Source organism: Tenrec ecaudatus, chromosome X, assembly GCF_050624435.1.
Source record: "Tenrec ecaudatus isolate mTenEca1 chromosome X, mTenEca1.hap1, whole genome shotgun sequence".
NCBI lineage: Eukaryota > Metazoa > Chordata > Mammalia > Afrosoricida > Tenrecidae > Tenrec > Tenrec ecaudatus.
Genome location: NC_134548.1, coordinates 24,055,668 through 24,127,756, shown reverse-complemented (window position 1 = coordinate 24,127,756; position 72,089 = coordinate 24,055,668). Strand labels below are relative to the sequence as shown.

Genomic DNA, 72,089 nt, shown 5'->3' with positions numbered 1-72,089 from the left:
CCTTGACTGGGGGCATCTCCAGTTGATATTTGTTAGAGGAGACGGACAGCTTGGTAAAGTGATTGAGTCATTTCCTATTGCCACGTATGATGGTAACTATGAGTCAGAACTGACTCTCTGCTTCACAACAATTTGACTTGCCCTGGAATATTTTGAGAGTGAGACCAATGGATATTTTTATTTATTTTTTTAATTTACTATCTCCTTCTTTAGGATGTAACATAAGGCAAATTTAGAAATCATCGAAAGGAAACCAAATGTTGACTAACAAAGTAGCCAATCTATAAATATGTTGCAGCTAATGATCTCAAAAAGAATGATATATTCAGAAAATTACAATTATGGAGCCTTCAATGGATTCATTAATAAAAGTAACAAACCAGTTGTATCACTGGCAATTTGGTGTTTCCCCCCCCAGGCTTTTTAGAAATGTAAGGGCACAGTCTGATGACTAGAGCATCAATAAATATAAATGAATCTGATCCAGCTTAACCTATAACTACTGAAGATTTTTAGTGCTGAAAGAAAATATTTTGGGTTCATTTTTTCTTTTCTCAGTATTATCAGATAAGTTCAAGGATGTCTTTGTTAGCATAATTATAGATAAGTATCATGTCTGTAAATTTGGAAACTCAAGTGAAATGATAGAATTTTCCCAAAATATTAATGTTTAAATGGGTACATGAAGAAATAGAAATTGAAGAATAAATATGATTGAATATTATAAGTGAAACTTTCATCCAATTCTCAGTCACATTTAAAACATACCATGTCCAACCAAACTGAGAATGTTCCCCATCAAGTCAGATCGAATATATAATTACCACCTTATGGAATGATTGAAAATGACTAAGTCATGGTCAACAAGGTAGCTCTGCCATTATCAATGATCAGGTGATGATTACCTCATAAAGGAACAGTTCAGCCAAGCTCACTGAGATAGATCTAAGTATCCTAAATAAATGCTAAGCAGATATGAGATAGCAGGGAATTAAATGAAGAAATAAATTGTGCCCAAATAATTCAAAAGGCATATCACAATACTGTGAATTGGAATCTACTACCTTTACATATCAAGGAGAGCCTTTAATTGTAAGATAAAGAGGAAGCTTTTCACATGCAACACCACCTCACAGTAATTTAATAAACTTAACCACACTTGTACTGGTACGGAATTTAAAGTTTATCAAATGAAAAGCAAACACACTTACATGTGAAACATTGAAAGCATTCCCAATGAAATCAAGAAAAAGATAATAGAATATAGAACAGTGTGGTATGTATAGTCAGTGAGCATCCATATACAATAATAACAAAATGCATTAAAGTATGAATGAAGAAAGAAAGAAATCATATCATCATCTAATTCAATTATCTGCAAAGGAATTACGTATCCAAGAAGCTTTCACACAAAGTTTATGAATTTTTTCCATTGAGATTTTTCTGTCTCATTTTGTTACTCCTTTAATTTTTTTTGTTTTTGGTATTGTATGTTTTTCTGTATATCAAATCCAAGAATGATAAATCTGTGGAGACAATAATTGTGTTAGTAGTTTACTGGGGGCGGGGAGGAGGTTGAGTGGGATGAGTGGGTGGGTGGGGGTGGAGGAACGGGAAGCTAACAGCCATGAGTACAAGAAAGAAGAAGCTGTCCTAAAATTGACCGTGGTGATGATCGCACAATGCTGTTACATAAGATGCATCTATTGAATTGTATGATGTGCGAATTACATGTCATAAAATTGTGCTGTTGTCGTTGTGTTTTAAGTTCATGGAACAATGCCATGAAATGATAATGGCACTTCCCTCAAACTTTGTCATGTCCCCTCCTAAAAGAAACCTCAAAAAGCTGGTGTGGCAGATCACTAGGGCCACACATACCACATGCAGGGACTTGTGACATTTCATGGGAAAAGATATGATTCAAAACAGCAGCTACATCTACACTTTCACCTAACATGGGAACCACAAAAAAAGAGTCAGGATCTTTATGGATACAACTATGCAGACTTGCCTTTACAATTAATCTAAAGAACAAAGTTGTATACAATGTTTATTAGAGAAGGCCAGAACAATAAAAAGACTGTCTAAGCCTAAGCCAACCGCAGTGCCTTCTGGTCATTTCTGATTCACAGGCACCCAGCTCTATCTGGAAACATCTCCCAATTCAGTGCCTCACTTGAAGGAGGTGCTCTGGGATCAGCAGAGAAGAGTTCCCAGCAAGATTCAAGGTAAGGTGCTGAGGGAGGATTGGGGGGTTCCACGCATTTTAAACAGAGGGGATCACAGGGTTCTCTCCCTAAGAACTCTGACCCTCAGCACCTCTACTCAGCATTGGGAGGTCCCAGACTTGGGTGTTTGTCTCAGGCTCCCCCTTACTGGTTTGTTGGGCAAGTGGGGGTCTTAACATTGCTGGCTGATCCTATTTAAAAGTGCTTGCAGGAGGGAACGATGCTTCCCTCTGTGTTAATTCTGGGAGCAGAATAAAGGTGGCTTCAAATTGCCATACCCCATGAGAGCACAGTAACCCCAGGACTAGGGGGTTTGGGAGACCATGCGGGGAGACCCTTTGTTCTAAGACTTGAGGCTTGAGATCTGGAAAAGTCTGAGGTCCTACCAGGTGTCAAGGTATGAATCTCAAGTAAGAACCAAGTGGAAATAACTTCCTCCCAGAACAGAGGCAGCCAGATAGAGCCCCACCACGGTGATATGCAACGGAGTCAGCCAGATATTGCCCCACCACGATGATCTGCAACAGAGGCAGCCAGATAGAGCCCACCTGATGATCTGCCACAGGTAGGTCAAAGACATGCTTGTTAGACCCAACGCCCCCTGAATTCCTCCAAGGAGGTTGTGGGATGGGAGACTTTGGTCTGAAGCAGGCAGTTTCAGAATAAGACAGTGATGAGTCCCCAGACCACACAGGAGTCGAAGACAATATTTAGAGGTATAAACCCCCGATAGAATAGAAAAGCCCCAGAGTCCTGCCCAGCCCTACTTGTAGATTTCTACAGCAGTACTGTCAAGGTAAAGGTAACCCGCTGAAATAGCTTTTCTTGGAGCTATGGCAGAATCTCCCTCCTGAGTCGACACACATTTTATCATTTTCTTCAAGGGCGAACTCCTTAGCAGTGCAACTACCTGTGCTCTGGAGAAGACTCTATGTCTCACAGCCATAATTATAAGTCCCAAGTCGGGGAGAAATAGCGCCAAGCCCAAAATGAGACCAAAGCCATAGAGGCTGCTCCGGCTACTGCAGCAAACTCCCCCTCCCAGAATTTGCCAACCATGTGGACAGAGGGCCCTCCACTCTCGCTCCAGGGAGCTGCAGCTGCAATGCTCACAGATGCCCATGAAGATGGCGAGGGAAATCCCAGCTCCCCTCAGGCCAGAAGCATCAGCAAAGGTCCCTTAACAAAGAAAGTGGTTTTATTGGTGACGCTCCTGATGGAGAATTACCAAACGAGAGAGCCAGTTACGAAGGCAGACAAGGTGACATCTGTTGTCAAAGCGTCCAAAAATCACTTCCCCAAGATTCTCAAGAGAGTATCTGCGCTCCTGCAGCTGACCTTTGGTGTTGACCTGAAGGAAGGGGATCCCATCAGGCACTGCTCTACCTTTATCAACACGCAGGATTCCAGCGAGGATCAAAGAATCCCCAGCATGCCCCAGACTGGCATCCTGATGTTGATGCTGAGTGTGATCTTCCTGAAGGACAACTGTGACTCCGAAGAGGAGGTCTGGGGAGTGCTGACCATGATGGACATTTATGCTGACAAGACACACTGTGTCTATATACATCCCAAGAAAGCCCTCACCCCAGAGTTTGTGTAGCTGGGATACCTGGAGAACCTGCAGGTGACCAATAAAGAGCCCCCATGCCATGAATTCCTGTGGGCCCCAGAGCCTAAGCTCAACTCACCAAGTTGAAAGTCCTGGAGTTCTTGGCCACCGTTGGTGACACCTCCCCAAGTGCTTCATCACCCTGGTATGAAGAGACTTTGAGAGAGGAGCAAGAGAGGTTGCAAGCCAGAATCACAGGCAGGGCTCATAACATGGCAAGGCAGCAGAATCCCCTGACCCAAGTGACAGCTAAAAACTTAATAATGATTCTTCCCTTTTTGGTTAAAAGAGGCTGGCAATATTCTAATAGTTGATGATCAGTTTACTGTTGGAGAAAATTTATATATATATATATACATTTATATAACTGTTGAAGAAAATTATATCTCTATCTCTATATCTATATCTTCTTTTAATTCCTGTTCTACATGTATAATTTGGAAGTTTACCTTTCCTCCTTTTAAAGAGAAATTTAAAATGCAGCAATGTGCAGTTTTCTTTATGGGAAAACAGGCAGTGCACAATTTTTGAGGAGTGGGGATCGTGGACGGGGGTGGAGAAAGTGCACGGTCTATATTATACTTGTGCTTCTGTTCTGTGCGGGGAACTCTGGGTGCTTTCTGCCTCCTCCATCCCTCCCTGTGCTCTACTCAGTTTCCCATTCTTTCTTCCTCTTTTATCAAATGCAGTTCTTTTAGTAGAAAGTTTTAAACAAGATAAGAAGGCACTGGGATGGGCTATGAAGAGAGGAGCTCTGAGAGCCTCGCCCCAGCCCCCTGTCCCCACCAGTGTCCGCCCCCACTGCCCCAGAGCCCCTACTCTAGGTGTGGGAGCCCTCCTACAGGCCTGCTCGACCTAGCCTTTCTCTTCCTTCAGATTAGGGATGCCCAGGAAATGGAAACCTTCTGAAACTTGCTGAGCCAACTGAGAGACAGAGACATATGCAGGTCTTGTCAATCAGATCCTCCATTGCCTTCTGTGGAACCCCCTCAGAACTCCTCCCCCTCAGCAGTCAAAGAGGGAGCTCCAAGGTGCCCCTCCCCTGCTGGCCTCCAAGGCCCTCCCCGGGAGGCGTGGCCAGGAGTCACACTGCCCCCTTGTGGCCGGAACCCTGTCTGGGAGGCGTGGCGCTCGCCCAGAAGAAGGAGCCTGAGGGGAGAAGCGGCCGCCAGTCCAGGTGAGAACCTCTTGTTAAAACTGAGAGACTCTATCTGGAGAACCAGACCCCCCTTCGAGTCTTGCACCACAGCTTCCTCTGTCAGCTGGGAGAGGTCTGAGCCCGGCTATTGTGTCCCAAAGCCACCTCACTTCCCTCTCATGCCCAAGGGATGAGCCCTCCTGCTCCCGCGGGCCTCAGGCCTGACCTGGATTCCGGAAGCAGGTTGGGGGATCAGGAGCCTGCAAACCACAATGCTGGAGACAGAAGCAGCTGGCTGATCCCGGGAAGTCTGAAAGGCTAGGAAGCACACGGGGTGCGTCTACTCTGCCTCTAAGCTTCATCTGTGAGCAGGGATTCGCTCCATGGAGGGTGTTGGATTCTTTTAAAACTAGAAATCACGGAGAACCAGAACTGACACGATGGGGACAAGTTTTGTTTTGTTAGCTATTTCGCAAAGAGGAACATATATTCATGGGGTGATTTATTAAATTCCAGACACTTCCCTAGTGGTCAGAGAGCCCTGAAGGCATAGTGGAACATGCTTTTGGATTCTGACTGTAAGGTCAGCGGTTCGAACACACCAGCCACGGAGTAAGCAAAAAAATTGGCTTTCTGCTCCCAGAATAATTTACAGCCTGGGAATCCAACAGAAAGGGACAGTTTTACTCTGCCTATACTGTGGCTATGAGTTGGAATCGAACAAATGGCGAGGTTATTATTGTTGTTTGTTTATCATGATATGGAGACTAGGAGGTGACTGAAAAGACTCCATCACCTTGTATTCTAAGAGCCGAAGCCCCTTCCACACCAAGCACCCCAGGAGACGCTGCTGTGGGTCCAAGTCTGACGTGCAACCTAACATTTTCCTCAGGAATCTCCAGAGTTTGGGGCCTTCGGTCTTACTACAAGAGCTTGGTTTTTCAGTCAGCTGAAGGGAGATTTCCAGGTCACCCCAGGAGTCAGAGTAAGTACCCTGCCAGCTGCAGCAATATCCCACTTGGTCCAGTTTCTCCTTAGGGCTCCCAGGGAAATGAGGGTTTTTTTATAGAGGGAGTGGCCAAATGTCAGCGTGGTCTGAAGCTTAGTACCTCTGTCAGTCAAATTGAAGAGCCAGATTCAGGTCTTCAGGTCCATTCTCCACTCAACCTCAACCTGTACTGTCAGGACACCCTGTGCCCTGCCTGGCATACTGGTCTGATGCTCCCTTTCCCTCCCTTCTGGATTACAGGGAGGGCCAGAGACAAGGGCCAGAATAGGAAGTGGTGCAGGGCAGTATATTGAGGAAGGAGGGAGGAGGGGTAGGTAGAAAGAGAATCAACTATATAGGTATGTGTGTGTGGGGGGGGTTTGAACACGATACCATTGGTGATTTCGCTTCTTGATAAGGGCTGTATATATATAGTGCATTTCTTAAAATTAAAAAAAATCCCTGCCAATTTTTTATCCCTCAAACCTAAATGGTGGTCTGAGAGGTTGAAGAAATAATAATAAAAATAGAGGGGAAAGTAAAACTGAAATGAACTTTTTGTCTTTATTGACACACAAGTTCCTGCCAAACAAACAAAACATCAGAGTAGCAGCGTGAAGGGGCGCAGGTCCTGCTAAGGGTTGACATGATGACACTATTGGTTATGTCCTAAGGCTGGTGGGGTAGTGAGTTACAGGTTGGGCTACTAATCACAATGTGAGCTGTTCAAAACCACCAGTGTCTCCTCGGGAGAAAGGGGAGGCTTTCTTTCTCTTCAAGATTTACAATCTCAGAAACCCACAAGGGCAGTTTTACTCTGCCTTCCAGGGTCACTATGAGTCATAATCAACTTGATTTTGTTAGCATAACTGCCGCTTGTACCACAGGGATCACAAAAGATTCACCATGGCTCCTGGTCAGAAGGGTAAGCATGGTGGCCATGAGAAATGCAAAGCCAGGCTTCTCTCTGAGCACGGACCACTGCAGGGAAGGAGGAAGGAACCTCTTCTTCCTCCCTTGTTCTGGGGCACACCCCCATAGGTCCCCGCTTGAGGGTGTTTTACAGGAGTGTTAGGAAGCCACTGCTCCTGCTTCAACTCTTTTGTACAATAGATCTGATGGAGATGGCAAGGGCCAAAAGGAGAAAAATCCCAGCCCTGCCCAGAGCCCATCTTCCACTGAGAAACCTAACATAGATCTGACGGGAAAGATATGCATGTTACTGTTTATCTTGGTAGACAAGTATAACATGAAGGAGCCCATTATGAAGGCCGGTATGCTGAACGTCTTCAACAAGAATTTCCAGAGGCACTTCTATGAGATCCTCAGTGAAGCCGCAGAGCACATTAAATTGTTCTTTGGCCTTGAATTGAGGGAAGCTAAGTGTAGACGTAACTCCTATGTGCTCATCAGGATGGCAGATGTCACCAAAGGAAACAACTTGAATGGTGGCCTGCAGTTGCCTATGACAAGTCTGCTGATGACTGTCTTGGGTGTGATCTTCGTGAATGGTAACCGAGCCCCTGAAGAAGCCAACTGGCAGTTCCTGAATATGCTGGGAATCTATGCTGGGAGGATGCAAGATATTTTTGGAGAGCCCAGGAATCTCCTGGTGTTTGATTTTGTGCTGGTGAGGTACCTAGAGTACCAGCAAGTGCGAAAGAGTTGTCCACCACGCTATGAATTCCTGAGAGGTCGAAGGACATGTGCTGAAACCACCAAAATGAAAGTTCTGGTGATTTGGGCCATGCTTGTGAGTCCCTGGGGTTTGCCTGGTCCCTATGAAGAGGCTTTGAGAGATGAAAAAAGAGAGCCCAACAGTGATTTGCATCCAGGGTCCGTTCTACTGCAAACACCACTGAGAGTGCAGGCCCAAGTCTAGTGGATTCACCAGAATCCAGTGACGTGGGAGCATATTCTTCACAGTAGTTGACTGGGCTTCCAAGTAGTACATTCAGAAGTACCTTATAGGAAAAAAATATAATCTTCTCTTGTGTATTAGTAACTCTTAAATGTTGTTCCTCTTGATCTTTTTATTTTGATTCTGACTGTAAGTGCTTGACTCGTGTTTTTGTTGTTTATCAGATATAAAATTTAGCTTTGTCATTGACCTGATTTGAAAAAATTTCAACAGTTCTTTTATGCTTTAAAAGTAAGGTGTATGGCATTGAGATAATCCCAGATTATGGTCATTAGGATTACAAATGAAAGAAAAAATGATAAGTATAGAAGTACTTGGGGTGCCTGATCCTTTTTAATCTTACTTGTTTGTAAAATTAAAAGCTACACACACACACACACACACACACACACACACACACACACAAATAGGGATGCACACCCCTGGATTTGATTAAAATACACAGGTGTTGTTTTGTGGTGTAGTTGGAGCACAGCAGAGTCTCTGAAATCTACTTGATTAGAAATTAAGAAAATTATAAATTGGGATGAAATAGTTGTCTTCCTCTGAGCTAAATACAAGCAGATGCTCAGTAACATTCAGTAAACAAAATATTTCACCATACTTACAAAATGTTCCCTCTCACACTACATACATTCCCATAATCCAACAAGGTGGATATATAAGTCATATTTTGTAGAAGAAGGACTTGTGGAAGTCTCAAGTTCACAAGGTTCCTAAGTAACATTGCAGTGCGTGAACCCTTGCAGAATCTGGACCACACTTTTCCACTCCTTCAAGCTAGAGGCAGGCCTTGTGTCTCTTAAATGTATTTTCCTCTAATCAGCAGGAAAAAAAAGTATCTTAGTGAATATTGGAGTCTACCAAATTAGAAGAACATAATTAATAAATTAGAAGTAGGCATCAGGAAAAAAATAGAACCTCAAACCTTTGCCATAATATCATTTTGATTCATCGGAAAATTGTAAGAGAGTAGAACATCCCCTTAGAGCTTCTAAGACTAAATCTTTGCAGGAGCCAGGCAATCTCATCTTTCTCCTGTGCAGTGTCTGCTGAGTTTAAACCAGAGAGCGTATAGTTAAATCCCCCCTGTTTGTATTACAGAGCCACCGGGAATGTTAATATTCGTGGCAGGATTGTCATCTACATATGGAATATTAGATAATCTGAAATATGGTAAAATGTTGCGGGGGAGCCCCTGCTTATAAAAAATAAACATTTCAGAACATAGGTGCATAAAAGACTAAATCTGGACGGTAAGGAGAAGGATGTGTTATTTCTCTGAAGGCCCATATATGTCCTGTCTTGTGCTGTATTCTTCTAGGATAAGGGCACAAAGTCTGCTCAGTATAACGTAGAGAAGTGATGTGATATTCCATCAGATGTCTTTAATTCAAGATATGGAGCCAAGATAAGGATATGAATGAGTGAAGACAGAGCAGGACCAAGGATGTAGAGATCCTAGCAAACTAGATGGTCCATTAATGACATAGATGGTCTGAGGCAGGGATAGGATCCAGATAGGCAGGACTGTTAGACTGAGCAACTTTCACTTATTATTATCCACTCTCAGAGATCCAATACTAAGTCTAACCCAGCAACATTAGGGACACAGTATAGGAATTGAGACTAATCTGACCCCACCACACTTGGGCAAAAGGCTAAGGGCATGTAATAGACCAGCAAGGGGAGTGAAGCCAAAACGTCCCCAGGAATGCCAAAAGTAGACTTTCGTGGTCCAAGGAAGGGAAACATGGGTGACGTGGATGGAATGGGGTATCTGTGGATTTTCCCCGCAGTTCTTGGTGTCATGTCTGGCCTTCAATTACCTAACTCTAGCTCCTGCCCACAGCCAATGGTTCACCTCCTCCTGCTATGGGCTGAAGATTGTCCTTGTACTAAGTCTGGAGCATGAGTTGTCTAATCAGATACCCCACCCTCGGCGACTGAGCACAAGGAGGACCTTGGGTTTCAAGGGAGGAGGACTCAGGACACAACATGTCGTCTCTGGAGTCCTGCCTGACGTCGGCCCTCGGAGAACCCCCAACAACCTCGTCCCTGGGCTGATCCCCAATTGCCGGATGTGACGTCAAAGGCCCTCGACTGGGGACGCAGCCAGAGAAGGCGCACCATCTAATTTCGCTGTGCAGTCCTTTCTTCCCAGAGGACCTTAGACTCGCAGGACGGTGTTGGAGTACCAGTAAGGAGCCTGGAGGTGGTATAAGGGCAGCAATTAACCCGAATCCAGGTGTCCCGTGAAGTCCCGGCTTTAGCATAAGTTCCGGAGACAAAAAGGAACCCTTTGAACCAGAACGTCACGTGGCCCTACGGGTTTGGTGTCCGAGAGCAGCCATTTCCTGAATTGGCAGTAGGCGCAGACCCTCTTCGGGGACTAGGCTGGGACCCTTAGTGCCACTGCACAGATCTTCCTTATGCAGAGGCACCGCCGAACCCCACCTCTGCCCTCCATGCTGGGAGTCCCCAGGCAGAAAGAGGGCGGGGGGTGACTGTAGGGGAAGTCAGACATTAGACCGGGTCACAAAACTCCACCTCCGCTTCAGAGTGGTCGAAAGGGAACAGAGGGCAACATCCCAAGTCCTAACCCAGATTTCAGCCCTAATTCTGAGTGAGGAATGAAGGTGCCCTGAAATCAGAACTGAGGAGGTCTCAGGAGCCTCCCCGCCCAGCCGCTGGAGCCCAGCACCCCACTGACATGTTCTGGCCCCAGGCCTGGCCGCCCCCAAAACAGCCTCTACCAGCTGTTCTCACTCTCAGTCCTGACTCTGAGGTCTTCTGTAGGGGTGGCCCTTAGTCTTCAGCCTGGTGGGGTGAGGGGGTGAGGGGCTGGTCTCACCAAAGCTGTGAATGTGGGTCCCCGTGAAGGTACAAGGAAAAATGACAATCCTAATGAGGAAAGAGTGGCGTTCTCCCTCTAGAGGGAGGGCTTCCCTGAGCCCTGCGTTTACCATGGCTCAGTGGCCCCAGGACAAACCTGGAAGCAAGGACACGCATAGACTCATTCCAAGGGTGCTCAGGCAGAGGAGGACCTTACTTTTAGCTCAATTCAGGAGACAGAGGAATTCCAAACTGTGGGGGCCAGAGCAGGGAACAAAGTAAGATTCCTGTAAGAGAAAAGAGCACCCTCCTGCCCTTCTCATGTTCACTGCCATTGAGTCCATTAGCCTCACAGACTCCACAGCCCTCTGGGTTTCTGAGGCTGTCGCTCTTGACAGGAGAGGAAAGGCCCCCTTTTTGTCCCCAGGAAGCTGGTGATTTCAAAATGCTGACCTGTGTTTAGTAGCCCAATGGATGACCCATGGGAGCAGGGCACTCCACCAGGAGCAAGGTCGGGGGGAAAACAATGAAGCGTTCTGTTCCTGTGAGGAGTTACAGTCTCAGAAGCCCTCAGGGCAGGTCTCTCCTGCCCTACAGGTTGACTGTGAGTCAGGGTGGGCTAGATGGCAGTGAGATTGGTTTGGGTTTGATCCAGTAGAGGCAAGTGACTGAGTCCCTAATGGCGGTAGTTAAGAGAACACACTGAGTGTAAGGTGGTGACTCCTTTTCCCACTAATCAGTAGAGACCAGCAAACCCCATTCCTTTTTTACCCCTGGAGCCTGTGGGCATGTTGACCTAGAGAGTGCACTTGCTCCATAGGAGGTCATCCAAGGAGGAGAGGAAGCTGGGGTCAAAGGGGACGGTCAGGTGAGAACCCTAATAGGGGATCCAGGCTTCCAAGGAACCCAGGGCAGAAAGGCTTCTGTGTGTTGCAGTCAGAAAGATACCCTGTCAGTAGTGGGGTCTTCAGAGTACCGAAATGGAGGGAGCAAGGCCCTGCCAGCAGTTGATCCAATATCCATAAAAGTGTACTGTGAAGACGTCCCCCCTCCCCAGCCAATCCAAGCAGAGCAAGTCCTTTCAACCAGCATTCTGTCATCCCAGTAAACCCCACTCAAGCCAGGCAGTGTGTAACTTCACTGCATCTCAGATAACCTTGTCAGGTACTTGAACAGGTTACCAGAGCACTGTGGGTTCCCAGAGCAGGGCTCTCAAAGGATTCTACATTGGCAAGAGGGTGGTTTTGAAAGTCGGGGAGGCATCTCCTTGCTGAGCGGCTCACTCACACCTTCTAACATCCCCTTCTTTAGCAGAGCCACGTTAACTGTCCTGTTCTGCTGCCATTGAAGGAGTCATCATGCCTCGTGGTCAGAAGAGCAAACTCCGCTCTCGTGAGAAACGCCGGCAGGCCCAGGATCGAGGTGACGCCGTGGGCATGGAGTTGACCCAGAAGCCTGCCACAGAGGAGGGAAAACCCACCTCCTCGCCTGCTTCTGGGGATTCTCATCAGGCTTCCTCCTCTGCTCCAAAGGCGTGTGAAGCAGCTGCCTCCACCTCCAAGGCTGCTGCAGATGCTTCATGTGCTACAGTTGCTAAAGCTGCCCTGAGTCAACATCTGGGCAGGCGAAATGCACCTCAGTCCACACCTTCTGCTGAGAAGTCCCAGAGGGATCCCCTGACCAGAAGGGTGAGCCTCTTGTTGCAGTTCCTGCTGTTAAAGTATAAAATGAAAGAGCCTATTACCAAGGCAGACCTGATGAAGATCATCACTAAAAGGTACAAGGAGCAATTCTCTGAGGTGCTGAAGAGAGCCTCTGAGCACATGGAGCTGGTCTTTGGCCTTGAGCTGAAGGAAGTCGACTCCAAAAGTCAAACCTATGCTCTGGTCAGTCAGTTGGAGATCACCAAGGAGGGGATTCTGAATGGCGATTGTGGCTTTCCCAAGACTGGGCTCATCGTGCCTCTCCTGGGTATGATTTACCTCAAGGATAACAGGGTCACCTGGGAGGAGATGTGGGAATTCCTGAATGAGTTAGGGATCTACGATGGCCCACAGCACTTCATCTTTGGGGACACTAGAAAGCTTCTCATTGATGATTTGGTGCAGGAAAAGTACCTGGAGTACCGGCAGGTACCTAAGTCTGATCCTCCATGCTATGAATTCCTGTGGGGCTCCAGAGCCCACACTAAGGCTTGCAAGAAGAAAGTGATGGAGTATTTGGAGAAGATCAAGTTTGTCAACATCATGGCCTTCCAAGACCTGTATGAAGAAACCTGGGGAGAAGAGCAAGAACGAGCAGAAGCTGCATCCTCTGGGATGGGTGACGACAATCCGATTGCCAAGGCAAATGCGAAGAGCCATGTCAAGGGGAGGTCCAGCAGATCCCGCCACTCCACTTGATGACTGAGGCAGATGACTCAGTTTGTTGTTGGAAATGTTTGTTAATCTTCTCAGTTTTAGGAGTCGGAAGGAGCACAAGCATGCCTTCCTGTGTATCTCTCTTCGATGGATAACTTGTCCATTTAGTTCTGTTTGCACCACTATGCAGTTGTTCTTTGTATTGCAGGCACAGTGAGACTCAGACATTCAATGATAACCCATACATTGCTGTTTTTCTGATGTCAGAATTCTGTAAACCAAATGGAAAATCACCAAATTTTCCTGACTCTCTTTCTCTCTCTCACTCCCCCTCTCACCATTTTTTCTCTCAATTTGTTCCTGCGTGGGATCCAGAACTGTACAATATGACATCAAAATATAGGTCTCTTAGAAATGTTAAAGAAGTTCACAATAAATAGTTAGAAACAAAAGATACGGGCAAATTATACCATGTAGTCAATCCTTGGTTACTGTAGTTCCTTTGGTGTAAGTAAAGTTTACATACATTCAGATTTGCCGTCATTTTTTATGAATTTATTAGAAAATAAATGGTGATAACTTGGACGTCTTGTTCCCAGACTCTTCTTTTACCCCAGTAGTAACTGAGCCTCTGGTCGATGGAGGTGCTCATGTGAATATGAGGAAAATTTAGGCAAAGATGTAGAAGCTCATAGATTTTGTAGTTTGAGTGTAACTATGAAGTAAAGAAATGTTTGAGATACTCTATCAGACCTGCCACATGAACTCTTGCCAATTCTGACACCATGGGACAGACCTTGAGCTGTTTACTTGAAGGTGAGCAGTTCAATCCACCAGCTGCTCTGAGGGATGAAGGGGAAGTATTCTGTAATCATAAAGATCGATTGCCTTGGCAATCCTAAGTCGCAGTTCTGACTTTGTCTTCTAGGGTTGGTATTTTCCACAGGATGAGGGACTAGAGAAAAAGAAGCAGGGACTTCAGGATTCCCTCTAGTGTAAGCGTCCTGAGACAGAGCCATTTCTACCCTGGGGCACTGATACCTCTGAACTGGAAGGAATGTTCCTTGTGCTAAGTGGGTTAGGTAAGCGGAGGCAGGGAGTTGTGGTGAAGTGGTGGGTGGAGATCATGGGAGTGTACAGGAAGGTGAAAAGTGATATAGGTTCTGTGGGTTTGTTCTAGTGCACTGGAAGTAAACTATTGACTGAGAGTTTTATTAATATCATATCCAGGATATTTCTGAAAAATAGGTGAATGCTCCCAGGAGGTCAGATATCAAGGCGGTAGCATTTTCCTTCTCCGGCAAAATTATAGCCCACAGTGCTCAAAGGAGAGTAGCAGTAGGTTATTTCTTCCAAAAGCCTCTGGATAGTTAGTGCCCAGTGTCCTTTTATTTCACAGGCTAGGGTTTAACGGATACTCCTTTCATGAACTCCTTAAATTAAAAAAGGAGGAGAGGCTCAAAAAGTATCAGATTTAGTTGCTTTTTTTCTAGTGGGTGTTTTATAATGGATACTACATGCAAAGTTGTCTAAGTGGGCATAGTGAAGAGAAGACCTAGATGTCTGACCATCCACCTTCTGGACCTCCTGCTTGGTCCTCTCTCCTCACTCTTTGAAGGGGAACCACACTGTATTTTGTCGACAAGGGGCACAAGTTCTGCAGGAGGTAAAAGTTTCACAAGGGTCTAAAATTTGACACATGAGTGCATACAAGGACATCCCATGTAGGAGGCCACTGGGGACAGACATTTCAGAATACATGGGGTCAAGTACAGACACGCTGCTGTGTGCTCTTGGTCACGAAGTACTCCATGCAGCGCTGCCAAGATGAGAACACAGTCACTGAAAGGTCAGGGCTTCCTGAACATTTAACTGGGTTTTAAGGGTGGATTTGACTCACTATAGCAAGCTAGGGTGTGACAGCAATTCTGAAGAAGGATTAAAGGGACACGGCAGTGCTTTATATAGCATCTCACAGACTCAATCGTCAGGTCATCTGTGGGAGTGTCCAGACGTGGGTATACTCCGGATACATTCTCAACTTCTTCCTCGGTGGTAACATGCAGGTGAGAGAATTGTTCTGAGGTTGGGGCACATGGGCCAGTGGATTTAAAGCTCATAGACTCAGCTGAGAATCCAGCATGGAACTCTGAATGAATTATATGTGGACCACTGGTGGTGTCAGCTGATGGAGACACAGGTAAGGGACTTGGTCTGAGGGGTGGTATGTTAGACTGGGTTGACTAGAAACAAACCCAGGGACACTCATAAATATTTAAGGTAGGATTATACACAAGGTCAATTGATTATTGATACAACATCACAGCCCAGTCCAGATCAAGTTCATATGTCTGATATTAGCTCATATATGTCTGATACCAATCTATAAAGTCCTCTTCAGACACATGAAACACATGCAATGACTCCAATTGCAAGAAGATCACAGGCCAGTGGGCAGGAAGTCTTGTGGCTACAGTGGTGGTCTAAGCATCTCAACAATGGCAGGGGTCCCCACGAGGTTTCTCCAGCTCTGAGCCTCTGGCTCCCATCAGCATGTCTACATTTGGCTTTTCAACTGCAATGTCTCCCAGGGATTCAGTGTGTAGATCGCCTCATCTGAGCTTTTTATCTCCTTAGCACCTCCAAATGAGGTCATTGAGATTCCACGTGATTTATAGGATAAACTCCACCCCTTCACTCTTAATACTTTCAAATTGACAAGAGATTATGTAACTAGCACAGGTAGGGGTGACGTGAGCAAAAAGATCAGTCCTGGGAGTGGCCAGGATTCAGCACAACTTGTGAGTTAGGGCTGAGGGAAACTTACTGCATCATAATTGCTGAGATCGTACAGGACCCCGCCCTATTGGCATCCCTGGGATACCAGCCATTGCCACACTGTGTTCTACTCACTGCCTCTTATGTTGTCTTATGCTGTTGAAAGGCTTGCTGAAAGAGCTGTTTTCATCAGGAAACTGTTTCCTGCTTTTGTATGGGGGCCAAGAGGAAGGTTTTGCGTTCTAGACAGACCACCAACCTGATGAGAGTGGGAACATCCTAGAATTCCTGCCCTACTCTCAGCAAACCTTGGAGAGCACAGAGAGGTGGGGTCAAATTAGTCAGCCATCACTGCTCCTTGGAATCCCAGAGAGGTGCATTGGGACCAGGGAGGGCATATCTTAGTTTACCCCACAGTCCAAGAAATGACTGAGGAGAACAAAAAGGCCTCTAGGTTTTTTCCTCCTTTCAGGTCTTGAAAGTCTAGGCCTGGGCAAAGGGGATTTGTTGCTTCAACATCAGTTCTTGAAATCAGATCCCAAGAAAGTGAGACCTATGCCCTGAGAATCCAACCATCAGGCAACCTAGGGTGGGCCCTGAACTTCTTCAAGGGGGAGAGGGAAGCATTCTCAATAGCAGCTGAAGGGCCTGTGAGTGATTCCCAGACATGTATCATTACTTGGTAATTTGGGTCACCATGGTAAAATGAAGTTCTCCATGTACGCCTTTGGGGGTCTCAGGGGTGCTTGCTTTGATTATAAGGCTCACTTTCAGATCAGTTGAAGTAAAGGGGATAAGAGGTCTGTTGTTCCAGTTGACGGACAACTCTTACCATGACGTGGCCCAACCCCCTGAAGAATGGAGACTTCCCCTGTATGAGACCCTAGTTTCAGCCCTAGTAAACCTCAGGCAGAGCTGGCAGGCAGTAACCTATGGCATACTCTACCTTCCTTCTCAGAATTTTCAATGACAGGCTCCCTGGAGCAAGGAAGGTGTGGTGATCCTAGGAAAGTGTCCTCGTGGAAGACCACAGAGGTGGCTTCAGTAAAGCCAAGGAGACATCTTGGTGCTGAGGGGTGTACATCTTCTTGGCGTCCCATTGTACCTGAGCCCACATCACCTGGGCTACTGCTTAGAGTATTGAATGTTGCACTTGACCAGAGGAAGCATGCCTGAATATCATATATATAAACCCAAGAAATATTAGAAACACCAGTAAGGTCAAGGGGAGGCCCATGATCATGGATGGAGGTGCTCATGATCAGGCAGCAGTGTGACACGGGTCCTGTTCTTCTCTTCCTTTCCTCTTTGTGAGGGGAACACCCAGAGGTCTGCTGCTGATAAGGTCCATCATACGCCCCAAGAGCCCCAGGAACTCTTTTTCACCATCAAAACTTCTGTAGGCAGAGTGGTTGACAAAGGGGCCAAGGGACCATCTAAGGACAGTTTACATTCCCCCAAAATGAGTTGTACTTATACTTTGACACTCTGCACTTTAGGGTAGATATACTAGAGCACTTCTTGCTATAAAAATTTTAAATGAAACAACACATTACCAAGGTAGACATGATGAATATTGTCAGCCCCACCTGTTTCACCAGATTCTGAAGAAGGCATTTGAGAGGTGGAGTATGCAGTTGGAGTGAGGAAATCTTCTGTCATCTTAGATGATTACATTCATGTCAGCAAAATGGACCTCCCCAACAATGGAAGGGTCCATCCTGGCAGGGCCTTGCCCAAGACAGGGCTATTAATGACTGTGCTGGGGGTGATCTTAACGAAGGGCTACGATGACACTGTACAGGAGATCTGGGAATCCCTCAGAATGGTGCGTATGTTTCTGGGGATGAAGCATTATATCTATGGAGAGCCTAAGAGGTACATTCCCAAACACCTAGTGAAGCTGAGGTCCTTGGAGCACCATCAGGTACTTAATAGGGTTCCACTCTGCTATGAATTCCTGTGGGGGCCCAGAGCTCTTGCTAATACTTCCAGGTCCAAAATACTCGAATTTTTAGCCAAAGCCAACAAGGTGTCTCCCACTCTCCTCTCATCTTTCTATGAGCAGGATGAGCAAGAGGAAAGGAGACCCCAACCCCACCTGACAGCCATGACAAATGCTGCTCTCCTGGCGAATGCATTTAACTGGCTCAGGTGTGGCAACTCTCCTTGCCCCATGTGAACACTGACGTTTCCCTCTACTCAGGTTAGATCATCTGATCTGAAATTAGAGAGTATTTTGAAAACCTCAAGGAACCCCTCTGTTAGATTGTTGTGATCATGAAATGCCAGGGGCGGAAAACAAAGCAAGAACAATTCTTGACTTGTACACGTGCTTTATTTACTTGCTAGACCATTTATTTTTATTCAAATGGCACAAAGCACACTTGGGAAAATTTATGTAAATTCTTTCTGGATTTCTGTATCATATCTTTCAAAATACTTTTTAAAGTTATTTTCAACACATTTTTATGATCTGACTGTTTAAATGAATTGAGAAGAGTTGTACAATCACCAACATTGTTTTGGGAAATTTCCTTCTCTACATATGATGTGAGCTCTCAGGCCCACCCCACCCCCACCCCCACCCCCGTCCTCTCTTGCCATGTCCCTAAGTGGTTATGAATCCAGGTATGGTGTGTGCAGGATTATCTATCCCAGATTTTGTATACAGACATGGAAAAAGGAGCAAAATCTGGAAGCAAACACACAAAATAACACAAAGCAGCAGCCACAACAATGAGTAGAAAAGACATAGGGAAATCTCATTTAAATAAAGCTGAAAATATGGAAACCTGAACCAACTTTAAAATGAGTCCAAAAGGATACCAAGTTTAAGGACATTTTAACCTGACATCTGCTGTCATCAATGTTACCATGCTCTGTGTTTGATCTCAAGGTATTCACATCCCTGGACTGTGTTCTCAGGGGATGAACCTGAGGCTTAATTTACATCGTTACTCCAAGCATGGAGTTTTGGCTTTCAGGTCATTCATAGCTTTGGCAGTCCATGTGTTGACCATTTACACTCTGTATTCATTCCCTCCTTTGTATGTGTTGTTATAATTACAATTCTTGGAGCACACAGGCTGGTGACTTTGCATGTGGGCTGTTGACACATCATTTAAATGACAGGTAGATTGGGGCTTAAATTAAGTGGGAACCCAAAGCCCATTTATATACCCATGGTTTTCTATGTCTCTGGTTCACTTTAGAGACACCATCTTTTTATGATAAAGAACATGGTAGTCATGCCCATGTTACACAGTATCATTAATTTAACCAGTGTTATACAATTTACATCACTGTTGAAAAGAGGAATTATACTAGTATAGGCTAGCTTCAGACTACAGTACAGGAATTGTTGACTTGGACAGATTAATTTCTTATGTGACTAAACAGTATTTACATCAATAATGAGCATTGGTAATAGGACAAACTTTCAATAACTCTCATTCACAAAAGCAGAACCATATCTACCAGACTAATATACGTCAGAAGAAACCAAGGAAGACATAAATGTAGTAAATATATGGAGACCTGGGCCACTTTTAGGAGGGGGAGGGGCAACGTCAAAGCAAGAGCTATGAAGCACTCTCCTATAACCACAAATTCCATGATCTAGCAGTCATCTGCTTCTTCTCACACAAAAGGGTTTCAGCTTTAAGTCCAAGGGACACTTGTTGGTTCCTACAATGTTCTACAGGTGAGTTAAACATGAAGCCCAGTTTTCTAACCGGAGTCTCCACATCGAATCCACTGGGAGTGGTCTATAAAAGAGACTGTGCCCTTTTATAAGCCATATTCTAGACTCCCGGTAGTCTGTGGTACACACTTTTGGTCAAAAGGGGCTGCATGGAATCTAAATAAAAATGTTCAAAAAGTAAATGGGGTTATTCTTCCCTTGGGTTCCATATAGAACTGTGACATGTTTTTTATTGTTTTTTTATTGTCTATTTGTTTGTTACCTGAAGACAAGTTTCTCTCCCCAGTTTGCCCAATTACTTAATTGTAATTTCCTTCTTGGCAACATAGATGCCTCCCTCATGTTACCTGGAATGAATGTCCAATATGATTTGCTTATCAGTTATGGATAAGTAGTGTTTTACTTTTCATATGTCCTTTTTTTTTAATTTTGAGTTGCCTGGGAACAATGTGGTGTGGCAGCCACTGAATGGTCATCTCCCTTTCCAACCTTCTTGAGGAATTCACCCCACCTGAAATGATGTCTCCTCTGTTGAAGTGGCCTCTAATGTGTCCATATAAAGGGGGTGATACAAAGTTCCTTGACACCAGGCAGGCTCTCTATCTCACTCTTTGGCCAACCAGATTCAAAGGTGACCTGATGTGCGAGCAGAAGCCTGCCTTTTCTTGGTGTTTATCCTTTTAGAAGTGGGCTCATGCAATCCTTATACGTTTTTGATTGACCAACTTCATTCAGCCAAAGGGTGTCCACTTCATGAAGTTTTGCCTAGCTTCAGACCTCTTTGTCAGGAATGCATATTATTATTTTGTGTGTGTGGACCAGGGCTTAGCTATTCATTTTCCTCCTTGTGGGAATGTGTACTGTTTGCAGACTCTTGCTATTGTGAATTGTGCTGCAATGAGCTCGGGAGAGTATTCTCCTGTTCATGTCCTGTCTCTTATTTCTTTGGGTTATAAGCCCATTATAGTGATTTCTTGGTCGCATGACATTTTTTTTCTTAGTTGTTTTGGGTAGTACCATTTTTCTTTCCGTCAAATTTGTCCATATTGGCAAGCCCAGAAGTAGTGCAGAAAAGTTCCCATCTGTAGCATTTGCTTTTCTCTATTTGTCCTTGATTGCTTTCCATCTTCCATTTTGTAACAATATGAGATATATGATTTTATACCTTGATGAATTTCACTTACTGTAGAACAGGGTTTCTCAACCTTCCTAATGCTGTGATCATTTCATACAATTCTTCATGTGGTGGTGACCTCCCAGCCATAAAATTATTTTCGTTGCTGCTTCTTAACTGTAATTTTGGTACTGTTATGAATCTGGTGACCACTGTGAAAGGGTCATTCGACCCACAAAGGTGTTGAGATACCAAGGTTGAGAACCTCTGGACTACATACTCACAGGTGCATGTATTCCCTAATGTTAGTTGAAAGGTTCTGTGCTAGTACTCAGGAGGCTAAGACAAATGCTTGGTCCATTTAAAAAAATTTAATACTTTTATTGGGGGCTCTTACATCTCTTATCACAATCCAAACATTCATCCATTGTGTCAACCACATTTGTACAAATGCTGCCATCATCATTTTCAAAGCATTTTCTTTCTTCTTAAGCCGTTAATATCAGTATCTCCTTTTTCCCTCGCCTTCCCCCAAACACCCTCTCTCATGAGCCCTTGATAAATTATGAATTATTTTCATATCTTACATCATCCTTTGTGCCCATTACCCACTTTTCTATTGTCCATCCCCTGGGAGGGGGATATATGTTTATCCTTGTTATTTTTCCCCCTTTCTCCAATCATCTCCCCCTTATCCTCCTGGTATCTGTATTTTCACTGTTCACACTTAGGGGTTTATCTATCCTATATTCCCTGTGTTGTAGGATCTCATCAGTAGCAGAATGTATGTTCAGGTAATCTGATTTTCAAGGTAGAATTGAGGTCATGATAGTTTGAGGAAACATTTAGTACCTAGAGGAAAGTTGTGTGTTTCATCGGTGCTATTATGTACCCTGACTGGCTCATCTCTTCCTTGTGATCCTTATGTGAAGGGATGTCCAATTGTCTTCAGAAGGGCTTTGGGTATCCACTCCATGCCTCCCCAAATGCCCATTGGGTATGACGTTTTTTCTGGGTCTAAGTTGCCTGATACTTGATCCCATCGACACCTCATGACCAAACAGGCTGGTGTGCTTCTTCCATGTGGGCATTGTTGCTTCCCTGTTGAATGGCCACTTGCTTATCTTCAAGCCTTCAAAACCCCAGATGCTATATTATTGATAGCCGGGGACCATCAGCTTTCTTTACATTTGCTTATGCACCCATTTTGATCTCCAGCTATTGTGTCGGGAAGGTGAGCATCACAGAATGCCAGATTATTTGAACAAAGTGTTCTTGTGTTGAAGGAGTACTCCCCAGTGTCCATCTTCAACCTTAATTCTTAACAAAAAGATATAATTACATATATATATTCCCCTCTCATTATATATAAATATATTTACATATGTACATGCTAGTATTTAGAACTCTATAAATTTCCTTTGCCTGTTGATGCTTTTCTGTTTTATTTTCCTTCCCTCTTGTCCCACCATCATGCTCATTCAGGTTTAGTAATTCCACGCTGCTATATTGACCTTAATAAAGCCCCCCTAGGCATCCTATGCCCTTCTAATAATTGATTTTATCTCACTTGTCGTTCTCCTGTCCCTGGGTTTGTCACCCCCACTCCTTTCTCCCACCTTCCCTTCTCACATAATCCACCCAGAATCCTTGGTCCCATTATTTTCATCTCTGAATTTTTTATCCCTTATATCTTATCTAGATTGACATGCAGATATTAATAAGCTCAAATACCAGGCAAAGACAAACAAATCAACCAATGCAATCAAAACAAACAAAACAATAATGACAAAAACAAAATAACAAGAAAAAGAAAACCATTGACAAAAATGGAAAAGCCTACAAATACTTCAAGATCTATTTGTTGGCTTATATGAGTGTTTTCGGTTGAGTCTGATGGCTTGTCCCACTGCCTCCAAAGCCTATATTTTATATTCCTCGGGGACTTCATCAGTTTGCTCCCATTGTTGCTCTGTTGCATGCCCTTAGTGTTTCACCCCAGTGTGATGGGTTCAAATTGGGCACAATTCCCACACGGTGTCTCCATAGTCGTCGCCCATGATGCAATGGTTCAAGGAGGAATGTCGTGTCTCATGGTGGGGCTGGCCCTATTGACCTCTCTGTTCATTGTGTGCTCTGACATAGAATATCATCCTCATGGCTTGGTGGCCCAGGATGTGTTCCCCTCACTCTCCATCCCTCTTTGTTTCTCCCTTGTGCTCTGCTTAGATATGTCCTTCTCCCCAAGTTGTAGCTTCCTCCCACCCATGTATTTAATTACTCTTTCTTTCCTCTTTCTATATAGTTGGCTGCCATATGTATCCCTGGATTAGTTGGGACCCTGCCATAGTAACTGGCCCTCTGCCCAGGAATGTGTGTACATAGTAGCTTATCTTGTATTCCCCATTTTTAAAGCTTACCTCCGTGGACTCCTGTTATATTTGTCCTTTTGTGCTTGGCGTACTTCACTTCTTATGATTTCCTATAGATCTTCCCATGTGGTAATGTGCTTTATGTGTAATTCATTGCTGCTTTTTACGATGTGGAGTACTCCACTGTATGTAGATACCACCGTTTTTTAGTCCATTCATCCATTGAGGGAAATTTGGGTTGTTTCCAACTCCTGCAATTGTGACCTGTGCTGTGATGAACATTGGAGCACAGATGTCTCACCATGGTTACTATCTTGCTTTTTCTGAGTCTGTGCCCATTAGGGGGATTGCCAGGTCGTATGGTAGCTCACTTTAGAAAATTGTTTTAGATATTGGTTCCCTGGTACATGCCAGTATGTTGTTTTAGACATCACCAAATCGATTTCATAGTGGCTGTACATACCTACAGGTCCACCAGCAATGGAAGAGAGTTCCTATCCCACCCACAGCCCCTCCAAACGTGTTGTTTTCTGATACTTTGAATTGAGGCCCAGTCCGTTTAAGAGGCCAGAAGGTACAGTCATATAAGGAGATGGTGGCCTATCCATTGTAGCCTAAGGGAAAAGTAAACCTAATAGCTGTGAAGAGGCTGTTCTAGAGGAGAGAACTCCAACGTACATTTCCCAAGGCAATACCATTTGGAGCCCTGAAGGTGCAAGTCCTTTGGTGGCATATAATTATAATGTCAGCTGTGAGATGGACTAGCTGTATCTGTGAACATGGTTGAATAGATGTCATGTGACCTACTTGTGGGATTTAGACTTGAGAGACAAGACTCTGCTTTGGAAAGGTGTTTTAATATGTTAATCTGAGATTGACCAGAAATAAATTGCCATTTGAGGCACGGATGAAAAGTGATCTGTGTTCTTGTCTCTGTGCATAAACTTGGTGTTTTGCACATAATATTTGGAGGGAGTTTCTTAGAAGTAAAGGTACTCTTCTGAGGTGTGATGTTCCAAATCCTCTATCCAGAGACTCATGATATTGGGCTCAGAGAGGAGAGTCACAGCCTCCTCAATTAAAAACAATAATTTTAATTCAGGTATCTTAAATAAAAATAGCCATCTCTGGGAGAAGCAACTTTTCTTGTGGGTAAATTGAATCTAAACAGAGACTGTTAGCATAAAAGGGCCCCTGGAAAGCTGGTAGTACACATTTTGACAAAATTCTTTTACTCTGGATTCTAGCTGGTGAAGAGAAAGGGTAGATCAAGGTGGGTGTGTTGTTAGATGGTTTTCCTCTCTGACAGCCCTCCTTCTGTCCTGGGAGCTAATTTCTTTGCTGCTGTGTCCCAGCTCACATCCCTGTGTAACCAAAGTCAACCAGGTGCTATAATGAAGATATTTCTGTCAGATTATATGGCAAGGATAACCTTTGGCTATAGGCTGTATTTTGTCTTAGAGCTCCACATATTCAAAGACAAGCTCACATATACATATGTATCACTGGTATTGGAGTGGTTACACGTCAGGTGGAGTGGTGGTAGTGTGATTACACAATAACAGGTTTCCAGTTTGAAACGACAAACCATTCCTTGGGAGAAAGACCAGGCTTTCTATTCCTATATACAGACTCAGTGGTGAACACTCAAAGGAGTTCTACCCTATCCTATATGGTTCATATGAGCGACAGCAACTTGATTTATATATATATATATATATATATATATATATATATATATATATATATATATATGGATTTCAAAAAGTTCATGGGAAAGGGGAATTAAAAGATTAAGTGTGGTTATGTTTAAGTGGTGAGGTATTTAATGTTAACAAGACAGGATCCTCAGTGCTTAGTTGTGTATAACGTTTCTACCGTGAAATCCTTATGCGCCCTTTTAAACATGGATAATGAATGCCAATAGCATTAAACAAAAGGAAAGCAAAATGGGATTACTGTCAAGGATTTGTAGCCTCGTTGTGTATCTTCTGGAGAGCAGGGTGATGTTTCCTGTGTCAAGATAACCATGGGAATGAAGGCCATCATGTCAAGACCCAGTATGTTCCCTCATCTGGCCAAGTGCTTTACATCCTGCACATTGGAGTATATTCTCAGAGTGTTATTAAGATACGGCTTCTACTTGAGAGTAGAAGGACCTACAATACTTTATCTTCTCTCCTTGTCTAGCAGAGCCAGCTTGCTCACATGTTACCCTCTCCAATGCTTGCCTACAGCCCTTGATGAGAGTGATCATGGTTCGCAGTCATGGGAGCAAACATTGCCCGGCTCAGGACCCAGGTGATGCCAAGAATGTGCAGGGTGACCAGGCCACAGTAGCAGGGGAGGAAAACCCCTCTGCTCCCGTGCCTTCTCCTTCTGAGGATTCTCCCCTGGGCTCCCCTGATGATCGTGTCCCAAGGGTACAGCAGGAATCTCTGCCCTGTACTGTGGCTGCTGCAGAAGTTTACTGTCCAAACGAACGCTGCTGACCATTCCCAGACCCAGACCTAAGGTGAGGGAGATGCAAGCACTCCTGTGGCTGGCCCAAGCTCTGCTCTGGGTTCATAGACAGACCCCATTGGCCAGAGGTTCAACATTCTGCTTCAGTTGCTTCTGCGCAAGCATAAATTGAAAGAGCCCATTTCCAAGGCAGACATGATGAAGATCATCAACAAAAAGTACCAGCAGCATTACCCTGAGATGCTGAGGAAAGCCTCCTTGCACATGTGGATAGTCTTTGGCTTTGAGATGAAGGAAGTCAAATCCCGAAGACAAACCTAAGTTCTGCTCGGACGTTTGGAGATTACCAGGGAATTTCCCAAGATGGGGCTCCTGTTGCCTGTCCTGGGCCTAGTCTACAGGAATAGCTACCAGATCAAAGAAGAAACCATGTGGGGATTCCTGAATGCATTGGGAATCTTCGATGGGAAGTGCCATTTCATCTTTGGGCAGCCCAGGAAGCTCCTCACCATAGATCTGGTTCAGGAGAAGTACCAGGAGTACCGTAAGGTGCCCAACAGCGAGCCTCCTCACTATGAATTCTCTGGGGTCCCAGGGCCCATGTGGAAGCTAATAAGAAAAAAGTGCTGGAGTTCTTGGAGAAGCTTGATGAGATCGACACCAAAGATTTTCGTGACCTCTATGAACGCACCTGGCGCAATGAAGAAAGCAGAGCGGCAGCCTCAGGATGGCACTGGTCTTAATGCCAGGGCCAGGGCCTGTTTCAGAGGCAAGTCCAGCAAGGCCATCAAGGCCAAGCAGACAAGCCAGCCTTCGGCACAGCCTACCACCCCCTCTGCAGCCAAGAATCACCCGCTCCTGCTACTCCACCTGCACCCCACTTGGCTTCCTCAGCCTTGCCACCAAATGAAGGCTGAGCAAATTGTTTCACTTTCAGGTCGAAAATGCTTATTACTCAACATACTGGGACAACATGGAGCACATGGCTACCTTCTCCTGCACCCATCACGAATCCTGTGCATTGAGATGAGTGTTTTCATTTATTTAATTTTTGTATGTTTTTTTCCAGTTGACTACTGTTGTTCTTTTTACCCAATGTTGGCTATACTCAGCTCATATCTACCTGAGAATGTTCCTAGCTGTTGCTTAGGTTTCGGGTTTTTTTTGTCCATCAATGTCTTTGGCCAGTGAATTGGATGATTCCTGGGGTGATTTAGATACAGTTAATGCAGCATGAGGTTTGAAGGAAGCTCAGGTGTCACAGAAGTCTACAATCAATAACTTTGACCACGTGGTTGACTGTGCAAAAGGTTGAGAGGGGCCGTGCCAGGGTCCCTGATTGTACTTTTCCCCAATAAATCACATAAGTGACTGTATTTGTTTAGTTTATGTAAGAATGTCCGAGGAAACAGGGGGCGGTGATGTACGCACATTGTTAACAACCGTTGCTTTGCTAAAATGGTACGTAGAGTGCATCCTTTGGAGTCTTCAGGCTGGAATTAAGACGGGGAACCAAATATGATGCATTCCCTTGTCAAACATTTGTTCTGTCTAATAGTGATGATGCATCTGGAAACCACAGAGCTACTCTTTATGACTGAGCTCAGATGAATAAAGGCAACTTTGAGGTTCCTGTACAGTAAAGGCTCTGGGCCATGACCCTTTTTGTCCATGAGATACTTGGATCACGGAGTAGCTGGCCATCATAGGTAAGGGTATTTGGCCTGGATGCATAGGAGTTTGTAAGTCGTGGGAATAAATGAGAGTCCACTGGCTGTGTACAGTCAGACATTCAGTCGTAATTTGTGTCCTAGTATCCAAGCATGGCCTGCAATGGAGCCTGCCTCTGAGCCCAGCCTCAGGTGTTGAATCAACTGGAGAATTATCCCTCCCTGGAGCAGGACCGACAGCTGTCTGTTGCTCTGGTTCCCAGTGCCCTTGAAATCATGTGCGGATTCCGTGTTCTATTCTGTTCATGAACGGGGCATTTCACAGGGATGTATTGATACTCGCTTATAGCGAGTGTGATGGGGAGAACCCAAGGCCATGGCCTGTTCCCAGGGGATTGTGGCTACAGAGATCACTCTACACACAGATCATTATATTTGGAATATGTGGATTGATATTGAGCCAACTTCAAATGAAGACTAGAATTTCTGCCCTGGTGATCACGAAGGGAACCTTGGATGGCATGAATGAAAGGGGGCATATGAACCTTGTCAGCAATGTTTGGATCCGTGTGTCCCATTCCACTACAGATGTCTAGTTTTTTCCCACTGTCAATGTCCATCTCTTAGTATGGGATGACCATTGCTCTCCCTCCCCCAACATTGTTACCTAGTCCCTCCAAAGAATAGGTGGTTTTAAAGCTCACACGATTCTCATGGTTATAAAGCTCATTGAGCCCAGGTTGTCTTCCTTAATTTATTTGATCTTAGATCATGTAGTGGGTGCCCACGTTCATTTTTGTGAGCTATAAATGAACCCTACTGTGTCAGTCTGGGTTGACTAGAGAAATAAATCAGGGAGACTCATATGTGTGTAAGAGAGTATTATTTCCAGGTGAATTTGCATCTTAAGCAAACATCCCAGTTAAGTAAAAATCAAGTCCGTATGTCCAATTGAACGCCTTATATCTGAAAGAAATCTATAAATTCCTCTGCAGATTCACACGACACATGCAATGACACTGAGGGCCAGGAGATCACAGGTCAGTGGATGGAACGTCTTGTGGATCCACTGGCAATGCAAGCATTTTGGTTCTGCCGTGGGTATCTAGGAGGCTCCTCCCTCAGCTTAATTCCATCCCACTTGTGCACAGAAGGTGAAACTGAGAGTAAGAGTGTGTTTTCTGCCTCTTGATGGGAAGACGGGAGTTTTCAGAAGCCATGTACACACACAGGCATTATTGTCTTTGACATGACAGACAGGCTAGACTCAACCCCTTCCCTCAAGTTGACAGCAGGTGATGAAATTGCCACGCCTACTGAGCAAGTACCCATGGCTCATGCTTGGATAAGAAGGATATTCACAGGTATACCACAATAGAGGTCTCAAACCAAGAAGAATTGGTTCACATGAACCAATGGATGGAAGCCATTGTGTGAGATGGCCACTACTCTTCAAAGGATGTTGAGGAGAATGAAATTGGCCTTTAGCACGTCTCTTGCTTTGAGTGTATGCAGTCAATGGCAACCCAAAAGTCCATATTCACTGTAATTTGGACGCCTTTCAGTCCACTTCTTCCTTTGAGAAGGAAAAGTGTTCTTTTTCCCTATCTCCAAACTTCATAGTTTGTACACAGACATCTCCAGTCTTACAGAGGAATACAATTTGGTTTGGGGGCATAACTCAAGGCTCCATATTGGATAATTTCCATGGACATTCTTTTCCTTTCTCTACCATGTCTAAAGCAATGGTACCATCAGAAGAACTACCATATTCTTCATTGAGCAGAATGTATAATAACCTTATAGAAAGAGAAAGCATGTGTTTCAGGGGGTTCCCTGAACCGAGTGTACAATACCACTAAATACACCATCCTGTCTTCATCACTAGACCCTGACCAGGGGCACCTTAGACCTGGAATGTCACATGGACCCAAGGGTCTTGACTGCAGTCTAGGAGAGCGAGCCCCTTCTAAAGAAGAAGGAGAAGCAGACACTCCCTGGAAGTCAGGTGTGGACCCTGAAGGAGGCGGAGTGAATGAGGCTTAGCTCACCTTTCACTTGTCTGTCGGAACTGTACTCCTTGATGAATTGCACATCCCACCTCATGACCCCACCCCCAGCCCCGTCCCTGCCTCTCGAACAAGCTGTTCTGTATGGAGTTGAGGGCTTAGGCTTGGGTGAAAAAGTCCAATCCTTGCTCATGAGAGCCTCAAGGGATCAGAGAGAGGAGTTCAAATCCCTGCCCCAAGTCAAGGTCTGAATCTCCAGTGAAGAAGGACGGGGCCACACAATTGAGAAATTAGGAGGTCACAGAAGCCTCCCTGCACAACTGCCGGGCCCGCAGTCCACTTCCATGTTCAGGCCCCCCAGCCCTAGCTGTCCTGAAGCAGTCTCTCGCTGGTGTAGCTGGCTCTTTCCTATGACCCTGAGGTCTCAGGCAGGGCTACCCTTTATTCTGAATCCCAGAGCCACAAGTTCCCAGTGCATCTGCCTCCCAGAAATGGTGCTCTCAGGAGTCAACATGACCATCAGAACCACGAAGTGAAAAAATAAAATTAATCTATAAACCCCCCTGATAAGCTGGATCTCCCCCTCTGGGGGTCAGCCTGTCAGCCCCCAAATCAGAGCACATACAAGCATAATAAAAAAGGGAGATATCTATATAGCTATATATCTATATATCATCTATATATCTATATCTATCTATCTATCTATCTATCTATCTATATATATATATATATATATATCATTGGTTTAAAACTCAAACCCAAGTGAGTTTGCTCTGCTTCAAGAAGCACATAGGTGGAGGCCCTTAACATAAATCAGCATAAGAAGAAACCTAGCTGAGGAATGCCAGAACTCAGCTACAGGGCCTGGAGGCCTTTAGCATAAGAAAGACCCGCTGTAGCAAGTGTCAGCTTTAAACAACAAGCAGCTGCAGCCCAGTGACTGTGAGAGACAATTTCATTTGATTTTATTCTAGCTGTCCAGGGGGATAAAAAAACACACAAATAAAATCCTCTGATCTAATAAGCACCAGCAGACTAGACAGGACAACAAGCCCAGCTTCCTTCTCTGTGATTCTACACATAGCTGGGGAGGCTGTGCCTGTCCTGGGGCCCTAGACGGGGCTGAGGGAATACACCAGTGTCCCCCTCCCAGACCCTGCTGCAGTGCTATATACAACACCAGTGAACTCAAGCACCGAATTGACTCCTGGCCATTGGCGTGATCTTGCTTTCGAAGTAATCCCACACACATATGTGAAAACCTACATCAAATGTGTACAACACCCACTACCTTGAGAAAGAGTTGGAAATTCTCCAGCCTCATGGACAGGTGATCAAGTCACAGTTATTTCCTTACATACTACTATATTTCTTCTCTCTATATTCACTAGCCCTTCTAACTTTCCCACTGCACTCAGTCTCAACAAACTCAGGGTTGTGTTGGGGCTTTATTTTCTCTCTTTCTTCTTCATCCCTCGTTTTTTTCTTCTTTATTTCCTCTTTCTCCTCTTCTTTCCCACTCTCTCCTATCATATGCCACTACTGGCTTCCAGGTTACTACCCTCTGCTTAGGGAAAATCAACCCAAATAGCAGGAGGAACTCCAACCTGCCCTCCGTGGGAGTGCTGAACACCACACAAGGCAGCTGGGACAAAAATCTACACCATGCTGTGCTGCTGAGGAAACCTCCGTCAGACCTCTAAGGTGATCTCATCAACTAGGGAAATTCTGCCCAGCACCACTGGGTCCCGGCAATAAAATGGAAAACCAACCTACCAATTTTGGGCAGGGTCTAAATCCCTCTGGCCCCACATTCAAGTAATCAGGGATCAGCTGATTCTTTATTTCCTGATTCTTTATTTCCTCCTTCTCTCTCTCCTCCCTCTTTACCATCACAGGCAATCTTAATGAACTCGGTTAAGATTATTTCCTTCTTTCTCTTTGTCTCTATCTCTGCTTCTATGATTCTCTCTACTCCCTCTCATTCCATTCACATGCCACTGCTAGTGCCGAGACCCCTACACTTGGCCTAGGGCAACCCTGTCCTCCAAGTGGGCAGCCTGACCCCTAAGACAGTGCTGCACACAGGATGAGTCAGTGCTACAGACAGCAAAGCACGGGGTCAGCTATTTCTTTAACTATTTTTAATATTTTCTCTCTTCCTACTTCCTTTTCTCTTTTCTTTTTTTCTTTCATTCCACTCTTCTTACACGGTTTCTTCTTTTCTCCTCTCAATCAAGCTCTTCCTTCAAGCTCCTCTCCTTCAGGCTCTTCAAGCCTCGAAAGATTTAGTTGTCCTTTTTAGTTGTTTTCTTTTCTTTCTTTTTTTTTTTTTTTTACTGTTTTCACCTTTGTTTACTCTGTGCATTTTAGTTGTGTGTGGGTGAGTGGGCGTCAGTTGCTTGGCATTTTTGCCCCAGTCTGTGTCTTCTTCTTTCTCTCTTTTACCTCTCCTTTCACTCTCTTTCCTATCACAAGACACTAGCAGCCTTCACGCCACTCCCCTCTGTCTAGGGCAACTCTGAAGTCCCACCTGGCAGAGCTTCCACCCGCATTTATTGGTTTGGCAAGCAGCTGGAGAATTTACGTTGGTCCTCTCCCACGCAGGAAGTTCTCCCCTACAAAAAGTGGGGGCATCCCAAGCCTAAAACCTGAGGCCCTACAAGTGACTGGGGGAAACACCTGACCACATCCTGTGGTGCTCCACGCTACTGTGGGAACATCAGCCCAACCTCCAAGGCGATTTCTCTGTCTAAGGTAATTCCCCTGCCAGCTACAGAGCTCTACACCAAGGAGGGTATACCTGCACGCCCTCAGCACTACAGTCACAGAGAAAAACACCACAGGACATCCGAGGTCCTCCAAGTACTGTGAAGCCTACTTAGAGATAACCCAGGGAAGCGATGTCATTGTGGGCCCACAAAAATCCGACCAGTGTCACATGAGAGGAATATACAACACACATTCCAAGTAACAGAATTTTGGATGGCTAGGATAATAGTGAAACCACAGGAAGATATAGTGATAGCCTGACTCCTTAGAACAACTACCAGCAGGTAGTTCATAGAATGACTCATACAAATCCCCCAAAAGAAAGCCCATGGATCTTCGACTAAGGAAGATGGCCCCAGGCTCTTCTAAAACAACACATACACATCAAGTGGTTCTAACAGCTTCAACGAAAAAGAAGGAAAAAATAGAAAATAATGATGGAAGAAGTCCTGAACCTAATGATGTGCATAGAAGAAGCAGATATTGACCTGCCACAGAAAGAAAATTTCAATATGCTGTTTAAAGTCATAAAGGATATGATGTCGGCAATGCAGAAAAAAGATAAAATGATAGAGGAGATAAAGGCAATACACCAAAGGGAAATACAAGAATTAAGGGATGAAATAACAGAATTCAGTGAGATATTGACAGACCTTGCAAATAGACTTGAGGAGGCAGAGAATTGTACCAGTGACGTAGCAGACAACTAAGCAGAATTCAGCAAACGGGAAAAACAGTCAAATAAGACAATCAAGCTGAAGAAAACTTGAGAGCAATGTCAAAAGCTGTAAAAAGAAACAATATTAGAATAATTGGACTACCAGAATAAGACACAACAAAGAAGTCAACAGCAAAAATAGCAAGGGAATTCTTAGAGGAAAACTTCCCCAACAGCCAGACTGTATCCCAAGAAGAAGTTGCCACGGCACATAATTGTCAAACTATCCTACCATGAGGAAAAGGAGAAGATCATAAAAGCAGTTAGGGAAAATCAAACAGTCATATATAAAGGTAACCTAATAAGAGTATGTTCATATCTATAAGCGGAAACAATGAAGAAGAGGAGGGAATGGAGTAACATACCCCAAAACTTGAAGGAAAGCAATGAAAACCCAAGAATACTTTACCGAGGTAAATTATCTATTAAGATAGATGGAGAGGTAAGTGTCTTTCCAGACAAGGACAACCTCAACAAATACATAAAAAGAAACCCAGTCCTACAAAAGATCCTTGACGATCCAGTATGGGCAGAAGATTGAAAGTCACCAAGGGCGAATAAGTGACCATCACATAGAACAACTCCACCCATAGGGCGACAAAGAGGAAACAGCCCCCAGGATAGCATCACCTCAATAGTGGAAAGAAGGCAAACATTAACCACTGACACAAAACAAGCGGGTAAGATAGGTAGATAGGAAAATATTCAACACAAAAGGTACAAGATGACATCACAGAGTCCACAGATAGATATAATAACACTGAATATCAATGGCATGAACTCTGGCATTAAAAGCAGAGTCTAACATAAACCATTGATCTGCTGCCTCTAGGAGATTCATCTGAAGTTCGAAGACAAAAACAGGTTGAGAATTAAAGGCTGGAGAAAAATATACCAAGCAAATGGTAATGCAAAAAAAAAAAAAAAAAAGCCGGAGTAGCGATCTTAATATCTGACCAAATTGACTTCAAGATACAGACAAGAGACAAGAGGGACACTATATAACGCTAAAGGGAACAATAGATCAAGAACCAGTGAGCATAATAAACATAAATGCACCTAACGAGAGACCTGCAAAATTCATAAATCAAAGGCTCCAAAAGATGAAAAAAGAGATCACAGGCTCAACAATTATCGTTGGTGAATTTAATGCACCACTCTCTGATGAAGACAGATCATTGGGAAATAAACTCAACAAGGAGGCTACAGATTTAAATAGCACAATTGGACGACTTGCCTTGATAGATATTTAAGAGCTTTCTACCCACATACAACAAAATTCACATTCTTTTAAGCATACATGGCACATATTCAAAAATATACCACCACATGCTGGGGCACAAGTCGAACTTGAGTAAATTCAAGCACATACAGGATATTCAGACCTCTCTCCAAACCACTGTGCCATACAGCTGAAATTAACAGAAAGACAGTGAAGAACACAAGGGTAAACATTGGAGGATTAAAAATTTCCTATTGCAAAAGGAGTGGGTGTTGACCCAGAGCAGAGATGAAATCAGGAAGTTTCTAGAAACCAATGAGACTGAAAATGCGACGGACCAAAACCTGTGGGATACTGCAAAGGCATTTATCTGAGGAAGGTTGATAGCAATAAACACACACATTAAAAAAGAAGAGAGACTCATGGATGATATGCTGACACAAGACTTACACCAATTAGAACAGAGTCAAGAGAACAACCCCACTAATATCAAGAGGATAGATATAATAAAAATCAGAGCCAAGATACAGGAGAGAGAAAACAAGAAAACTAGAAAAAATTAATGCTGCTAAAAGTTGGTTCTTTGAAAGAATAAACAGAATTGATAGACCTATGGCCAGGATGAGGATGAGACATGAACATTACAATGGACCCTAATGAAATCCAAAGGATAGTTACACAGTACTATGAAGGTCTATATTCTCATGAATTCAACAATTTGGAAGACATGGACAAATATTTGGAAACACAATCCCTCCCTAGCCTCTCCCAGATGGATGTCAACAACCTCAACAAACCCATAGCAAAGGAAGAAATAGGCAAGGTAATCAAGGGATTACTAACAAAAAAATCCTCTGTGCCAGATGGCTTCACAGGAGAATTCTACCAAGCATTCAGGGAAGAACTGGCACCAATACTATACAAACTCTTCCAGAATATAGAAAAAGATGGAAAACCCCCAAATTCTTTCTGTGAAGCTAGTATAACTTTGAAACATAAAGCTGGTAAAGATGCCACAAGAATCAAGAACTATAGACTAATATCCCTAATGAAGATCGATTCAAAAATACTTAACAAATACTGGCCAATAGAATGCAAAAGCATATTAAAAAATTCACCATGACCAAGTGGGATTCATATCAGGGATGGCTCAACATACGAAAGACCATCAGCATTATACACCACATTGGCCGTAAAAATGATAACCCCATGATAATATTGATAGACATGGAAACAGCATTTGACAACACCCAACAAGCATTCCTATTAAGACAGTTAAGAAGATAGAAATAGAAGGAAAATTCATGAATATGAAAGAAGCCACATGTGAGAAACCAACAGCTAAAGTGGTAGTTTAATGGAGAAAAGACTAAAACAATTCCACTGAAAAAGGGGACCAGACAAGGTTGCCCCTTGTCTCCAATCATGTTTAACATTATAATGGAGGTCCTAGCTAACAACATAAGACAAAGGAAAGATATTAAAAGTATTCAGTTGGGGAAGGAAGAGGTGAAATTATCATTATTTGCAGACGGTATTATTCTATATGTTAAAGATCCCTTAAACTTCACAAGTGGAGTGTTGGAAGCAACAGTGGAATATGGCAGAGTGGCAGGATACAAAATTAACAAACAGAAGTCTATTGGACTTCTCTACACATCAGACAAGAACATAGAAGAGACAATTAAAAAAGTAGTACCCTTTACAATAGCCAAGCAGAAATTGAAATACCTAGGGATAAACCTGACTAAAAAACAAAAGATTTGTATAAGGAAAAGTATAAAATACTACTTCAAGAAATAAAGAGTGGCATCAACAAATGGAAGAATATCCCATGCTCATGGATTGGCAGACTGAATTTACTAAAGATGTCAGTTCTGCCCAAGGCAGTATATAAGTTCAATGCAATCCCGATGCGAATACCACCATCCTTCTTCAAAGAATTGGAAAAACAGATTACCATATTCATATGGAGAGGGGAGAATCCCAGGATTAGCAGAGAACTCCTCAAGAAGAAGGACAAAGTGGGAGGCCTTGCTCTACCTGATTTTAGCATGTACTATATGACCACAGTAGCCAAAACTGTGGTACCGGCATAATGACAGATATTCAGACAAATGGAAAGAGCTGAAGACGCAGAAATAAAAAACATCAGCATACAGGCAACTGATCTTTTAGAAGGGCCCAAAAAATATTAAATGGAAACAGATGCCATCTTCAATAAATGGTGCTGGAAATAATGGATATCTACCTGCAGAAAAATAAAGCAAGACCCTTACCTCACTCCATGCACAAGAATAAACTCAAGGTGAATCACAGACCTTGAGATAAACCCCCAAACAATTAGGGCCATCATGAGGGAATTGGGACAAACCTGAGAACCCTGGCACAGGGATTACATAGGCTATCAGAAATAGGGAAGGATACAAACACAGAGGAGTCAGAAATAGACAAGTGGGATATACTGAAGATAAGACACCTGTGTACTTGGAAATATTTCACAAAGAGAGTCATTAGAGAGTCCACCAAATCGGAAAACATCTTTAGCAATGACACATCAGACAAAGGCCTTATTACGAAAATCTACAATACTTTGCAAGCTTTCAATAAAAGAAAAACTAAATACCTAATGAGGAGGTGGGCAAAGGACGTGAACAGAAGTTTCACAGAGTGTGAAATCCAAATGGCCAATAAACATGTAAGAAAATGTTCCCGATCATTAGCCATAAGAGAAATGTAAATCAAAACAACTATGAGATACCACTTAACACTCTCAAAGAGAGCTGAGTGCAAAAAAAACCCAGAAAACAACAAGTGTTGGAGGGACTGTGGTGAGACAGGTACTCTCATCCAATGCAGGTAGACCTGTACTTATGTACAGCCATGATGGAAATTGATTTGGCGATTTCTCAAACAGATGGAAATTGAGTTACCATAAGACCCTACAGTCCTTTTACTGGACATATAGCCAGAAGAGGCAAGTGAAAAACCATGGCCAGACATCTGTGCTCCAATGTTCATTGCGGCACATTTCACAATCATAAGGTGTTGGAAACAACCCAAATTTCCATCAATACACGAATGGATTAAAAAAAAAACTGTGGTACATACATACAATGAAGTACTATGCATCACTTAAAAGCAGTGACGAACACATGAAGCATATCGCCGCTTGGGAAGAACTGGAGGAAATTATGCTAAGTGAAGTAAGCCAAGGACAAAAAGACAAGTATTACATGAGTCCGCTGAGGTAAGTGTGTGTGTGTGTGTGTGTGTGTGTGTGTGTGTGTGTGTGTGTGTGTAAAGAGAGAGAGAGAGAGAGAGAGAGAGAGAGAGAGAGAGCACAAAGGCGCAAAAAGGGACACAGGAAAAAAGCTCCTGTATACAAACACTCCATGAGTGAGATCCAGGTAATATGGCAGGGGCCAGACCAAATCCAGGGGTACATATTATAGCCAACTAAAATGGGGGTAGGGAGGAAAGGGGAAAGAAAAAAATAAGATGTGTGATAGGGGAATAGGTCTTGACCCACCCAAGGGGAGGTTATTGATTGTATCTCAACAGGGAAAGAGGGACCAGATATACAGCCAGTGCCAGACGACTGCAGTGTGCTGGCAAGGAGTGAGGAGCCAGTGGAGGGGCCTGAAGGCTTGGCCCCCATACCAGCTACATGGACAATTGCCCCTCACCTCAGAAGAATTTACTTGGGAGGACAGAACTGAAGCTGCAGCTAGGGGAGAGGGGCATGCTCGATCAATGAAACTGGGAACAAAGAAGGGGGAGGAAGAGTGAGTGGAACATATCCTGGTCCATGAGGACTGGAGGACGATATCCTCATTCTGAACAGCCAGTGGACAGAGTGGACAATATGGCTGATCTCACTAGGAGACATGCCATCCCTTGATGGCCCAGGGCCCTAAGGGGGACAACACTGTAGACTCTGCGTCGGGACTGACCCAGACTGACCCTTTGACCCTGAGGCAAACCACTAAAAGCGTTCCGCAGAGCTACCATGGGAGCAGAGCAGGGAGCCCCGGAGGGAGTACAAAGGACAGACTGGGGGGCCAAAGCATCGTACCCCATTGGACCTGACTGAAGGACATGCTAAGAGACCAAAAATCAGACCTTGATTTATGTACAGGTTTTTCTTTCTTTAAAAAAAATGTTTCCCTTTTAATTAATTTATTCATCAATTGGTAATTGGTTTCCTTTATTTGTTGTCATAACTGCATTCTCACTAATCACCTATCTTGCTATGGCTTGATTTTTGGTTATTATTATCTCTACAGATCTATCTAGATAATATAGACTGGATGAATAATCTGGAGGAGAAAACAACAGGAGCAATGGTTCCGGGGTGACACAGGAGACGGGGAGGAGGGGGCAAGAAGGTGGTGCTGACCAACTTAGGGACAGTGGAGCAATAAGTGATCCAAAATCAATAGCTAGGTGGGTGTGAGTGTCCTGATGAAGGGTTCATGAGGTAGAGGGAGTGGGGAGGGGGGAAGTGAACAGCAAATATTAAGGGCTCAAATAGAAGACAATTGTTTTGAGAATGATGATGGCAACAAATGTACATATGTTCTTGACACAATGGATGTATGTATGGACTGTGATAAGAATTTTTCGAGCCCCCAGTAAAATAATTAAAAAATAAAATTAATCTATAAATTATCAAGGGTTTAAGAGCAATGAAGAGTGGGGAACACCAAAGAATTTCATGAATTGTATGAACTCACGTGCCCTGATGAAGAAAGAGCGTGGCAGCCTCAGGATGGAGTGGCGTTGGTCTTAATGCCAGGGTAAGGGCCCATTTCAAAGCCTAGTCCAGCAAGGTCATCAAGGCCAAGCAGGCCAGCCAGTCTTCCCTAGACCCCATGACATTCTCCTCAGTCTGGGAATCACCTGCTTCTGATGCCCGTCTTGCCACCGCCCTCCTTAGTTTCCTCAGCCTTGCCACTACATGAAGGCTGAGATCCACTTCCACTTCTTGTTGAAAATGCTTCCTACTCAAGGTAGTGGGGCAACATGGAGCACATGGCTATCTTCTCATGTATCTGCCATGCATCCTTACGATGTCTATTGAGCTCAGGTTTATCAAGTTCATTAATGGTTTTCCTGTTACTGAATGTTTACTTAGACTCCACTAAAACCCCCCACAAAATATCCCTGAATGTTGTTTAGGTTTTATTTTGGCCACCACTGACTTTGGTAAAAGAAACGGATAACCCTTGTTGTGATCCAGGTGGAGTTCATGTGGCATGGGTCTAAGGCACTTGTTCTCAACCTTCCTAATGCCGCAACCCTTTAATGCAGTTCCTCATATTGTGTTGTTCCCCAAAACATAAAAATAATTTCTTTGCTACTTCAAAACTGTTATTGTGCTACTATTCAAATCAGGTGACCCCTGTGAAAGGGTCGTTCAAATGCCAAACTAGTCCCAACCCACAGGTTGAACATCAGTGATCTAAGGGGAATCTCAAGTGTCACAGAAGTCCATAATCAATAGCTGAGCCCACATGGTTGAGGGTGCAAAAGTTGGAGATCATCTATACCTGGATCCCTGACTACTTTTGTTCAAATAAATCACATATGTGTGTATTTGTTTAATTCATGTACGAATGGAGGAGGAAATAAGAGGTGGTGATATACACACATTGCCTTCCTATTGCTTTGCCAACATGGTACCTAGAATCAAACCTTTGGAGCCTTCATACTGGTATTGAGACCTTGAGGCCAATATGATGCATTTCCTTGTTCAAAAATTGTCCTGTCTCACAACAATGATGAACCTGGAAGCCAAAGAGCTACTCCTCATGATGTGATATCATAAGAAGTAAACCCTCTTTGAGATTACCTTTACATAAAAGGCCCCGAAAAAGGTCACATTTTATCCATGAGACACTTAGAACTATGAAAAGCAGGCCATTAAAAATAAGTGTACTTGGCTTGGAAGGGTAGGAGTTTGACTATGGTGGGAATGGATGAGCGTACACTGGGATGGATCTAGCTGGACATTCAGTCTCAAATTCTTCCCTTGGCTCCATCATGGCCTGCAATGGAGACTGCCTCTGACTCCATACTGTGGAGTACAGGTGGTGAGTCAACCACAGAGGCATCCACACCTGGGGTAGGACTGACAGGTGTCCAGTACTCTGTTCCCAGTACACTTGGAACCCTGCACAGATTCAGAGCTCTATTTCTGATGCTGATAAGTCAAGGCCCTGGTATATTCCTGGAAACTATTGATCAAGAGCACACTGCACACAGAAGTCATTAGAGTGTCATTTGGAGTGAGATTTAGCATACTCCAAGTGAAGCCTAGAGTTTGTCCCCGGTGATAAGAAAGGGAAACCAGGGTGACATGTATCTCTGGATCTTGCCAAAAATTATTGGAACTGTGGGTTTATTAAATATAGGAATGTTGACCCTGTCCACTGCTCTGTAAACCCACTACTATGAACTGAATATCACCCCTCCCCTTCTATCCCCCATCACCTGCCCCGATACCTATATCTTCCAAATATTATGCAATCTCCAACTTCACACGATATCCGTGGTTCTAATGCTTATTGGGCACAAGCTTCCCTGTTAATTTAAAGCATCAGTGTTAATATAGGGGGTTGCTAAAGTTTATTTTGTGAAATATAAAGGAACTGACAGAGCAAGTACCCAAAACTCACACTGGGACCAGGGGTATATGAGAAGGCATAGCACATGACAGCTCTAAGGAACCAAGGAGTCCTGGCTCACATGAGCATAAGTTTTGATGCCTTAGTTAGAGAAGAAGCAGACCACTACTCTCCCAAGTCTGTCCATGAGGACATCATTGGATGTTGGTTAAAAATTCTTGCTTTGAGAGTGTTCAATCAATGGCAACCCCAAAGGACCAGATGTGTGCTATGTACATACTTGTGCCTTTAATGAAGTTCATTCCAGTTTTCCTTAGCGAAGGAGAATTATTCTTTTTCCTTCTGTCTAAACATCATTGTTGGTGTACATCATGTCCATCTTACAGAACAACACACATTTATCAATGCAAACCAACAATCCCAGCATTTGGGCCACAAATACGACCCCATACTTATGTAGTTTCCAACAGTCTTTGCTGTTCCCTACCAAAAGTTAAAATTGTGGTACTTTCAAGAGAACTACCGTATTACCCGTGGAGGATAATTTATAGTGTCCTAACAAAGAAGAAGAGGACGCCAGGGCCTGTGAGTGAGCACTAAAAGACCACCCTCTGCAAAGAGTTGTGATGCCCCTCAAGACCTGCCCATGAGGTCTACACTGCTAGAAGCCCCAGTGTCCTTTCGGCTCCTACAGGCTCCAAAATCAGCTTCTGCAGATGTGATGTTACCAGACTTCCATTTTGGAGGATCCATGGAAGTAAAGGCTTCAGTGTTGAGCAGTGTGCTATTTCCTGCTTGGAGGAAAAATTCCCTGGACAGCTCAGGAGGCCAAGTGATGCCTGGTCTTTGGACTTGAGATGAAGGAGTCAATTCCTAAAGCCAAACTGATGAATCAGTGGCTCTTTTCTTGATTTATTTGTTTTGTTTATTTTGTTTTTATCTAGTTAGGAAGAAAAATACTATATTTAAATAGAATAGAAAATATCGAAACAATTTAAAATCCCAATATGCCTGAATGACAGCATATGTACACATGCCTCAATGAGTAACATCATTACCATTAAACCTATACATAGTGAACCCTGAAGTTTATAACACTAAAACAAACAAACGCCTACCTCCCTTTCCTCGTATTGACAGCATAATGACCATATTGGATACTCTGATTAGTTCAGTCCCTATTTCTAAGACTGTACATATTAATGGGAGTAGAAAGCCTCGTTTTTTCCTCCCATGGTGCTTTTAGTGGTTTTGAACAATTGTCCTCGTGATTAACTGCCCAACAGATTGCCCACTTTGCCACCAGGACCCCAGAATTCATTAAATCCTGTAAGAGTTTGAATGTAGCTAAATGAGGAAAATGTTAATTACAACCAAACATCTTGAAAATGTTAATATAATAGGAGATCTGTTGCAATTGTATAATGTACCCTGTGAGACAACAAGACTCAGCTGATGTCTTACATGATACATAATTTGACTACTCGTGTGCTTCTTCCATGTGGGCTTTGTTGCTTCTGAGCTAGATGTCCCCTTGTTTACCTTCAAGTTTTAAGACCCCAGATGCTATATCTTTTGATAGCTGGGCACCATCACCTTTCCTCACCACATTTGCTTATTCAGCCGCTTTGTCTTCAGCGGTTGAGTCTGGAAGGTGAGCATCATATAATGCAAATTTAATAGAATAAAGCATTCTTGCATTGAGGGAGTATTTGAGTGGAGGCTCAATGTCCTTCTGCTACCTTAATATTAAACCTATAAATATATGCACATAGATATATTTCCTCATCCTAATATATACATATATTTACATATGTATATGTCATTATCTAGACCTCTATAAATTACCTTTGCCTCCCTGCTCTTTCTTCTATTTCCTTTGACTTTCCTCCTGTCCCACTATCATGCTCAGTTCCCACCAGGGTTTCAGCAATTCCTCTTGGTTACATTGCCCTTGATTATGCCCTACCAGGCTTCCCACACCCTCCTCACCACCAATTTGGGTCACTTATTATTTCCTTGTCCCTGGGTTTGTTAGCACCATTATCTTCCCCCACACCTCCCCCTCTCCCATTCCCTCTCAAAACTATCTTTCTCATTGTTTTCTCCTCTAGATTGTTCATCCAGCTTATCTTATTTAGATAGACCTCCAGAGATAATAACGTGCAAAACCAAGACAGAGCAAAACCAAGCAACAATATACAACAAAACAACAACAAACCAATAACAACAACAACAAAAAACACAACAAGAAAGAAAAGTTTGTAGTTAGTTCACGGATTGTTTGTTGGATTTTAGGAGGGTTTTCCAGTCCAGTCTGTTGGGGTACCACGCCCAGGCCCCAAATTCCACCTTCAACATTCCCTGGAGACCTCGGAGCTCCATTCCCTTGCTGTTCTGTTGCAACCCCTTAGTGTTTTGCCTCGGTGAGGTGGGATCCGATCGGGTGCTATTCCCACACTTTGTCTCCGGTGTTGTCCCCTTTAGGGCTATGGGTCAGTGAGCAGCATCATGTCTCATAGTGGGGCTGCCCATGTGGTCCTCTCTGTCAACTGCCTGCTCTAATTGGGAACATCGTCCTCACCGCCTGGTGGGCCAGGATGCACTCCACTCTCTCCTCCTCCCCTTTCATCTGCTCCCGTGAGCTGTGATCACATATGTCCCTCTCCTGGAACTGCAGATTCAATGCCATCTTGGAACTAAATTCTTCTTGGTAGAGGAGAAGGTGTACATTTAGTAGTTGGGATCATGAGGTACTGAAGGGATCAGTTATCAGGCATCAAAGAACAAAAAATCATATCATTGTGTTCTCACCTCTGTGATAGGATTGCTGAAGACAAATGGATGCATAAGCAAATGTGGCGAAGAAAGCTGATGGTTCCTGGCTATTACAAGATATAGCTTCTGGGGTCTTAAAGACTTGAAGGTAAAAAAGTGGCCATCTAGCTCAGAAGCAACAATGTTCACATGGAAGTACACACCAGCAGGTGCGATCACAAGGTGTCGAAGGGATCAGGTATCAGACATCATTAGAACAAAAAATCTTATCATAGTGAATGAAGGGGGTAATGTGGAGTAGAGATCCAAAACCCATTTGTTGGCCACTGGACATCCTTACAGAATGGTCTTGGGGAGGAGATGAGCCAGTCAGGGAGTGATGTAGCAAAGACGAAAATACAACTTTCCTCTAGTTCTTAAATGCTTCCTCCCCCCCCACCCCCACTATCATGATCCCAATTCTACCTTACAAATCAGACTAGATCAGAGCATGTACAATGGTCCAGATAGGAACTGGGAGTCCAGGACGGATGGTCTCTTCATGACCCGTGGTGTGAGTGGTATATTGGCAATACTGGGAGGGTAGAGGGAGGGTAGATTGGAAAGGGGGAACTGATTACGAAGATCTACATGTGACCTCCTACATGGGAGATGGACAACAGGGAAATGGGTGAAAGAAGAAGTCGGACAGGACAAGATATGACAAAATAATAATGTATAAATTATCAAGAGTTTATGAGGGAGGAATGAGTGGGGAGGAAGGGTAAAAATGAGGACCTGATGCCAGGGGCATAAGTGGAGAGCAAATGTTTTGAGAATGATGAGGGCAATGAATGTACAAATGTGCTTGACACAATTGATGTAAGTATGGATTGTGATAAAATTTGTACAAGTCCCCAATAAAATGATTTTAGAAAAAAGAAAACAAAAATAACAACACAAAAAAACACCACAATGTGAGTGCACCTAGCCGCATGCCCTGTGTCTGAATGAAAGCAGGACGAGTTCTCTCAGATGCAAAGTACAAATAACATTCTTTCATCGTGATACACTTTGCTATGAATTCCCCAATTCCATGTATGTATAATGATCAAACATCTTCTTTCTCTCAAATGATCTTAGGTGCATTTAAATAGAGCATCATAAGCTCATAGGAATTGGCATTAAAAGAGCTTTTTCAGTTAAAACCAAATGAGAATAAGCCAGTTATTATTCATTTTAGTAGAAATAAGTAATAACGAACCCCAGGAATAACTGATATCTTTGCCATCATCCGGTGCCTTTAACATGCCCTCTTTCACACAGCAATAAGATGCCACCAGCAACAGAACATACGTTTTGTACTGATTTTCAAATAGGGCTCAAAGATTTTCCCTTAAATATAGTAAAGAATGCTACAGGCTTAGTGGTATTTAGCCAAGATCTCTAGATGGTATAATGAGAAGTACTGATTACATCGGTTTAACTTCTCTTGAAATGGACCTCTCTTTATTCATTGTATTTTTCTGTTTGTAATTGAAAGATATTCTAGGAAGATTAATAAACTGCTGACATTGATGGAGCACTAACTCATGGAAATTCCTTCAATTTATTGTGTTTGTGGAGAATCTATATATGGTTAGATCAAAAGGCAACAGAACAGAACAAGGCAATACTGCATGGTTTAGAATCAGTACAGTTGGGCGAAAGGGTTCTATGTTTACTATACTTCTTCAATCTCTATATTGAGCAAATAATCAGAAAAAAAGTGGTATATAAAGAAGAATGTGGTATAACAATTGCAAGAAATCTTACTAAAAACATTTGTTACTGAAAGTGAAGAGGATTTGAAGCATTTACTGCTGAAGATAAAAGATTGAATTGTTCACCTCATTGTCAGTATTAAGAAGGGTAAAATCCTCACAGTGGGACCAATAGGTGCATCAAGATAAATGGAGACAGGATTTTGTCTTGCTTGGATCCACAATGAATGGTCATGGAAGTAGCAGTCAAGAAATCGATGGAAACATTGTACTGCATAAATCCTTTGCACAAGACTACTCTAGAGTATTGAAGGACAAAGATGCTCCTTCATGGACATTTGCAACTGCCTGATAAGCAGGTGAAATTGCATGTGGAAAAAAGAAGATTGAAGAAGAAAATAATTATATGATTTGTGGTACTTAACAAGAGTACTGACAGGACTGTGGACTTCCTAAAGAGCAGTGAAATCTATCTAGGAAGAATTACAGCCACGATTCTCCTGGTAAAGAAGATGGCTATATTTGCTCATGAGGTTTGGACATGTTATCAGGAGAGACCAGTCCATGGGGAAGGACATCGTGTTTGGTAAAATGGATGCAAAGGCATTTATAAAGGTCTAGATAAAGATATGTATATATGCAAATATATTTATATATGAGGATGGGGAAATAGATCTGTGTACATATAATTATAGGTTTAGTATTAAGGTAGCAGAGGGACATTGGGCCTCCACTCAAGTACTCCCTCAATGCAAGAATACTTTCCTCTATTAAAATGGAATTCTATGATGCTCACTTTCCTTACACAACCGCTGAAGACAAAGCGGGGGAATAAGCAAATGTGGCGAAGAAAGCTGATGGTGACCGGCTATCCAAAGATACAGTGTCTGGGGTCTTAAAGGCTTGAAGTGGCCATCTAGCTCAGAAGCAACAAAGCCCACATGGAAGAAGCACACCAGCCTGTGTGATCACGAGGTGCCGAGGGATCAGTTATCAGGCATCAAAGAATAAAAAATCATATAGTGTTATTACCTCCATGATACGATCGCTGAAGACAAATGGGTGCATAAGCAAATGTGGCGAAGAAAGCTGATGATGGTCATCTATCAAAAGATGTAGCATCTGGGGTCTTAACGGTTTGAAGGTAAACAAGCATACATCTAGCTCAGAAACAACAAAGCACACATGGAAGAAGCACACCAGTCTGTGTGATCAGGAGGTGTTGAAGGGATCAGGTATCAGGCATCAGCAGAACAAAAAAATTCACCATAGTGAATGGTGGGGGGGGGTCAGGCAGAGTGGAGATCCAAAGACCATTTGTAGGCCAATGGAGAACCCCTTGCAGAGGGGTCTTAGGGAGGAGACAAGCCAGACGGTGTGATATAGCAATGTTGAAAAATACAACTTTCCTCTAGTTTCTAATGCTTCCTCTCCCCCCTCCCCCACTATCATGATCCCACTTCTACCTTGCTAGTCTGGCTAGAGCAGATAGGAACTAGAAACACAGGGAATCCAGGGCAGATTATCACTTCAGGACCAGTGGTGTGAGTGGCGATACTGGGAACCTAGAGGGAGGATGGGTTAGAAAGGAGGGCCCGATTACAAGGATCTTCATGTGACCTCCTCCCTGGGGGACGGACAACAGAAAAGTGGGTGAAGAGAGACATCAGACAGTGAAAGATATGACAAAATAATAATTTATAAATATCAAGCGTCCATGTGGGAGGGGGGAGTAGGGAGGGAGGGGAAAATGAGGACCTGATGCCAGGGGTGTAAGTGGAGAGAATGATGAGGGCAATGAAGTACAAATGTGCTTTACACAATTGATGTATTTATGAATTGTGATGAGAGTTGTATGAGCCCCTGATAAAACAAATAAAAAAATTAAAAATACAGTAAAAATGGAGGTGAAGAGAGAAAAAATAAAACAGAATAAAGAAAGCCAGCCCTCCACCAGATGAGTCAAAACAATGGCTTAAACAATAATCTCAACCATAGGAACAATTGTGGGGATGCTGGAGACCCTGCAGTGGTTCACTGTGTTGTACACAGGGACCTGGAGAGTGAGAATATACTTGAAAACACCTGACAATACTGAACAACCTATTTCTATTTTGTTGTTGTTTTAGGTGCCATCAAGCTGTTCCTGATCCACAGCAACTTGATCACAACAGAAGGAAACAGTGATCTGGGCAGCAAATGCTGTAACATCAGAGTGAGGCAGATGAACTGAGAAAACAATCTTACAACAGATGGTGTGATGATGGCTTGTCAGTTCATGGATTGCAACACCTGATCCGAGTTGGATTCACAGGACAAGAGGACTGACTGCCCTTGATTGGGTACCAGGCCTTGATCGGGGCGGCTGCCTCACGTATCATCAGAGCTAAGGCACTTGCTCCACCTGGAGTCATGAGGCCTGAGGCAACTTCAAACCCAACCCCAATGGCATCCTGTTTGAGAAATCCAAAAGATGTCGGACTGGCCCTGGCATGGAAGAGGTGGGGTCATAGCTGGAACCTTTCCCTGAAGCCCAGAGACTGTTATCTTCATTCTCTGGAGTCCAGAGAGACATAAAGCTGACGGTTTGGGGGCAGCAAGCTGATTCTCAAATCAGGGCTCGCTGGCTCTTGGTGCAGCTAAATGAGGCACACACTGAGAGGCATAGAACCTGAGAAGAGGTCTGTCCTAGGTGGGATGAGAGGGGTCTGTCCTGAGGGCCCTGAGAGGGATCATGAGCAGAAAGAGGTCTGTGAAGCCTGTCAGGAGTGAACTAAGAGGTGCATGGCCCTGAGAGGGGGTTGAGATAAGACGGTTCTCAGCCAGTAGAGAAGAGTCTCCATTGCATACCTGGCCTTCTGTCAATCAGCTGGTAGCCGTGTCCTTTAAACCCAAGAAGCGATATCTGCACATCATAAAGTTTATGAAGATTTAGGTCTGTTTTTCTATTCCCTAGAGAAATGGTGCCCCTTAACTAAGTTGCCTTTGGCCCAGGTCTTAGACTGCAGGGGATATGAGCCCACCTTCTGTTTCCCAGGGCCGTGATGGTCCGCCCTCAAACTGAGAAGCCTGTGTCTCTGCCTGTTTCAGTACACGAGGGCTTTGTCCCTCCCTCTCATTATCAGTATAAATATGGCCTACCCCTCTGGAACATAGGAGCATGTGGACACACCTTTTGGAGTTCAGGTGTGCTTTGTAACCCTTACTGTTCCAGAGGGCAGGTGTCCCTGCCTCTTGTCAGTCCACACTGCATAGTTAGCAGTCTTGACCTGTAATACCCTGAGGCATCATTCCATGGAACCCCTAAGCTATTATTCCAGTCCTGGTCTGTGGGTGGGTTTCTCCTGCTTATTGTACCTGGGAGACCGATTCTCCCAACCCTGAAATCAGAAGGGATTAATCCTACTCCACCCTACTTTGGGTGGTGAAGACCCCCCTTTTGGAACACAGGAGCCAGCATCCCCATATCATGGAACTCACAAGAGATAGGCCTGCAACCCTGTCTTCAGGCCGGCAGGAATCTGGTCCTCAGAAATCCAGGAGACCTAAGATAAAATTCAAATGATCAATCATATTAAGAAGGTTTGTGCAATCATTGCCACAACCTAATTTAGATTATCTATATTTCTTATACTCCTTGTTAGCCCCCATTTTCCCTACCCCTCCCCTGCCATGACCTAAGGAATTTCTTTAGTTACTTAAGGACACCATAGATTTACCTATTCTAGATTTCATGCAGTGAAGACACATACACACAAATCCATGCACAAAAGACAAAAAAAGAAAGCCTAACAACAATGAAAATTAAAATGGAAAAAAGGATCTCTGTAAAGCATAAAATGTTAATAACTGGAATAAATTAAATATAAGTCAAAAGGGAAATGAAAATACAACTTTTGCATTTCAACCTAACTTAAACCAAAAATCAGCCCTTGCAAGCACTATGGGAGAATAATTCTGTTAGCACTCAGGAGTGATAAAGAGATGTTTTCCCTCATAGGTCAGTACAATCAACTTAAGAAATTTGAGTTCACCCAGAGGCACCTTGCCGGAAAGCCTTCGAAATCTACTTCCAAAAAATCACCCATTGGAAACCACAGGGGCACATTTGTTCTCTGACACACAAAGGTGATGCAAACATCTACTGTATTTCCCTGTCCTACCAACAAGAAGATTTGAAGTTTGAATGTACCTACAGGTGCCTCAAAATAGGCCTGCAATCTACATCCAAAAAATTAGCCCTCAGTAATCTGAAGGACACTTCCTTTGATGCACTGGGAAAGTGAAAACAGTTACTCTGTTTCCCTGAAAATAAGACAGTGTCGTATACTAATTTTTGCTCCCAACGATGCACTAGTTCTTATTTTCAGGGGAAGTCTTATTTTTCCATTTATTGTTTTATTAAAAGAGAACTCACACGCCCTGTATGCTCTGGCTGAATGCGGCCAGCAGTGAGATATGCGGCGCCGCCCGTCTTTACTGTCCAGAGTCCAGAGTTAAGGTAGCTTGGGGGGAGGCTTATATTCAGGGAGGTCTTATTTTCTGGGGAAGACTTATATTTCAGCGAGAGGTAAAACTGTAGGTAGGTCTTATTTTCAGGGGATGTCTTACTTTCCAGGAAACAAGGTTACTCTCTAGGCTGCTTACCTGAAAGATGTGTGGCCTAAGAATAGAGGTATATCAGAAGAAAGGTCTGGCCATCAATTAAAAAAAGTCAGCATTTGTAAATGCTGTTTAGAATCAGGGCTTTCAGGGGGCTTTGTGCTTTGACATGAAGTGCTGGTGCAAATAGTTATGCCCCTGGGCTTCTAACAGAAAGTGAAGTTTGAGTCTGGCCAGGGCTGTTTCAGAAGAAAGTCCTGGCCATCTAAGTGCAAACACTAAGCCTTTGCAAACCCTTCAGGGAGTGTTCTCTTCCATCACATAGATATGCGGCACAAAGCTGACAGGTTAATCTACAGACACCAATTCCAGGAGTGTGAGTACAGAGTGTGAGTACAGAGAAAGGCGTGGCAATCTAGTTTGCAGAATGTCAGCCTTTGAAAGACCGATGGAGGCCAGATCTATTCTGACACAAGGGTAGTATAGATGGTTAACTCACGAGGCTGCTGATACAAAGGTTAAAAGTATGAGTCCACTTAGAGGGGCCTCAGAAGGAAAGCTTGGAGTTTATTTTTTAAAACTCCGTTCTTTAAAATCCTAAGGAGCACAATTCTCTTCTGACTGACAGGGTTGGTGTGAAGAGTTTCCTGGCTAGGCTGGTAATACCAAGGGTAGAAATTTTAGTCCATTGAGAGTCTCATGAGAAGCAACCCTTGGAAATCTACTTCCCAAAGATGAGCCCTAAAAATCTCTCCTGAGGAGAGTTGCATTTTGACACGTAGGAGTGTTGCAAAGTTACTTCTCAAGAATGCTAAGGCAAAAGTTAGGTGTTTGAATGTACCGAGCGGTGCCTCAGCACAAGACCTGGCAGTTGAACTCCAGAAAATCAGGTCTTATAAATCACATGGAGAACACTTGTCTTCTGACACACAGTGGTGCAAAAATTCATTCCCTTTGTCTGACAAATCAGACATTTAAAGTTGGTGTCCACCCAGGCAAACTTCTGTAAAAGGCCTTAATCCAACTTAAAGAAAATCTTCCCTTGACAGAGCGATGGAGCACTCTTCCCTTCAGATGCACAAGGTGGCAGGAGCTTCAAACAAGCCACTCACTAGGCTGCTAACGTGATTATTGGAAGGTTGGGTCCACTTAGGGCAAGCCAGGAGAAGGTCTGTCAATCAACCTTCAGTCTACAGTTGGTAAAATTCTACAGAGCACAGTTCCTTTTTGACACAAAAGAAAGGTACAACAAGTTATTTCCCTGTGAGTCTAAAACAAAAGTTAAATGTTTGCATTCACCAAGAGGTGCACAGAAGGAAGCCCTGGAATACTAAGTGTAAAAATAAAGTCATTGAAAACCCTAGAGAAGAGTTCTCTGAAACAGAGGGGTGGAGCAAACCATTACTTCCCTGCATTGCTACAATCGAAATGAGAAGATTGAATCCACTGAGAGGTGCCTCAGGAGAAAGGCTTGGCCAATTCCTTCCAAAAAATCAGTCCCTGAAAATACTACAGATAAGAATTCTCTTTTGACCCACATTTATGGTGCAAATAAGCCTGTCTCTCGGCTGCTGGTCAAAGATTCCATGTTTGAGTGGACCGAAGGTACCTCATAAGGAAGACCTAGCAAAATTGGTCTCAAAACGCAGACCTTGGAAATCCTATGGAACACATTTGTCCTCTGACACACATTTAAGTCATTAGCCTGCTATCACCAAGGTAAGACGTTTGAGTCCATTCAGAGGTGGTTTAGGAGAAAGGCTTTGTAGTCAATTTCTAATTAATCAGATCTTCAAAATCACACCCTTGGAAATTTGAAATAATGGCCCTCTCTGTCTGACACACAGCTGTTGGTTGCCAGCACAGCAAAACCTACATGGCAATAGATGCCCTGAAGGGGACCTGGGAAAATTTGGCCCCAATTTATGCAAAACAGGAATCTATGGCACCTCCCCCACCCAGGAGCTCCGGAAGTCCCCAAGCGTGGTTCTCCTGAGAATACAAGAAACAGAAGCCTCCCTCGTAAGATCATAAAGTCCTTTGAGGCCTAACATCTCCAACCTTTGGAAACCAGTAAGCTGAGTCTCCACTTGGCTACATGAGTTTCTTGTTGTGGCCCTTGCCTTGGTCCTAGGGAAATGGGATATACATACATACATACAGATGGGGATATTTTTTTCTCTCTCCTGGACATGAAGAGCTAAGACAACACCCTTGTTAGAGTGTCTTTAGTCCCTCAGAGGAGGGATCCCTGGGGGGAAATGGGTTAAACACCAGGATCCTAAAAGCAAAGTCAGAATTTCAGAACCATTTGCCACACCTCAGGAGAAAGATGTGCCTTTCTACTCCTGAAAAGTGTTTCTGTTTCTGATACCACTAGAGTAGTTTCATCCTGCCTTGTGGGTTTGGTTTTTGAGTTGAGTTAGATTTACAGGCTCAGAAACTCACAAGGCCAGTTCTCCTCTCTCCTCTTGGGGTGCTATGAGTTGAGTCTTTGGAAGAAGTTCTGGGATTGGCTAGTGTAGTCCAGGGTATTTGGTTGCTAATTATGCAACTGGGGTGTGGAAATTCCACCCAATTGGATTCAGCCACTTGGGATTCCCTACCATGAGGCTGGGTCATGATCTCTGGGAAATAAACACAGCTAGTCCACAGCCTCTGGAATCAGGGGTGCATTGGCCCTCTTCATTAACCATGATCGAGTTCCCTATGGGGACCAGGAGGCTATAGCCTTGCCAGTGGAAGGTCAGGAGGGTTCAGCATCATTCTATGTCCCTCATGGAGACAATGGCCTGCCTTGTTGAACCCAGGAAATCATGGCTCCAGGCCTGGGTTAACTGGGTGGGTAGGCCTGCTAACCCGAAGGTTCTCTTGAACCTCCCTCTGGTGCCCAAACATAGTCTCTCCATTGGGGTGACTTAAAATGGGGACCCTAGCCTTTGGAATTCCATTTGCTTGCATTCCTCGCATGGAACCCAGACTGTGATAACCAGGATCTCTGGAGTCCACTTAGCAGGAAAACTAAAGTGTTTGTGTCATGCTCCTGCCGTTGACTGTGTCCAGTGAAACCCTGGAGGGGATGTCTGCAATTGTTAGAATTCAGAGAAGCTCAACCATGCCCACTGGGAATGAGGGGCCCCTGATCCTGCCTCTTCCAGTACTGGAGGGATTAGCATATTGTTCCTCAGGGAATGGTTGGCCCCGACCTCTAGAGCCTAGATGCCTGTAGTAGAAGCACCTGTGTTGGCTCTCTTGCTTTCTGGCCCCTATGATTCTTCTCTTGGGAAGCAGAGAGGCAAGAGCCTGTGCACCTGGGACCTAGAAGGCAAATGCCTATTTCCTCTAAACCCCAACAGGTTCGGTGTACTCCGAAGAGCTTGTTCCAGGCCTGTGGTGCTGAAAGGAGATAAGGTTCCAGCACTGAGTCTGGGAGGTAATGGCCCAGCTGTCAGGTTTTAGGGGAAGGTAGCTGGACCTTCTGGATTCCAGGAGAAACTGATTCATCTCCGGGAGCCCAGCAAGTGCTCACTTAGCCTTTGATGCTCTGTCCTCCGGACCCATGAAACAGTGACCCAGCTTAGAGTCCCTGGGTGGCTTTTTCCAGAATTTTGAAAACAATGCCACCTTTGCCCCACCACTTGTTAATGAGAAGGAATTGGGCCCCTGGTCGAGTCATTAATTAGGTATTTTCCCTGAGATCTGGAACCCAAGGTTGTGTATTCTCAGGTCTTTAATATCACACGGCTTGCCCCTGCTCTTGAACCAATGGGATGGTGGATCAGCCCTTCACAACACAAAAGTCAGTGCCACCTTCAGTAACAAGGATGGGGTGCTGAAGCCGTCTGCCATTCCAGGTGTTCTGTTCTGCTACGACTGCGGAGGCTACCTTTGTACCACTTGGAAATCCCGCCTTGTTCCTCAGAGGACAGCAGGTGCCTGCCTTCTGAAACCCAGGCACGTCTCCACATGTTGCTATCAGAAACCATGTTATCCCTAGGTCTGTCTTCCTCAGGAAAGTGGCCGCTCCACACGTGAGCTGAAGGGTTTGCGGTCTCACCTCTTAGACTGCAGAGTTGTTAGCTGGCTCAGCCCAACACTCCTCAGGGTAGTGTTGCCGCTGTCTCTTTTATCTCCGAATTGCCTAATTGCCTCGCTAGTCCTCTGATCATTTGTGGGACCTTCCTTTGGACCCACCAAGCCAATAATTCAGGGTCTGGAAGCCAGGCAGAGGGGCCCCTCTTTGTAGACCTCAGGAGGCCGTGTTTCCACCACTTCAAAACCAAAGGGGCATGAGCGCAGCATGCATTAATAGGTGAAATTGTGAACCCCTCCCTTTGACACCCAGGAGGCTGAATCCTCAGGTCCTCTCTCCTGTGCTCAGGCTGGTATCGATGTGGTACTTTGGGACACAGGGGCGTTATATACCCCGCCTCCCAGGCCTCAGAAGTGGCTGGCACTTCCCTCTGGATTTCTGGGGGCCATACCTGTGCTTATGGGCCCCAGGAAACAGTTACCCCAAACTCTGCAACACAGGGGGAATGGCGTCACACACTTGGGCACAAAAGGCACGCACGTCTTCTTTGCTCTGTAAAGCAGGCGACTGCGATCACCTCTCAGAGGTAAAAGGACTTGTCAGACCCCCTTCACCTCCCTGCCCTGAACTTGTCTGATACTAGAGGAGACAGTAGCCCACCTCTTGGTTCCCAGACATCAAGACCCCTCTCAGGAAGTCTATCAAGTGCACAGCTAACCTTGTGGTGCTCAAGGATGTGCGTGCTACATCCTCTGTAACCAAAGAGGCCATGGCCAGCCAGCGGTTTTTAATGCGTGATTTCCCTGTCCTGCACAACCCTAGTGACCTTGCGCCTCCTTCTGAGGTTTAGAATAACTGAGGTCTTCTGACCAGTTGTAATGTAGATTTTGACCCTGAGACCTGGAACTTAGAAGCCTGGTTTCTCATGCCCAGGAGATCAAAAGTTATTTTCCTGTTTGACCTATGTAATGCTTAGAAATTTGAGTCCACACAGAGGCACCTCAGAAGAAAGGTACGCGAATGAATTTCTAAAAACCCAGGTCTTGAAAATCCTATGCAACATGGTTCCCCTATGACATCAACATGTTATAAACAGTTATTTCACTGGCCTACTAACATCAAAGTTAGACGTCTGAGTCCACTCAGAGCTGCCATAGAGGAAAGTCCTTTCCAAGACATTGCAAGAAATAAAAACGTCCTACCATAGAGAGCCTTCTAGAGCACAACCCTCTTCTGTCACACATGGATGTTTCAGTTACTTCCCTGGGCTGCACGCAGAAAGCTCAGAAGTTTGAGCACACTCACAGGCACCTCAGACGTAAGGAATGGCAATTTGCTTCCCCAAAATCTGCTGCTGCAAAGCCTAAGGAGCTGAGTTTTCTTCTGAGGTACAGTGGTGCTAGCAGTAATTTTCCTGGTGTGCCAAAACACAGGTTAGATTTTTAGTCCATTTGAAGCAACACAGAAGAAAGGTGTGGTAATCTACACCCTTCCCCCACAAAAATCCCCAGCATTTTAAAATCCTAATGAGCTTAGGTGCATGCTGACACACAGCGGTAGTGTAAACAGTTAATGCATTTGGTTGCTCATATAAAGGTTAAAAATCCCATAAGAATTCTCTGTAAATTCTCAGAAGAATAGTCTGGCAATTAGTGTAGAAACAGTAAGCTACATAAAGTCCTATGAAGCTCAGATTTCTTCTGAGTACACAGGTGTTGCATTTAATTGCTAGGCTGGGGCCATAAAGCACAGAAACCTGAGTTCACCTAGAGATGACCTATAAGAAAGGCCTGGCCATTTTCTTTAAAAAAAAAAAAAGAAAACAAACTAGCCCCAAGGCAGGGAAAGCATTAGAAAGGATCAGACAATGGGGAGCATTTCTCCCAAAGCATCTTTCCAGGGAGGTGAGCACTGAGAGGCCAAAATGCCTGCTTAGAGAAGGGAAGCTTCCCTCCATGTCTTTTCAGAAGCTTTCCCAAGCAGACCTGCCACTTCTGCAAACACAACTTCCCATGCTCACAACTGATGGATGACGGTACCCAGTTCTCTAATGAAACATGGTGGAGTCCTCAACAAGTCTCCCGCTAGGCTGTGAACACACAGGTAAGAAGGTTACGTCCCACTAAAACAAATCAGAAGAAAGGCCTGATAATTTACTTCCAAAAACCCAGGCTTAATGTCTTAGGGAACAGGGTTCGCCTCAGCCGAAAAGTGGTAGTGTAAATTGCTACCAGCCCAGGTTTGTCAGGAAATGGTTAAATATGCCAATCCACAGAGCAGTGCCTCACAGGGAACACCTGGCAATGTCAGTTCAAGGAGTCAGCCCTGGAAACCCCGACAGAGAAGAGATCTCTGCTGACAAACAGATCTAGTGCCACAGGTATTTCTCTAGTCTGGTAAAATGGAGGTGAGGACATTGATTCTATTTATAGATGCGTCAGAAGAAATTGCTGGCAATGTACTTCGAGGAGCCTTGAAAATCCAGTGGAGCACAATTGTCTGGGGCGCACAGGTGTTTTGCAAGCACTTATTCCCTGGTCTGTGAAACATAGGTCTGAAGTTTGAATCTACTCAGAGATGCCTCAGAAGGAAGGCGTGAAAACCCACTTCCAAAATCTCTGCCCTTGAATAACCATCAGAATTCTCTTCTGATCCACAGAGGCAGAAAACACTTCGCCTTTGGCACCCAGGGGAGGTGCAAACAGTACACTTGCACCCTGTGAACAGACACGTTAGAAGTGTTGGTGCACACACCAGGGCCTCAGAAGCTAGGGTTGGCAATGTCCTTCTACAAAGTCACCCCTTGGAAACCCCACAGGGAAGAGATCTATTCAGACACGCAGGGGTGGCATGGCTGTTTCCCTGGCTTGCTAAAACAGAGGGGAGAAGTTTGAGTCCATTGAGAGAGGGTTTAAATAATCTGTTGCAATGAAAAATCTTTGTAGTGAGATTTTAAAAACTTTATAAAATCATTTCATTTGGGGATCATACAGCTCTGATCACAATCCATACATCCATCCATTGTGTAAGGCATATTTGTACATATGTTGCCATGGTCGTGTAAACCTTAGATGCACACAAAAATTCTGCAGTAGGGATTTCACTGTTCATTAAAGTAGCTCTCTGCCCAACCATCCATGCCCAAAGCTGAAATTCCTCGTAAAGTCTTTCCTGAATACACTGAATTAGTCTACTTTATTTCACAGTGCACTGGACGCATATAGAATATCTTCTAAACACACCTACTATGATCTATTTTTCAGGAAGTTCAGTGACAGGAAATACATGTGAAATAAAAATTCATGAAAAAATCCAATGTGCACAAGAAAATTTTAATGTTAACCTCCTGAAAAATTTACACTTCATACATAGATGCATACACTAATAAATACATGCAAAGATACAAGGAAAAATCAGTTTCAAAATGTTTGCAGTGCTGATTGCTGATGACAGAAAACAATTGAGAAACAATGAACTTTGGTTTTCCAAGTGTGCTCAATTCTATTGAGTTAATTGGAACTCTGAGTCCCAGAACCTCCCCTCAAATATTGGGATGAAATGTTGCAGCTCAGTTTTATTTTCTGGAGTAACAGATATTGAAGCGCCCTCTTCCCCCAAAACAAGAAAACCAAAGCAGTGGGTCCTCAGGGCTCAAGGTCTAACTCAAGCAAACAGGCTCCTGGTGGCAAACGACTCCAGCAATCCGTGCCCTGGGGAAGAAACACTGGGTACGATGGGAAGGAAGCCTAGGCATCAGCCCCCCTCTGCCCTTCCAGGTTTCTCAGATCTGGAGGTGCCAAGCTGTCAAGATGGCGTTTCACCAGGCTAATTTGTTCCAGGAAACAGTCGATGGAAATTTTTAACACAAGGGGGTCTTCTCCACTCCATCTGCTAAAGTGAGGGGACAGGATATCAGTTTCAAGGCAAGCAAAGCCACCACAGTGAGGGCACTCACTACCTCCTTAGACCAGAGTCAGCTTCTTCTGGGGGTTGGGGTGAGGTACAGATTAACCCCTCGGACTGCTAAACCCAAGGTCACTGTTGAAACCCACCTGTGCTCCAAAGGAGAAAGGTCAGGCTGGCTGTCTCCTTATGGACTGACAGCCTTGGAATAGCAGTGGGTTTGCATTTTATCTCCAATATGCGCTCCCTGTGGCTGATATTAGGCCAAGTACCTGCCACCCTCATCTATCCAGGCCCCTTCTAGAACTTACATAGTCAGGACGCTGCCCTGAACAGTCAACTGCATATTAATCTGTTCTCGGTAGCTCGGTGATGTTAGGGTCAGGCTACGTCTAGCCTGCTCTGCCTCCAGAGGAGACCGGAATGGGACAGCCACTGTGCTGCAAAGATGTGGTTAAGGGAACACCGGACACTGGTTTTGAACCCCAGCCTCCTCGGCCCTCTCAGTGCAGGCTTCAGCAGGACACCTTCTCTTTCTGGCCTCCATTAAGCAATGGCCAGCTCAAAGAAGCCTAGAATGCCTCCCTCCCATTTACATGGGCCTGCTGTCCCACCACCCCTGTATGCCAGCCCCTCAGTAGCGCCAGCTGTTATATCCCCCCAGATCACTGGAGTTCGCCACAGCCATTGGACAAAAACTCCCCTGAGACAGTCACACTGGACACACAGGACTTCTCCTTGGGGAGTGAGGGGGAGGGGCGAGTTTCTTATTCAAAGGATACAAGTCGAGATTTCGGTTTTCTGGACCTCCAGGTGCAAGCATCGAATCTCCAACCTGCACTGGTGCAGTCTGTGCCTGCACTGCCACAGGAGTGGGAGGGTCTGCTCTGCCCACTGCCTCTTCATCGCTCGAGCGCTCAGGGTTCCTAGGTGCCACCAGGCTTCTGAGGGCAACGGGGAGCACTTGAAGGTCACTGCTAGAGCTACCATGGCCATCCGGATCGATACACCTGGAGCTACTTGCATCTTGGAGATCCTCAGGGCCACTGGGCGCCTCTTGGTGCTTCCCCTGGGCCCCATCCTGGCCCGAATGCCTGCTGCTGCCACCTAGGCATCCATGGCCTCTGAGGCCTTCACAGCCACCTATGTCTCCGATACCCTGGGTTCCTCTATGACTACGCTGGTCCTCAGGGTGGTGCTTACATTTCTGGCCATCCCCGGCACTGCCTGAATCACGGGACACCCCACTGTCGCCATCACCCGAGGCCCACATGGCATCTCCTTGACCTGTGATTCTCTTCTCAGGAAGACGCTGATCTCTCCCAGGATTTTATAAGCTCCTCCCCTCAGCCAAGAGTGGACCCCAGTGCGCAGGCGCAGACGGCCAGGAGTCACAGGATCATTTCCCTTCTCAAAGGCAAGGGCTCCAACCTGGGAAATGCTCCCACCTCCCGCCCTTCCCCTCAGCGATTCCTGGGATCCCAGAGCGTGTGTGCAGAGCGCCTGCTGTGGCCGCATCTGGGCGAGCCAGCATATCCTCCACCGAAGGCCAGTGGCTTGGTGGCACAGATCCTGACTCTGTCCCAGGAGCACCTGAGCCGCCTGCTGAAGCCGGGTCCCATGTGCAAACATGGCTTGTGTTTTGATCATCCTTTGAAGATCTGAAAGATTCACAATTTGTTCACGAAAATGGTGCTCTTATTGTCTTTTCATAAGTAGAAAAGGAATGATTATTTTCTTAATGTTGGCTAGTATGGTTGGAGACAATAAGGTCTCAACGGTTTCTTGTTCTTGTCTTTGATTTTTAGGGCTACTAAACATATGTCCCATCCTTTATTGAGTATGTTTAGAGCTTTATTTCTCCTATTATTGCCATGTATGTCTCCATCTGTTTTTCTCCTTCGCAGATTGTTTGCCTTTCTTTAGTAATCTTTGAGTCCTTGTCTAGTAAGGGAATGAGCAGTTTGTTGTGGAAAGCAGGGCAAATTCATTTTCTGCTGTGTCTCTATTTGACTTTATTTATACCACGTTTGTTTGCATGCCTTTTAATTCTTACACAGTGGATTTGGCTAACAAATCCCCTGTACAGTCTCCCCCTCCCTGCCCCCACAATTTGGGGGTATCTTCTCTCACCCTAGATTCTGAGACTACAGTGAACCCTGAGAGAGCTGAAACTCAACAGGTGTCTCATATAAAAGCTTTGACTGGTTTCCCACATTCCCAGGATGCAGTTTTTCCACTTTCCCATTGCTCCTTTATAGTGGAACCTTCAGTTTGCCTTCTCTCTGCGGTTTCTGCCTCACACAGCTTCCAAGAACCTTTTGGAGTCTGGAGGTATCATTATACATAACCTCTCTCTACATCCTTCTGTTTTTCAGTGCTTCCAGACTGTAACCAATGTCCCAGAAGAAAGTGGATGAAGTAGAGGACTTATACGTGGGGTGTTCCCATCAGATGTTTGATTCTTTTGGACAATATTTGAATAGTCTAAACGTGTTTGTCACACCTGTTTATCCAGCATCGTTCTTATAGATCATATGTTTCTTCCTGATTTAAAAAACAACAACTTTATCATAGACAAACAGAACACCCCCATCATCATGTTGATCGTGACACAGAGCGGCCCTACACAGGGTGTTGAGGCCTGTTGATGGTTCTTCCTCACAGCAGCTGTTGAATTTTGGACCACCAGCCTGAGGGGAGCAGCCTAACGCTGATCCAGAGGCACCAGCACACCTTTGTTTATGTTTGTGGCTTGAGTTAATTTCAGGATTTTGTTGTTAACTCGATTGACCTGTGGGAGTATAACTATGCCAGCACCACACTACAGCAAAAGATAATCTGAAAAATGTTGCAGCAGGACCTTGACAGGGAGCTGCTGGAGCTCAACCTGATTCAGATGAGGATGGGGACATACATGGCTGATTCCTGTGGGAACTTGGATCCAGGCGCAGAATATCCTGTATCACAATGAAGGGAGATGTGAGGGGCACTACACTGGAGCAGGACACCTGGGTTATAGTGATGGCTGTGCTCCTACATGCCTCTGAATTTGAGACCACACTTTCCTGCCCAGGTCTCAGCTGGCTGCTCCTGGGAAGACTGAAACACTAGGAAGCACATGGGGTGGTTCTTGTGTCCTCTAATCTTATTCTGTGCGCAGGGATTCCCTCCATGGTGGGGAGTTGGTTTCTTTTAAAACTAGAATTCACAGAGAACCAGAACTGACTCGATGGGGAACAGGTTTGGTTTTGTTAGCTATTTCACAAAGAGGAACTAGTGGTTACAGAGCCCTGATGGCATAGTGGAACATGCATTGGGATGCTGACTGCAAGGTAAGCAGTTCGAACACACCAGCTGCTCTGTAAGATAAAAAAGAGGCTTTCTGCTCCCAGGATGATTTACAGCCTAGGAAACCAACCCAAAGGGGACAGTGCTACTCTGCCTATACCATGGCTATCAGTCGGAATCAATCAAATTTCGAGGATTTTATTTTTGCTTATCTTGATATGGAGTCTAAGAGATGTCTGAAATAACTCCATCACCTTGTACTCTGGGAACCTCATTTCCTCCCCCACCAAGCACCCATGGAGATGCTGGGTGTGTCCGTGTCTGACTAGCAACCTTATTTATCCTCAGGAATCTCCACAGTTGGGGTCTCTGTCTTCCTACAAGAGATTGGACTTCAGTGAGCAGAAGACAGATTTCCAGGTCACCCAGGAGTCAGAGAAAGTGCCATGACAGCTGCAGGGATCTCCCACCTAGTCCAATTTCTCCTTGGGGATCCCAGGGAAATGAGGGTTATGCATAGAGGGAGTGGTACCATGTCAAAGAGGGCTAAAATTTATCACCACTGTCCGTTAAATTGAAGGGCTTGAATGAGGCCTGCAGGCCCATTCACCACAGGATTTTAACCTATTATTTCAGCACATCCGGTGCCCTGCCTGGATGGTGGTCTGCTGCTCCCCTTCCTTCTGCATCCCAGGGTGGGCCAGAGAGAAAGATCCAGAATAGGGAGTGGGACAGGATAGCATATTGAGGAAGGAAGGAGGAGACTGTGGGTAGAAAAAGAAATAGAATCACCTATACATGGGTTTAACAAGATAATCACCTATACGGGGGTTTAACAAGGTTATTTAACATGATACAGTTGGTGACCTCATTTATTGATAAGTGCTGCTTAAATATATATAGTGCATTTCTTTAAAAAAAAACCCTGCCAATTCTTTATGCCTCAAACCTAAATGGTCCTCTGAGGGGCTAAAACAAATAATACTAAAAATAGAGGGGAAAAGTAAAACTAAAACGTACTTGTTGTCTTTATTGACACACAAATTCTTGTCAAATCATCAGAGTAGCAAAGCGAATGGGGACACAGGTCCTGCTAATGGTTGACATGATGACGCTATTGGTTATGTCCTGGGGTATCAACTTCAGAGTAGCAACATGGAGCGATGAATGCACAGTCAGTATTTGATCCAATGTCCATAAAAGTGTACTGTGAAGACATCGCCCCTCCCCAGCCAAGCACAGGAAGTCCCTTCAGTCAGCCTGCTGTCATCCCTGTAAAGCCCACTCAGGCCTGGTAGTGTGCATCCTCACTGCATCTCAGATAACCTTGCCAGGTACCCGAGCAGGTGACTAGAGCACTGTGGGTTCCCAGAGCAGGACTCTCAAAGGACTCTGCATTGGCAAGAGGGTGGTTGTGAAAGTCAGGGAGGCATCTCTTTGCTGAGGGGCTCACTCACACCTTCTAACTTCCCCATCTTTAGTAGAGCCACATCATCTGTGTCCTGGTCTGCTGCCCTTGAAGGGAGTCATCAAGCTTCATGGTCGGAAGAGCAAACTCTGCTCTCGTAAGAAATGCCTCCAGGCCCAGGATCGAGGTGACGCCAGCAGCGTGAAGTTGGCCCAGACCACTGACACAGAGGAGGGACAACCCACCTCTTCACCTGCTACTGCTTCTGGGAATTCTCACCAGGCTTCCTCCTCTGCTCCAAAGGCGTGTGAAGCAGCTGCCTCCACCTCCAAGGCTGTTGCAGATGCTTGAGGGACTACAGCTGCTTAAGGTGCCCAGAGTCACCATGTGGGCAGGAGAAATACCCATAAGTCCACACCTTCTGCTGAGAAGTCTCAAAGGGACCCCCTGACCAGAAGGGTGAGCCTCTTGTTGCAGTTCCTGATGTTAAAGTATAAATTGAAGGAGCCCTTTACCAAGGCAGAAGTAATGAAGATCATCACTAAAAGGTACAAGGAGCAATTCTCTGAGGTGCTGAAGAGAGCCTGAGTACATGGAGCTGGTCTTTGGCCTTGATCTGAAGGCAGTCGACTCCAATAGTCAAACCTATGTTCTGGTCAGTCAGTTGGAGATCACCGAGGAGGGGATTCTGAATGGCGGTTGTGACTTTCCCAAGACTGGGCTCATCGTGCCTTTCCTGGACTCGATTTACCTCAAGGATAACGGTCACCTGGGAGGAGATGTGGGAATTCCTGAATGAGTTAGGGATCTACGATGGCCCACAGCACTTCATCTTTGGGGACACTAGAAAGCTTCTCTCTGAAGATTTGGTGCAGGAAAAGTACCTGGAGTACCTGCAGGTGCTTAAATCTGATCCTCCATGCTACGAATTCCTGTGGGGCTCTAGAGCCCAGAAAGTGATGGAGTATTTGGAGAAGATCAAGTTTATTGACATCACTGCCTTCCACGACCTGTATGGTTTCTGGAGAGAAAAGCAAGAAAGAGCAGAAGCTGCATTATGTGGATGGTCGAGGCAAATTCATATGCCAAGGCAAAGGCCAGTGCCAAGAGCCATGTCAAGGGGAGGCTCAGCAGATCCCCCTCCCCACCCCAATCTACTTGAAGGCTGAGGTAGATGCCTCATTTTGATGTTGGAAATGATCATTTTACTTCTAAGTGGTAGGAGTTGGGAGGAGCACAGACATGCCTGCCAGCGTATCTCTCCTCCATGGATAACTTTTCCATTTAGTTCTGTTTGCACCACTATGCAGTTGTTCCTTGTATTGAAGGTGCAGTGAGACTCAGATTTTAAATGCTCCCTCATACATTTATTACTGTTTTTCTGATGTGAGAATTCTGAATACCAAATGGAAAATCAACAAATCTCCCTCTCTGTCTTTCTCTCTCAGCACTTTTTCTCTCTAGTTTTTGATGTGTGGGATTCAGAATTATGTAATATGACAGCAAAATTTAGGTCTCTTAGAAATGTTAAAGAATTTCACAATAAATATGTAGAAACAGAAGGTACTGCGTTAACTATTACATGTACTCAATCCTTGGTTTCTGTTGTTCCTTTGGTCAGATTTGCCTTGATTTTTAAAGAATGTATTAGAACATAAATGGTGATAACTTGGACGTCTTGTTCCCAGACTCTTCTTTTTCTCCAATTATAACTAAGCCTCTGGTTTTTGGAGCCATTCATGTGAATATGAGGAAACTTCAGGAAAAGATGTAGAAGCTCAGAGATTTTGTAGTCTGAGTGTAACTATGAAGTAAAGAAGAGTTTGAGATACTCTACCAGACCTACCACCTGAACTCTTGCCAATTCTGACACCATGGGACAAGCATTGGGCTGTTTACTTGAAGGTGAGCAGTTCAACCCACTAGCTGCCCTGAGGGATAAAGGGGAAGTATTCTGCACTCATAAAGGTTGATTGCCTTGGCAATCCTAAGGAGCAGTTCTGACTTTGTCTTCTAGGGTTGGTATTTTCCATGGCATGAGGGACTAGAGAAAAAGCATCAGTGACTTCAGGATTCCCTCTAGTGTATGTTACCTGAGACAGGGCCCCTTCTACGCTGGGGCACTGAAACGTCTGAACTGGAAGGAATGTTCCCTTGGGCTACATGGGTTGGGTAACGGGGAGCCAGTTAGGGGAATGGTGTTGATGTAGTGGTTGGAGACCTAGTTAATGTACAGCAGGGGTGGAATAGGATATATGGCTTGTGAGGTTGTACTAGTGAACTGGAAAGAAACTGACTGAGAGTTTGATTAACATCATATCCAGGATATTTCTGAAAAATGGGTGAATGCTCCTTGGAGGTCAGATATCAAGGAGGTAGCATTTTCCCTTCTCTGGCACAATTATAGCCCACAGTGCTCAAATGACAGCAGCGGTAGGTTATTTCTTCCAAAAGCCTCTGGATTGGTAGTGCCTAGTGTTCTTTCGGTTCATTGACTATGGTTTAACAGATACTCCTTTTATGACCTCATTAAAATAAAATAGTATCCTGAAAGGAGAGGCTCAAAAACTCTCAGATTCAGTTGCTTTCTTCTAGAGAGTCAGTGCTTTAGAATGGAAATTACATACAAAGGTGTCTAAGTCTGCATGGTGAAGAGAAGACCTAGATGTCTGACAACCCATCTCCTGGGCCTCCTGCTTTTTTCTTTCTCCTCACTCTTTGAGGGGAAACCCCAGACACTATATCATCGGCAGGCTGCATGAATGTTCTGCAGGAGGTCCAATTTTCATGAGAGTCTAAATTTAGATAAATGCGAATGCATACAAAGACATCCCATATAGGAGGCCGCTGGGGACAGACATTTCAGAATATATGGGTTCAAGGACAGACATGCTGCTCTCTGCTCTTGGTCACGAAGGACTGCATGCAGCGCTGCCAAGACGAGAACACAGTCACTGAAAGTTCAGGGCTTCCTGCACATGTGACTGTGAGTTTGAAAGGTGGATTAGATTCACTATAGGAAGCCAGGGCCTGACATTAATTCTGAAAACAGATTAAAGGGATACCGCAGTGCTTTACACAGTGTCTCACAGACTCAATCTTCAGGTCACCTGTGGCAGTGTTCAGACGTGAGTATACTCAGGATGCATTCTCGACTTCCTCCTTGGTGGCAACATACAAGTGATAGATTTGGTCTGAGGTTGGGGCACATGGGCCAGTGGACTGAAAGTTTTTAGACTGTGCCGGGAATCCAGCGTGGAGCTCTGAGTGAATTCTATGATGACTACTGATTCTAGAACAGTAGGGTGATGGGGGCTCCGCTGCTGGTGTCAGCTGATGGAAACACAGGTAAGGGACTTGGTCTGAGGGGTGGTGTGTTATACTTGATTGACTAGAGAAACAAATCCAGGGACACTCATAAGGATTTAAGGAACATTTATACAGAAGAGCAATTGAATATTGAGAAAATATCTCAGCCCAGTCAAGATCAGATCCATACGTCTGATATTAGCTTATATGTCTGATACCAATCTATAAAATTCTCTTCAGACTCACGAAACACATGCAATAACTCTAATAGCGGGAAGATCACAGGTCAGTGTGTGGGAAGTCCTGTGGATCCAGTGGAGATATAAGCATCTCAAAAATGGCAGGCGTCTCCACGTGGCTTCCCCAGCTCTGAGGCTCTTGCTGCCATCAGCCTGTCTCCATGTACCTTATCAACAGTAATGTCTCCCAGTGAGCTGGCGTGTAGCTCACCTCATCTGAGCTTTATATCTCCTTAGCACCTCCAAATGAGGTCATCAAACTTCCACCTGATTTACAGGATAAACTCCACCCCTTCACTCTTAATACTCTCAAATTGACAAGAGATTATGTAAGTAACACAGGTAGGGGTGAAGCAAAAAGAGCAGTCCGGAGGCTGGCCAGGATTCAGCACAACTTGTGAGTTAGGGCTGAGGGAAATTTTCTGCATCATACTTGATGAGATCATACAGGGCCCTGCCCTATTGGCATCCCAGGGATACCAGCCATTGCCACACTGAATTCTTATCTCTGCTTCTAAATGCTGTCTTAGGCTGTTGAAGGGATTGCCGAAAGAGCTGTTCTCAAGTCAGGAGAAGAAGTGTTTCATGCTTTTATACTGGGGCTAAGAGGAAGGTTTGGGGTCCTAGGCAGACCACCAACCTGATGAGATTGGGAAAATTCTTGCATTCCTGCCCTACTCTCAGTCAACCTTGGAGAGTACAGTGAGGTGGGGTCAAATGAGTCAACCATCACTGCTCCTTGGAATCCCAGAGAGGTGCTGGTCTCAGGAAGAAGTCTCAGGACCAGGGAGGGCATATCTTAGGACACCCAACTCCAGGTACTGACTGAAGAGACCAGCAATGCCTCCAATGGTGTTTCCTCCCTTTAGTTCTTCAAAGTCCAGCCCTGGGTGAAGGGGATGTGGTGCTTCCACCTTACTTTTGACATCAGATCCCAAGAAAGTGAGACCTATGCTCTGAGGATCCAGCCATCAGGCAACCAAGGGGCGAGCTCTGAGCTTCTCTAAGAAGGACAGAAAAAAATTCTGAATAACAGCTGATGGACCTATGAGTGATTGCAAGACATGTATCATTACTTGGTGATTTGGGTCACCATCATAAACTGAAGTTCTCCATGTAGGCCTTTGGGGATCTCAGGGGGGTGCTTGCCTTGATTATAAGGCTGATTTTCAGAGCAGTTGAAGTAAAGGGGATAAGAGAGCTATCATTCCATTAGACAGGCAACCCTAAACATGACCTGGCCCAACCTCTTATAAAATGGAAACTTCCCCTGTATGAGACACTACTTCAGACCCAGTAAACCTCAGGCAGAGCTGACAGGCAGTAACCAATTGCATATTCCACCTTCCTTCTCAGAACTTTCAAAGGAAGGCTCCCAGGAGCAAGGAAGGTTTGGTGATCCTAGGATTGTGCCCTCATGGGAGAACAGAGAGGTGGCTTCAGTAAAGCCAAGGAGACATCTTAGTGCTGAGGGCTGTACATATTCACAGCATCCCATGCTCTACGAGCTCACATCATCTGCTTAGTGTATTGAATGTTGCACTTGACCAGAGGATCCATGCCTGCATATCATATGTATAAACCCAAGAAGTATGGTAACACCAGCAAGTTCAAGGGGAGGCCCATGATCATGGAGGTACTAACATTCAAGCAACAATGCAACATGGGCCTAGTTCCTCCTCTTCCTCTCCTCTTTGTGAGGGGAGCCCCCAGAGATCTGCAAATGCTAAGGTACATCATACACTTCAAGAGTCCCAGGAACTCTTTTCCACCATCAAAACTTCTATAGACAGAGTGGCTGACAAAGGGGCCAAGGGAGCATCTAAGGACAGTTTACATTCTCTCAACAAACAGGACTTGTACTTTGACACTCTGGACTTTAGGGTGGATATACTTGAGCACTTCATGCTGTAAAAGTTTAAAATGAAGCAACGCATTGCCAAGGTACACATGATGACGATTATCAGCTCCACATCCAAAGACGTGTTTCACCAGATTCTGAAGAAGGCAGTTGAGCGTCTTGAAGTGTGGTATGCAGTTGAAGTTAGGAAATCTTATGCCATCTTAGACACTTACTTACTTGTCAGCAAACTGTACCTCCCCAACAAGGGAAGGGTCCATCCTGGCAGGGGCTTTCCCAAGACAGGGCTATTAATGACTGTACTGGGGGTGAAATTAATGAAGGGCAATGATGACACTGAACAGGAGATCTGGGAATTCCTCAGAATGGCACGAATATGTCCGGGAATGAAGCATTGTAACTATGGAGAGAATAAGAGATACATTAACAAATACCCGGTGAAGCAGAGGTCCTTGGAGTACCTTCAGGTAATAAATAGTGACCCACCCTGCTATGAATTCCTGTGGGGCCCCAGAGCTCTTGCTGATACGTCCAGGTCCAAAATACTTTTTGGCCAAAGTCAAGAAGGTTTCTCCCACTCCCCTCTCACCCCTCTATGAGCAGGTTGAGCAAGAGGAAAGTAGACTCCATCCCCACCTGACAGCCATGGTGAATGCTGCTCTCCTAGCAAATGCATTCAACTGTCTCAGGTGTAGCAACTCTCCTCGCCCCATGTGAAAACTGACGTTTCCCTCTACTCAGATTAGATCATTTTATATGAAATTAGAGAGTATTTTGAAAACCTCGAGGTATTAATATATTAGATTGTTGGGGTCATGAAATGCCAGCAACTGAAAATAAATAAAGAACAATTCTTGACTTGTCCGCATCCTTTATGTACTGGCTGGAACATGTATTTTTATTCAAGTGGCACAAAGCACACTTGGGAAAGTTTATATAAATTCTTTCTGGATTCCTATATTTCAAAATAGTTTGTATGTGATTTTCAACACATATTTATGATCTGGGTGTTCAAGTGAATTAAGAAGTGTTGTACAATCACCAAAATTGTTTCAGGACCTTTCCTCCTCATACACATGCTGTGAGCTCTCAGACCCCCCCACCACTGTCCTCTCCTGCCATGCCCCTAAGTGGTTATGAATCCAGGTATGGTGTGTGTAGATTCATCTATCCAAGATTTTGTATAGAGGTATGAAAAGAAAGTACCATCTGGAAGGAAACAAACAAAACATAACAGAGCAGCAGCAACAGCAATGAGTAGAAAAGACATAGGAAAATCTCATTTAAATAAAGCTGCAAATATTGAAAACTGAAACAACTTTAAAATGGGTCCAAAGGATATCAAGTTTAAGGAAGTACATTTTAACCTGACATATGCTGTCATCAGTGTTACCATGCTCTGTGTTTGATGTCAAGGTTTTCACATCCCTGGACTGTGTTCTCAGGGGATGAACCTGAGGCTTAAATTACATGGTGCCTCCACGCATGGAGCTTTGGCTTTCAGGTCATCCATAGCTTTGGCAGTACTAGTGTTGTCTGTGTTGTTATAATTACAATCCTTGGAGCACACAGGCTGGTATCTTTGCATGTGGGCTAAGTTGAATCTAAGTAAAAAAATGTTCAAAAAGTAAATGGGCTTATTGTTCCCTTGGGTTCTATAGAGAATCATTACATATTTTGTATTTTTACTTTTATTTTCTGTCGATCTGTTTGGTTCCCGAAGACAACTTTCTCTCCCCAGTTTGCCCAGTTACTTAAGGGTAATTTCCTTCTTGGCAACAGAGATGCCTCCCTCCTGTTACCTGGAATGAATGTCCACTATGAGTTGCTTCTGTCATTGATGAGTAGTGTTTTACTTTTCATATGTTCTTCTTTTATTTTTTTAATTTTAAGTGGCCTGGGAATAATGTGGTGAGGCAGTCACTGAATGGTTATCTCCCTTCTAACCTTCTTGAGGAACTTACCCCACCTGAAACGATGTCTCCTCTGTTGAAGTGGTCTCTAAAATGTCCACATAAAGGGGGTGATATAAAGTTCCTGGACGCCAGGCAGGCTTTCTATCTCATTGTTTGACCAACTAGATTGGAAGGTGACCTGATGTGAGAGCAGAAGCCTGCCGTTTCTTGGTGTTTATCCTTTTAGAATAGGATCATGCAGTACTTATCCGTCTTTGATTGACAAACTTCATTTAGCAAAAGGGTTTCCACCTCATGAGGTGTTGCCTGGCTTCAGAACTCTTTGTCAGGAATGCATAGTATTATTTTGTTTGTATGTACAAGGGCTTAGCTATTCATTTTTCTCCTTATGGGAATGTGTATGGTTTACAGACTCTTGCTATTGTGAATTGTGCTGCAATGTGCTTGGGAGAGTACTCTTGTCTTCATGTCATGTCTCTTATTTCTTTGAGTCATAAGCCCAGTAAAGGGATTTCTTGGTAGCATGGCATTTTTTTATTCTCAGTTGTTTGGGGTAGTTCCATCTTTCTTTCCACGAGAGTTGTAGATATTGACAAGACCAGAAATAGTGCCAAAAAGTTCCATCTCTAGCATTTGTTGTTCTCTATTTGTCCTTGATTTCTTTCCATCTTCCATTTTGTAAAAGTATGAGATATATTATTTTATACCTCGATGAATTTCATTTACTGTAGAACAAGGTTTCTCATCCTTCCTACTGCTGGGACCCTTTCATACAATTCTTCATATTGTGGTGACCTCCCAACCATAAAATTATTTTCGTTGTTGCTTCATATCTGTAATTTTGCTACTGTTATGGGTCTGGAGAGCACCGTGAAAGGGTCGTTTGACCCACAAAGAAGTCGTGACCCACAGGTTGAGAACCACTGAAATATATTCCTCTAGAATGTAAAGGAAAGGGAGATCACATACTCACAGGAGTGTTTATTCCCTAACATTAGTTGAAAGGCTCTGTGCTAGTAATCAGGAGACTAAGACAAATGCTCAGTCCTTTTTTTAAATTACATACTTTCATTGGGGGCACTTACATCTCTTACCACAATCCAAACATTCATCCATTGTGTCAACCACATTTGTACAAATGCTGCCTTCATCATTTTCAAATCATTTTCTTTCTACTTGAGCCTTTCATATGTCTCTTTTCCCCCATCCCTCCCCCAAGCGTACTCTCTCATGAACCCTTGATAAATTATACATTAATATTTTCATATCTTATATAATCCTTTGTGGCCCATCACCCACTTTTCTGTTTTCCACCCCCTGGGAGGGGGTTATATGTTGATCCTTGTGATCTTTTCTCCCTTTCTCCAATCACCTTGCCCTTATCCTCCTGGTATCTGTATTTTCACTATTCACACTTAGGGGTTTATCTACACAAGATTCCGTGTTGTGGGTTCTCATCTGTAGCAGAATGCATGTTCAGATCTAATGTGATTTGCAAGGTAGAATTGAGGTCATGATAGTTTGGGGAAAGAAGCATTAAGTTACTAGAGGAAAATTGTGTTTTTTATAGGTGCTATTCTGCACCCTGACTGGCTCATCTCTTCCTTGTGATCCTTCTGTGAAGGGATATCCAACTGTCTTCTGAAGGGCTTTGGGTCTCCACTCCATGCTTGCCAAAAATCACATTGGGTATGACTTTTTCCTGGGCCTTAGATACCTGATACTTGATCCCATCAACACCTCATGACCACACAAGCTGATGTGGTTCTACTGTGTGGGCGTTATTGCTTCTCAGCTAAATGGCCACTTGTGTATCTTCAAGCCTTTAAGACCACAGATGCTATATCTTTTGAGAGCTGGGCACCATCAGCTTTCTTTACCACATTTACTTATGCTCCCATTTTGGTCTCCAGCTGCTGTGGCGGGAAGGTGAGCACCACAGAATGCCAGATTATTTGAACAAAGTGTTTTTGTGTTGAAGGGGTATTTGAGTACTCCCTAGTGTCCATCTTCAACCTTAATTCTTCACCTATGGATATAATTATATATATCTATTCCCCTTTCATTATATATAAATATATTTACATATGTACATGCTTGTATTTAGAACTCTATAAATTTCCTTTGCCTCTTGGTGCTTTCCTCTATTTTCTTTTCCTTCTCTCATGTTCCACCATCATGTTCTGCCTTCATTCATGTTTTGTAATTCCACGCTACTACATTGCCCTTGATAAAGCCTCACTAGGCCTACTTATACCCTTCTTCCCATTGATTTTAATTCACTTGTTGTTCTCCTGTCCTTGGGTTTGTCACCCCCACTCCTGTCTTCCACCTTCCCTTCTCATGTAATCCCCCGAAATCATTGGTCCCATTCTTTTCGTATCTAAATTGTTTATCCCGTCTGACTTATCTAGACAGACATGCAGTTTTTAATAAGCTCAAATGCCAGGCAAAGCCAAACAAAAC

The 72,089-nt window shown here is 44.3% G+C and overlaps 1 protein-coding gene and 1 pseudogene across 1 annotated transcript; both read left to right on the top strand.

Annotated features, from left to right (window-relative positions):
• Nucleotides 1-12,083: 12,083 nt before the first annotated feature.
• LOC142433217 (melanoma-associated antigen B2-like) lies at nt 12,084-13,127 on the top strand. The gene has a single exon (XM_075538311.1). The coding sequence runs from the start codon at nt 12,084-12,086 to the stop codon at nt 13,125-13,127; it is 1,044 nt and encodes a 347-aa protein (XP_075394426.1).
• A 12,754-nt stretch (nt 13,128-25,881) lies between these two features.
• On the top strand, nt 25,882-63,769 carry LOC142433216 (melanoma-associated antigen B4-like; annotated as a pseudogene).
• Nucleotides 63,770-72,089: the final 8,320 nt, after the last annotated feature.

Bases quoted from the DNA above. Each gene is read 5' to 3' on its own strand.
- LOC142433217 (XM_075538311.1), top strand. From the start codon at position 12,084: ATGCCTCGTGGTCAGAAGAGCAAACTCCGCTCTCGTGAGAAACGCCGG.